Source organism: Aspergillus candidus (assembly GCF_002847045.1).
Source record: "Aspergillus candidus strain CBS 102.13 unplaced genomic scaffold BDW47scaffold_61, whole genome shotgun sequence".
In the NCBI taxonomy this organism is placed as follows: domain Eukaryota; kingdom Fungi; phylum Ascomycota; class Eurotiomycetes; order Eurotiales; family Aspergillaceae; genus Aspergillus; species Aspergillus candidus.
Genome location: NW_020194066.1, coordinates 4,177 through 66,452, shown reverse-complemented (window position 1 = coordinate 66,452; position 62,276 = coordinate 4,177). Strand labels below are relative to the sequence as shown.

The window sequence follows — 62,276 nt, the reverse complement described above, 5'->3', positions numbered from 1 at the left end:
TGTTTTTACCAGATACCTTCTACCTTGTTATTTACCCACCTACCTACCAACCTAGCTAGCTAGCTAGCTAAATAGGTAGCCATTGGGCGCTACAAAACAAACCGGGGATATAATACTAACGAGTGAACAACTAGGCCCTGCCTGCTCCAGCTCCCACGTCCCTGGCTACATCAACCACCCCAAGCTGAAGGAAGCCGGTCAGGTTTTCGTCGTCGCTGTGAACGATCCTTTTGTGTATGTCTCCACCTATCCGCCGCTCGTTCCGTGAAAACGAAGAAAGAAGAAATGAAGAAGAAAAAAAGCTAACACAACCAACCCAACAGCACCAAAGCCTGGGCCACCGCCCTCGACCCCACCGGCAAGAGCGGCGTACGCATCCCCCTCACTTCCCCGTCTCCCAGCCAGGTTCAAACTCCGCATGCGCATAAAACTAACTCCATGATCAAATGATGTAGATCCGCTTCCTCGGCGACCCCACCGCCAAATTCTCCGAAGCCCTCGACGTCCTCTTCGACAGCGCCTCCATCTTCGGTAACTCCCGCAGCAAGCGCTATGCGCTGCTCGTTGAAGACGGCAAGGTTAAGGAGGCGTTTGTGGAGCCTGATAATGCTGGGTTGAATGGTTTGTTTTTCTTTTCTTTTTCTCTTCCCTTTTCCTTATTAATGTTTGCGAATGCTGATTGTGTTGTGTAGTCTCTGCTGCGGAGAAGGTGTTGGAGTCGATCTAATCCCGGATAGATGGATTTGACGCAGTGATATAGACGGTGCTACTGCTGTGTAGTAGGTAGTATCGATATAAAATAGGTAGCTATAATGTAAATGTAGTCTGTATGACCGTTCCTGTATAAGAAGGAGAATAGTCATATTTATGTCCGGATAGATCCCCGTTTGTGCATTGTTGAGGGTTTCATAGTTACAAACCCAGAGACTAATTAGTAGATGTTGATATATGCAAAGAATAAAACAAAAATAATAAAGAAACAACAACAAAGAAAGAAAAAAAAAACCTAACTCAACAACACCCTTATCTCCCCCGTCGTCCTCGGGAAAAGTCGTCTCAACCCACCACTCTTACCCCCTTCCTCTGCCTCATCCTCCTCCCCCCCTTCCACCTTCTCCTTCTCCTCACCCGCTCCCTTCTCCCCACCCTCACCATCATTCTCATCAACAACAACCTTGGAAATATCCACCTTCGCGTGCGCCTCATCCGCCCCGATAATCATACCCTCCACGAACTCGAAATCGCGACAGAACGCCTCGACAGCCTCCTCCGTGACGCTCTTGACGAACGCCGCGCTGCGCACCCTTTTCAGGTAATCCGTGGCGTCCATCAGCGCCGACGAGAGGAAGTCGTCGAGTTGTTGGCTGGTTGCGAGGAGGGATTCTGGTTGGAAGGCGGGGAGGGAGGCGATGTCTGCTATTTCGGGGGGGTGTTGCTGTTGATTTTGGGTTTGGGGGTCGGGTGCGTCCTGGGGCGAGGGTTTTGAGGATGTTGAGGGAGAGAATGGTTCGAGGGCTGTGAGGAGGGCTCTGAGGCCTGAGGCGTCGAGGAGGTGGTTGTGTTGGATGGAGAGGAGGTCGACGCGGAGGGAGGAGAGCGCTGTGGAGAGCGGGGCTAGGTGCGTTGAGCTCGCGAAGGGGTACTCTGAGACGGTGGAGCGCGCGGCGAGGTGGATGTTTGTGAGGTAGATTGCGCGGGCGGTTGCATCGGGGAGTTCGTCTGCGGAGGACTTGGCGAGGTCGAGGATGGGGTCGAGTGCGGCGCAGAGGATGGGCGTGAAGCGGTTGGCGCCGTCGGGGGAGGTGGACTCGAGCTCGTCGGCGCCGAAGGAGGCCTCGTGGGTTTTGGCGAGGGAGGTGAGGACTTCGAGGGCGTCGAGCAGGAACTGTGGGGCTGAGAGGTCTGCTGCGGGGACTAGGGCTGCGTGGTCGGTGGAGAGGGCGCGCACTGCGTCTTGCATGATCGTTTTGAAGTGGTTGAGGGTGAACTCCTCGAGGGTCTGGAGCAGCTCTGCGAGGTTGGACTTGGGGCCCAGCAGCTTGGTGAAGGTCGTCTGGTAGAAGGACAGGATGTTGGCGACCTTGTAGCAGGTGACTGGGTCATCGTGGCCTTTGATGACTAGTTCAACTCGCTGCCGCAGGGAGCGGGACACGCCGGTGAGGTCGCGGTTGACGAGGTCGCTGAGAGCCTTGGTCCCGTTGAACGTAATCTCCTCGTCTTCATCGATCCGCGCCCAGGGCTCACTGCTCAGTCCGAGCTGGATGCCCTTGGCCAGTTCCTCACCGTCCTCGACAAAGAGGGACTCCAGCGCTTCGCGCTCCGACACCGTGGTCGAGTGGACCCACGCCAGCATGTCGCCGATATACCGCAAGGGGTCGTGGGCGGAGAACTCGATCGGTTTGACGTTGCGATCGCCCCCGGCACCAGAGACCGCATCCGTAAGTGCGCTGTGGAAAGCATCCGAGAGTACGTAATCGCGAGCTTCGGCGAAGAAGTCCAGGCAGCTGTGGAAGAGACTGGGCCGCTCGGCCAGCACGCGCAGGGCCCGTCGAATCGAGCGGCTGATTCGGGGATCCTCGAGGTTCAGATCCTTGAATTCCTTCTGAATCCAGCGGTACAGCTTTTGGTAGGCCGAATTGAGATTCCGGGTGCTCCTCTCCATCAGCTCCAGTCCGAGTCGCTGGTTTTCCCCGCCCAGCAGCACTTCGCAGTCCTTGTGTACCTGCTTGACGTGGGCAAGCACGGTAAAAAAGTCCTCGGTGACCGGTTCTTCGGCGGCGGTCAGGATCAACAGCTCCTCGTCGGAGATAATAAAGTGTTTCGCGAACGCCTCCAGGAGTTGCTGCTTGGTTTCGGCCTCCTTCCGGTGGTTCATCAGCGCGGACGCTTCCTCGAGGACGGGCATCGTGTCCTGTCTCGCCAGAACGATATGCTTCCGCATTTCATCGCACGTCTGGTTCAGACTCGAGATAACCGTTCCGATCCGTTTAAGTTGCTGTATATACCACGTGGGCCCGACGGTCAGCTTACACGCTACCCCGAGTCCAGCAACTGCTTTCGACACCGGCGCATCTCACCTCTGCAACCTTCCCGAAATCCCGCACGATCTCCGCATTACTGTCGACCACTTCCTTCTGCACGTCCAGTCGCAATTGTCTGCGCACTTCCGCCGTATTGTGAATCCCTCGCAGGCTGAGTGTCTCCAGCGCATCGCGGATGTCCGAGTCGGCGTACGACGCCGACAGCACGCTGGTCAGTCGGTTTGACAGGGCATTGGAGCGTTGTTGGACGGGGGGCGAAAGCGGGGAGGGTGCGGGAGAAGGTGTTCTGGTAGATACATGGCTAGAATTGGCCCCTAGCTGGGAAGAGAAATAACTAGCCATGGTGGTGGCGCGGTGATGGTGGTTGCGATGAGGCAGATCGACGCGTGGCCGGAAGAAAGATGGACGAAGGCGGAGCCGGGAGAAAACCGCCCAGGGGCTTTTCCCCGATCCGGCATCTTATTTATCTATCCTAACACATCGTCTTGCTACGTCGTGTACGCTAAGGATTAAAGTCCTGATTATGATCGCTGCTTTGTCGGGTTTTTAGAAATAAAATTATCTCATTCCATTCGCCCAGTTACTGCTACAGTCACCATGGACAGCCCCCTCCTCTCCCCCGCAAAAGCCCGCCAAGCGGCCATCCAGGCCAAAGACTGGGCGTACGTGAACGCATGGTTGAATCGCCAGTATTCCCCGAATCCTGTCCCACCCTTCGAGCGAAACGAAAACACTCTACGAACCTTGCTAGCGCTGGCAGCTGCCAACGACGCCGCGGACGACGAAGCCACCCTCCTCCACCAGGCACGCGAGCAAACGGTCGAGTCCTTCAAGGCGCGCGAACACCAGCTGGTCAAGCAGAAAGAAGAAATACTAGACACGGTAGAGCTGTGTCTCGACGACAATGCGCAGCGAAGCCTTGACGACATCGCCGAAACGGCCGTGAATTTGAATGCCCTCGGCACGGAGACGACCGACCTCAGTCAATCCGTCATCGAACTCACTAAGGAGGAGTTCGCGACCCGAGAACAACTGTCTCGAGTGGAAACCTTGCGCAATCATCTGGAGAGGGAGCTGGAAATGCTCCGGGAACAACTCGATGATCTACACTCCAACCCGGCCTACGAAGCGGCCGCCGATCTGCCGGCGCTGACGGCGGAGTGGACGAGAAGCACGAAGTTGTTGGTTGCCAAGGTCAACGAGTATCAAGACAAGTATACGTCTTTGGAAAGGAATAGGCAGAAAGGACCGACTCTTCAGGAGATAGTCGCGGAAGAAGAACACTGTACGAGGCTTATCGACGCTACGCGGAGACTGGAATCCCAAGTCCGGATGTTCCATGACCTCCCCAAAGACATCCGGGGTGCTCGTGCCAAATACAAGGAGCTGGAACTGGAACTGGGCAACCTCACGCAGGAACGAGATTCCATGTTCGAGAATCTTGTGGATGGATAATTTGAAATATTACGTAGAAGTACACATAGGTATTGAACAGGTAAAAGGGTTTAAAAGGTTTAAAACAGTATATCATTCACATTCCACAAGAACTAGCTCAACTAAATTACAGTGGGCAGTGCGATCATATCATAACTCGTAAGGGTATTGTGATAAGTCCGCCATTGAGCATGCAACTAGACCTGAGCACAGGACTTAGTTGCCCATGCCGAGGGCATTCTTGACCTTGTCACCACTGCAATAGGTTAGCAACTCGCTCAGGCATCTTGCGCGGGAAGGGTCGGCTCTTACATGGAGTTCGTGGCTCCGCCGTGAGACTCGTTGTCATGAGCACGCTGGGCCTTGTCGAAGGCCTGCTGCCCGGTGGACTTGCTGTCATCAGACTGGCCACCGCGGGCGACGCGATCGGTGGTATCGGTGAAGGTTTCCTTGACCTTGTCCTGGGTGGACTTGGTGCTGTCGGGAGTGATCTCCTCCTTGGCCTCTGCGTACGTCGTTAGATTCATGTTGAGGGATTGACTGAGTCGGAGGGTAACGTACTCTGAGTGAAATCCTTGCGGCCGGTGTCAGACATGTTGATTGTGTAGGTTGTTTGAGAGTCTTGAAATGACTTGTTGAATGGTTTTGTGGAGGAGTGTCTTGAGAGTTTGCGATTGAGAATGCAGTTGGATGTGTTGGAATGGAGAGCAATCGAGGTCGAAGAAACAGCGACCTTATATAGCCTTCGAGTTCCCTCCATCCACGTTATCATCATCTTGTTCCCATGGTTATGACGTCGGTCATTTCCTTTCCACGGTGATAACCTTGAATGTGTATACACCCCATAAGGGTAAAACCAGGCCAACGGAAGGCAACCCAGCGAATCAAAGCCAGTTACTACAAGTCCATCGTCAGGGTGACCTCAGAGGAGCTACTGAAAGCAGGGGATCTGGAATTTGGACCATGACGTCGGCGTGACAGATGACGGCTTGGACTGGAATAATCTGGAATATGGTCGACTGGGATCCAAGGATGGCGCAGGGCAATGATGTCATTCGAATTACCCTGGCATTGCTCCGATATGGCAGGCGGTAGCTTCTGGCAGATCATGTGCATATCACGTGCAGGTCATGATGAACTAGTCCGTTTCGAGTAAGATTGGTTGGCTGTATAAAGCAGGCGGTGTCTGTGGGCAGTATACCGCCAGTTGTCCCGCCACGAAGTCAGGCAGTCATGCTCCATTGCAACTCACCATCTCTTCGTGTGGCATCAAAAAACCTGGTCGTTGACCATCATGTTGATCAGCGTCTGCGATTTTTTTATATTATCTCTTTGTTCTTTTGCTACCGTTATTTCATAATCGTTCTTTGTGTCTTGATCCGTTACCATCCGTGGTCGGCTTAGGCGCCGATCTACTATCTAGCAACCACTGCGTTATCACCGAAGCAACACGGCCCCATTTGATCGAGATCGCTATCAATGCCCTCGTCGAATCCCCCACCTTCGAACTGGGATTTCACCCCGGTGATTAACCTCCTCCGTTCGCCTACGTACAGCGGTGGTGACCAGGCGGGATCTTCCCGCCACTCTGATCCTCTCGCCACCCCGGCTGGCGAAGAGACTGCCGAACATGCTACCAGCCCTAGTGTCTCGGTGCCCAGCATAGACAGGGCCGCGGGGGACAGCTCTGCACCCCAACTGGGTGACTTTGGGTCTCTCTGGGGTCTTCTCGGAAATGCTTCACCGCCGACTGGTCGCAGCGATGCTCGAGTCGAATCTCACCCAGAAGCCCGAGTGCAGGTCACTCAACAACCTGCGGAGCAGGTCAAACGAGTCGAGATACTCCAGCGGCCTTACAACAAGAGCAAGGGCGGTAGCCCACCGACTCCCCTGAAAATCCTCAAACGTCCCTCGAACAACAGCAACAACAATAACAATAATGGCACCGCCAATAATGACGAAAAGGCCCGTGCGACCCCCGCCAAGCCCATTCCTATTCCCAAGAGCATTCCGAAAACACCGCAAGTGGTATCCCAACGCAAGCCGTTTGGAACCGCTCAACATCCGGGCCGAGCCTGCTACGACCCAAGCTCGTCCGAGAGCAATGCAGAAGGGGAGTCAGATGGCGTCTTTGACACGCCATTGAACAAAAGCCGTGCTTTTTCTATGGTTCCTCCCCAGGTGGGTGCAACCGCAGCCACTTCTGAGCCAACCGAGACTCCGCCGTCTTCCTTCGACGAGCTGGACGGGGCCCTTACCCCCAAAGCCCTCAATCAACCACCCAGAAATGGGTCCACACCGGCACTGCCTACCTCCCGCAAATCGGCCAAAGAGCGACAAGTCAGCCTCCTGACCAAGCTCATGACGAATTTTCCTGACTATGCCGAAACCGTAGCCCAAATGGGGCAGCCGACGCAGTCCCAAGCGGAGGCCGTCCGCTCGCGCCCGATCCACGTTTTTGTTGACATGTCTAATGTAAGTTCTTCTACGACCCCGATCGGTCTTGCACTCACTAACGCCCGGAACAGATTATGGTTGGGTTCCACGACGCCGTAAAGGTGTCGCGAAACATCGCCATCACAACGAGAATCCGTCGACTCCCTCTCTCGTTTAAAAATTTCTCTCTCATTCTTGAGCGGGGCCGGCCCATCGCCAAACGGGTCCTTGTTGGCTCGGATCGCTTCGCGGCGATCAACGAAGGCGAACGCCTCGGCTACGAGGCCAACATTCTGGACCGCGTCCACAAGGTCAAACACCTGACGGCCCGGCAGCAGCGGTTCCGCAAGAACCCGCCTGCGCGGGCCGGCTTGCACGATGCCGCCGGTGGCAGCGGATCTGAAACGAACGATGCCCCGGACGGTAGCGGCGGCGAGCGGTGGGTCGAGCAGGGCGTGGACGAAATTCTGCACCTGAAGATCCTAGAGAGCCTGCTGGACACGGACGACCCGGCGACGATCGTGCTGGCCACGGGCGATGCAGCCGAGGCGGAGTTTTCCGGCGGGTTCATGAAAATGGTGGAGCGCGCGTTACGGCGCGGGTGGAACGTCGAGCTGGTCAGCTTCTCCAAGGTGACAAGCAATGCATATCGCCGGAAGGAATTCCGGGCGAAATGGCGGGATCAGTTCCAGGTTATGGCGTTGGATGGGTATATTGAGGAATTGTTGATGTGATGTTGATCATCATGCATGATTATGCACAAGCTTTAGAGCGGGGACAACACATTATAAGACTGGATCTACATCTGACGGTGTACATAGCCGGATGATGCACGAATACTCTAGGATATATTTTCATAGAACCACGATAAACTCAACATCCCGTTCAATCATCAGTAGTGAGTGCATCGTAAATTGGAGAATACAAATTCTTAGACCCGCCATGTTGACGGCTCCCCTAATACGGTTAGCGTATCGCAAGATCACGTTCCGATAGGCGATAACGACCCCGCCATAAGATTTACGCTCATCGCAAAGCTGCATCATCTTCTGTCTCTCTCTCTACTTCTCATTTTCCTCACTCGGACCTGTCAATCAGCTTTCTTCGCAGTTCCGAACATCCTCTCTGCTTCACCACTCAAAAACACCCCTCCAACCAATCCCTCACCATGGCCACCTTCACCGAACAAGCTTACTACGGAGGAGCCATCAAGGGCATCATCCCGCAAGGCTGGATGGACTCCAGGTGAGTCACGCCCCAGACGCGTCGCTACACGCTCATACACTGTCAGAGAGAAAAATAAAATAAAATAAACTAACATACAAACAATAAAAAAAGCACATTCCGCGAAGTCCCCGACCACCAAGAAATCTTCCTCTCCCCCACAACCCTCTCCTCCCAAATCGTCGAGCTCAACAGCCGCGTCTCCCCCGACGAAACCCTCGCCCACTCCACCAACACTACCCCCGACCTCGCCGCCGCCCTCTACCACATCCACGACGTCTGCGACAACGAAGACACCCTCGAGATCACCCAATCCCCTCACCCGGTGACCATGGCGCGCATGCGCTCCGTCCCAGGCGTGACGGCCTATCGCGGCGAGGCGACCATTACCTCCCGCAATAGCGGCAGTGACCGCAACCGCGGCCGAGACGGGTCGGTTGGGGGCGCGGCGGCGGGGTCGAGTGCGGAGGGCGCGCTGACGACGCTGACGAGTTGCTTCTTTTTGTTGGTGAGGCTGGCGGCGCAGGAGACGGATCTGTTGGTGTTTGTCAATGTGCCGAGGAAGGAGTTTGAGGCTGCGAGGGATGAGGTGGGCTTGGGGCGGGAGGAGGAGCTGGCGAGGGGCATTGTGGGGGAGTTGGTGGAGAGGTTGGAGGTTGTTGATTGGGGGTTGTTTGTTTGATTTTCTACTCCCTTTTTGGGGGTTGCATATTTGGTTTTGCTTTTGGGATGGCTGGTTTACTTGTGGATGACAGCTTATGGATGGATTGTCAGCTGATGGGCGTTGTATAGCTATGGAAAGGGAATGAGCGAGATGGTGGAATATGCACGATCTGCTGGACTGGGAATTCGTCTTCAGGAAGACATTATATATAGCATAGCACTTAGATAGATAGGTACATAGATTAATCAACACATATCCACAGACTATCTCTCATTCAAACCTAGTCCCTAATTTGTCAGACTATATATTTCCGGCACTTAGGCATAGATGTATATTCAATTAGATAGATGGATATATACTCCCCTAGGCTATGGGGGTAGGTCCGTGAGTCACGCGGGTCTCCCTTATGCTACTTGTAAGTCACAAACAAGCAAAAGAGAGAGAAAAGATAGACAAGGTTGAATACTATGGAGCAAATGGATATTAAACTCCACTTGAATCACATATAGGGGATTTGTTAATGTGAGCATAGTGGTCTCTTATATAAAGAGACCGATAGGAACCCTATCAACGAAATATCAATTTGGCTTGATAGATATCCCAAACACGTCGACAATTTAAACCAGGCTAGATGCTAAACAACAACGCTACCTAACACCAAAAACATACAAATAGCCAAGCAACCAAACGGCAAAAGAACCAAGAAAGAAAAAAGATAAAATCAACTCCGTTCCTCCAACTCCATCCCAAACAGCTTCTGTGGAAGCGCCGGCATCTTCTTCCTCGGCGACACATTGCGCGGCTTAGGCTTAATCTGCTGCAGCGAGCCCTTGCAGAGACCGCAGCGGGAGCGCGCAGGGTTAATACTCTTGGAGTGGCGCCCGTAGTTCTGGCTGCAGTCGACGCAGCTCCACACGTACTTGTAGTCGATCTTGTAGCTGTGCTTGGTGGTGACTTCGACGCGGCCGCCGCCGTAGACGGGGTGGTCGTGGAGGGCGTTCTTGCAGCGTCGGCCCCACTGCTTGAAGCTCTCGCCGTGCGGGTTGTTGTGGATGTTGGAGATCATGAAGTTCGCGAGGTGGCAGTATTCGTGCGCGATGGTGTTGATCAGGCGGTGTTCGTTGTCGATGATGCGCTCGGCGAGCTCGATTCCTGCGGTGTGTTTTGCCGTTGCGTCTTGCGTTGCGTCTGTGCTTGAGGAGAGGGAGCTTTTCTTTCTCTCGCGCCGCCAGCTGGCTCGCCCCGCGGTTGTCTGGAGTGTCTTGCTCCAGGTGATGCGTATGCCGCCGGTTGCGCTGGCCATTCGCTGTAGGCGGCCGTCTGTGACGAGATCGTCGAGCGTCTGCAGGAAGTGCTCCGCGACACTGGCTTTCCTGTCGTCGAAATCCTTCTTGGCTGCTGCTACGGCCTTGCGCTGGGCGACTTCGGCTTTCTTTAGGGCGGTTTTGCTGGGCGTGCGTGACTCTTTGTTGGTGGTGGTGATGGGGCGACTGCTGTGCGGCATGATGTCCATATCGGCCTCGGGGTCAGACTCGTCGAACTCTTCGAGCAGCTTGTTTGCTTTGCGTGGAGAGTGCTGGTCGACCCAGTCGTTGGTGATCTGCTCGCTCCAGAAGGCGTCAACGCTCTCACGGAAGGGCGTCGGTGGGACGGCGACTCTTTCTTTGGTCGGGGACCGGAGACCCTTCTTGGATGGGCTGGATGGGGGGGTCTCCAGCACGGGCTGCATTGGTTCTTTTGGCTTCTGCAGTGGAGACTCAGGCTCTACCGCTGTGCTGGGAAATTGTCAGTATTGAGTGGGCTTCCAAATCTTGGGCTGGGGGGTACGAACAGGAACAAGTCCTTTTGTAGCTGGGATGAGGGGTCATCGTCCTCCAGCTCCCGCTGTAACTGGAGTGAGGTGTCGTCATTATCATCTAGGCTCAGACAATTCACTCTGTCCGAGAGACTGGTATTTTTTTGAAACAGGCGTCGAGGGGTGACACCCGTCTGTGGTGGGGGCAGAGTGAATGCAGATGGCAGGGAAGGCTCCAGCTGCAGATCTTGCTTTTGTGGTGAATTCACCAACGCCTTCATAATCTCCGCCTCCGGGTTCGGACGCCTCCCCCTCACCAGTTTGCGCCGGGGCTGCGGCGGCGTGGGCGCTTTAGGGCTGTCTTCTTCCGCTGTCTCGCCATCTGAGCTGCCGTGATAGCTAGGCTCGTCGTCATCACTGACGATGAAGTCATCGAGCGAATCCGAGCCGCTATCATCGTCCTCTGACTGCTGTCGGTATCCCAAGAACCGGGAGTTACCTCTGCCCGCAGCGGAGGCATTTCTTCTGACCGGTGAGCGCTGAGCAGAAGCACCCGATGAGCTCCGGCTCAAACTTGGCGCATCCACCTGTGCCTCCTCTGCCTCCTCAACGGGGTCATTCTCTTTATCGTGGTCGTACATCTCCGACTTAGGTGTGGGCCGGCTGCGCGGTGGCTGTTGGTGTCGGCGGAGGAGGGAGTTGACGCGGGACAGCTTCAGCGGGTCCGAGGTCTTATTATCAGAGGATGTTCGAGAGGAGCTGCTGGTCCCCTCCGTATCACTGGATGCGTCGTGTTCGGAGAAGATGTCAAACGAGGTGCTTGACACCGTGCCGCTGCGTTGATGGCGGCTGCGCCCGCTGGACGCTGGTTTGTCTGCGGTTCGAACAGACTTGCTGCGAGTCACTGACTCTTTAGGCACTGGGCGTGTGTCTTCGTTTTTGGTATGCAGGTGTGTCTTGGGCCGGCTCTCGCCGGAGCTTCGAGTACTGAGGCGGGCCATGGTGGTTCGCGGGGATATGCCCGGGCAGTGTGAAGGATACTAGATGTTAGTAAATGCTCAGGTCGGAAGGTATATGGGTGTAAAGATATTCCCAGAGTAGCGAGGTACGGGACAGTCTTGAGATATGGAATTAGGAGTAAATGGCTGCATGATGTTCGTGATGAAAGTGAAGATGAAAGAGAGATGGTTGGCAGGGCAACAGGGGTCTCCACTGATTGGCAGTGATATATCACAGATGCCTGTTTTATTTCCAAGACACGCTTAAATTTGAGCCATCTACATAGTTAGTAACTAATAAGACACAGGCAGTATTACTAGAAATATGAATACAAGTCAATCAATCACAAAAATAAACCAAAATTCATTTTGCAACCAAGAAAAACAAAGACAAAAAAAAATTTATGTCAGGCCCGAGCCGCGGATCGAACGCGGGACCTCTCGCAGATATGCTTGGGGTTTAAATCCCTAAGCGAGAATCATACCACTAGACCACCCGGGCTAACTGATGGAAGAGGCTTTCCTATCAAATTATAGGATCCTGTGTGCCTCTTGGAGTAAATTCTGCTGCCTGTTACTTCATCAATCACTGCGCTGTTATATTTGTTGGTGGATTGTTCTCAGTATATCATTTTATCTCATGTTATTCATATGCGTATCTAGTATGTGTTATTAGGACCCTGGTCAAAAAGTTATATATGAATTTTTGGTAATATATATCCATCCAATGTATGTCAATGGCATACAGCATTGGTATATATCTGAGACAGGACCGGCCATCCCCTACTACATGGGAAACACCAATCTCTAGATACATCATAGCCCACGACAACGAGAACACAGTCCCAAAGACAAGTCATACAAGATACCAATAAAACCATGTGCATATGGATACCACTCCCCCCACCACCTTCCACAAAAGTATACGCACATACACTCAGAGAGCACGGTAGGTAACGAGTCAGTCAGCTGAAAATATCCTTCTCTCCCACGAAGCCACCGTTGTACAAGTGTAGCCTAGAAACTGTAAATCACACATGCCACACGTATTTATTACGAATTGTCAGAGCGGGTTGTAAATCTGTGGCATGTGACGGTGCGAGTATCTGTGTCATGGAGGTCTTACCATCTACACTCGTGATAGAATGGCCGTCGTATTCGTATTGTAGGAAGACATTCGGGGGTTTCAGGGTGCCGTACCAGTGCCAGGAAGTCAATTACAATATAGTACCACCTACAGAGATAGCCAGGGCGATAGATATGCAGAAGTCAAACAAAGAAGAGCATTTCTATTTCTATCAAACGCCGCGCAGGCTAGGATCAAATACATACAAATCAACTAAGATTAAGAAATCAAGAGAATATAGATAGATAGTTAGATAGATAGATCGATTACCGTGTAGTCTCTACCACAACCGCGGGGGAGAGGTCTTGACATGCATTGTACGCGGAGTTGGAAACGGAATAATGAAAACCAGGTTGAGCTAAAGCGGAGCAATCACAGGAGAAACAAGTTTCCTGCTGGTGTAGACCACATCTCTAATTAAACGTGCGTGAAAAGTGGGGGAAGAAGAGAGAAAGGATGAAAAAGTCGGATAAAAAAAAAGCCGTTTACAGGAGGATCATGCCCGCACCGGCGACCATGGCGGTGACGACGTAGGCACCGATGTGGACGAAGCCGACGTTGACGCTGCTGGGGGCAACGACGAAGGCGGCGCCCTCGGAGCCAGAGGCGGAGGCCTCGGAGCCCTCGGCGTCGGAACCGCTGGCGCCGGACTTGATGGTGCCGGTGCCCTTGGGGCCGGCCTCTTTGAGGAGGGAGCCGCAGGTGCCGCTGGGGTCCTTGGCGGACTTGGTCTCGGCGGCGCCGTTGAAGTCACAGGCCTTTTCGCCGTTGCCCTGAGCCTTCTGCTGCTCGTAGTACCGGTTCATGGCGAAGGACAGCTGCTGCTTGGTCTCGCAGACCGAGTAGGCGCCGTACTCGCCCTTGGTGGCGTTGCCGTTGATGCCGTCACAGGCGCCGTCGTAGCCGCAGACGGTGCCGAAGATCTTGTCCAGCTTCTTGTCCTCGATGTCGTCCTTCAGGGCGCAGCTCAGGCTTTCCTCCATGCAGGAGCAGAGATCCTTGTTGGGGGAAGGAGGCAGAGGGCTGGAGGTCGCGAGCCACTTGTTGTTGACCTCGGGGCACTTCTGGAGGGCGGTGTTGGTGGGCTTGTACTCATCCATCTTGGTACCGGAGGGAGTGGCCTTGGCGAGCTGCTTGGAGAGGTAGCTGTAGTCCTCACGAGGCTTGGCCTTGCCGTCCTCGACCTTAACCAGACCTGCCGACAGAGTTAGAACGATTGTCTGCAACACCGCAAGGATAAAGGATAATGGTTAGAACATACCGTAGTCGTTGTCCTCCTGGAAGTACATGTAGACGATACCGCCGGACCAGACGTTGGACATCTGGGGACCGTACAGGGCCTCAACCTCGGAGAACTTGCGGGGCTTGACGGCGTTGCAGCCGTACTCGGCGAAGAAGACAGGAACGTTGTAGTCCTTGAACTCCTTGGTGCGCACGTCAAAGCCAGACTTCTTGAAGCTGGAGTCACCGCACCACGAGTAGATGTTGTAGCCCCAGAAATCGATGCTCTCGTCCTCGTCCTCGCAGTTGAAGTAGTCGGCCATGTCGTTACGGATGTCAGAGTCATCGCTGGTGGCGTAACCAACACCCATGGGGCGGTAGTCCTTAGACTTGATGTAGGCCTTCATGTCACGCACAGCGGCCTTGACGTAGGCGCTGGCGTCCGTGGTCTTCTTGTTGTTGGAGACCTCGTTACCGGCGAAGAAACCGATGACGTTACTGTACTGGGCCAGCTCGTCCACGACCGAGGTGTAACGCTGGTAGAGGTCGTTGTCCCACTTGGCGTCCTTGCGGTTGATAGACTCGCCGGGCGAGGACAGATCGGAAATGACGTAGATGCCGGCCTTGGTCAGAAGATCCATGCACTCCTTGTGGTCCTTCTTAGGGTCAATCGCGTACACGCGGATGGCGTTGGCACCGAGCTTCTCAAGCATGGGGACATCACGCTTGCAGGACTCGGCGTCGGCCAGAGGATCCTTGTAACTATTAGGCCCGCCGCTAGTCGACTCCTCTGCTAAAGGTCAGTGTCCAATTCCTGAAAAGACATGGCTCATCAATCTCACCCTGATAGGCAACACCACGGATGTAGCTGCGGTTGAGGTGGTTAGTATATAGCGATCGAAGTCGAGTCAGGTACGTGGATTCCATACAATTGCTCTCCCTTGTTCTTATAGAAGAATTTGGAGCCCTTGATGACGATGGGATCCAGGTCGGCAGCAGCGACGGTGCTGGCGAACAGCGCCGCACCGGCGATGACGTTGGAGATCTTCATGATGTAGTTTCTTGCTTCTTCTGTTCAACAGCAGATGGCGAATTGATCAGATACCAGACCAGGGTTTCTGACTGTACTGTAGAGGTTTATCCTGGATACCAGGTGTGTGATTGTATCTACCAACGAGAGGCTGAGACCCAAAAATGGACGTCTCGATAAAAAAGAGTGTATGAAAAAAAGATCGCACCAAAGGAATGACTTGCGACCAACAATAAGCAAAAAAAAAGTGAAAAGTAGGTGAAGAAAAACTTAAGAAAAAAGAAAGACAGCGGGTGATGTGTATATATCTGCAAGAAACGAGAAGGACGGTCGCCACGAGGGCCTTCAGTTCTTCTATGTAACCGAAGGATCCAACTCAGGGACAGACAGGGTCGGCAGGACCTCAGGGACACAATTTCCTTCCGTTGTGCTGGGGCCGCTGAGCGTCAGAGACGGCACAGTTCTCAGGGTTAATCCACCATGGTCTTCACCTAAGGACATAGATTGATGTTGATCAGTGGTGATGGGCGGTGATTGACCCTTCTGGAGGCTATCATTTGTTCGACGGGATCCCAGATTCACCCACATGAGAGGATGCTCTGATATCAGAGGCCGCAGGAACACGCAATCCAGACCCACTCTTCAAACCGATCAGGGGTGAAAGCGCCCAAGGACAAGAAGCTTAACTTATCGGCGTGCGTCCACCCCCTCTTCTTAGGTTGTGATATATATAGCGAAGCCCCGTACATTAGGTGTATTTCATAGACTCTCCGTCAAAAGCAACGCCGGTGTTTGTCCCACAGAGTCGCGCCGATGATCAAAGGATGTGATCGTTCGAAGGGCACCACTCTCCTGAGTCTGGCCCCATCTAAGGATTTGGGGCTCATTGGCTGGAGGACGGCCAGTCTCGCGTCCGCGATATGCATAAAGAGCGCACTCGGTCGCTGAACACGGGATGTTACTCACCACATCAGCTTCCCCCGAATCATGGGTATGAATATCATGATAATCATGACACCGTCCAGGAAAGATGATGTTGCACCGACAACTGTCTGGAATAGAGTGGCCCTGTGGCTACGACGTATGCAATTTGGGGTACACTTGCGCAAGCTTCGTTCTGCATGCGGTGTCTCCAGGGTGCTCTCGGCCTCCATGGCTCCCGTTATTACCATGAGGCATTCATCCAAGGTTGGTTGGCTTGTTCATAAATTCAACAGTGCCGATCTCGTAGGCTAGATGACCAGTCCACAGCACACGGTTCGACGCTTGTGTGGCGAAGCATCTCATCCAGACGATGTGAGTGGTAGACAGTGGAGGTCGATCCAGGTCCCAAAGTTCCTCAAATGATGATCATTCCTCCCTGGTCGGTGGACCATGGCTCGATATTCAGACCGCGGTACCTTTCAAAAACGAAGCACTCCCTCGACATGGGAGGAGGGTCTAGAAGAACATACGTTGTAGAAAAAGCTTGGTATGTTTGATTGGAGTTTCATATCAATGATGAGAGTCTGGATTCTGGAATCGGAAGAGGTGGTTGACCTGCTCCCGTCTCTGTCTCTTCTGTCTTCTTCGGTTCAAGAGGGGACAATCATGTGGAGGGGCGGGTGTAGCTACCAGTGGATGACTAATACCCATTGGGTAAGATCGTCAACTGGTGGATTGTGCCTGCATTAAGATAATGAATGCTATTGATTCCATCACCTGTCAGCACAATGTCATCATACCGATCACACTTTAGGATGGGAATATCCAATACTTGTAGAGACAGAAAGACAAGTCAATAGAACATGAATATAATTAGAATCAAGAAAGGGGGGGGGGGGGTCTCATTGAGCATGTTACTCCTCTCCCACAATATTGCTTCATCAATTAGGAGTGGCCCAAGTTATCAGACGGGAGAAGCCGATTCGAGGACCGCCATCCAACATGAAACACCTGCCCCTTTTTCTTCCCCCACCAGGGCCACCGACCCCTGGGGACTTCCTTAGTAATCTGGGATTTTCTCAGGCACCTCCCTACCTACCTGGGATGCTGTTACTGTCTTTAGAATATGGAGTAATCTGGACGGTGATTATTATTATTACTTCTCCTTATTGTTGTCCTCCATTTCGCCACCTCAGGCTGACTGCTGTTAAGGGGTGCAACTATCCGATTGGCCTGAGGCCCCAGGAACGGATTTATCACTTGATCCTCTTCATCTGCATGAAACGGACTAATCCACCCACCGAGTCCCACCATCCAGTCTGTCATATTCTGGACATGTATCGATTCATTTGTGATGCTGGTAAGGTAATTCTAATTCTCATGATGGAGCCAATGGAACTGTATTAGAGTATCAATCGGATGATAGTGCCCTTCTAGAACGCCAGTCCATCCCACTTTTTATTACCGCTATCGCCGAGATGTTACAGACCAGATCGACCTACATAAATAGTATGGCCTGCAAGGATACCAGTCTCAAATCCAGACATGTGCCAAACGATATTTTTATTTTGTGGGAGGTTCAACCCCTCTCCTGAGGGGTTGGATAAAAAAACAACAGATGGGAAATGAAAAGACAGGGTTATGGAGACGAGGGGTGGTACGACCCTGTCAAAGTTCCGTGGTTGCTGTATCAATATTAATAGGATTATTGAGATCTAGTGCGGATAATCGCTGGGTACGATATTTTTGGAAACAACCCAGATTACGTTCAGATGTATCCGTTACTCACTGCTCCTACACACCAGATTCTCGCGTTCAACGTTTATATCTCCAGGAACAAAGTGGTATGAAATGCATAAATCGACCTCGAGAGGCGGTCTGCCCTAGTGTCCACTCGGGAACCCGTACATAGCAACGATCCTAGGTGATTCCCCTGGATACCCGATCGGCCTGGTATGTTGGCTGGGAATGATGGTGGCGTAATTTTAGGTATGTGGGCCCAGAGTCAGCGAAATTTTGGACCACCAACCCGGAGGTAATTTACAGAATCCAAAGAATAATTCAGAAATAAAAAAAAGTACTTCTGTATCCGTCGAATTCAGTCTCCATCGGCGACGGTGGCCATTGTTCTATTGTTCTCGGTTTCTAATCAAGTCCATGCGACGGTGGAGCTGCCTAAGCGGACCAGACAGCAATCCGACAGAGTTGTCCCTCCGTTCAAGAGACCAAAAGTATTGCGGCCGTAGATCATCCTAGGCTAGACTCGCCGAGGTCGAGGCTCTTTCATTCATTTTCATTGGGTCCGGCGATGGATTTGATTGCCATTTGCCAACAGGAATGGCCGTAGGGGACAACAGAAGGCCACTTTATCCACGCTGAAACTCTTTCACTCATGAGTCGGTCGGGACCTTAGCCATGGAATGGGCATCACATTGACTGGGATCGTGGTTGGTATCTGAGACAGTTGGCAACTCTCCATACTAGTCGATACTAGTCGGTTGTATGTTTAGTATGTGACAGGTGCCCAGTGCCCGGTGGCCATGGAAGTCTCTCTTAAGAATAATCAAATCAAACACCGCACTGTCGATTAAGAATGACGATGTTTCAGAGGGGAACGCAGCGGATCGGTCCCTTAGTCAATGGACTCCATGGCTACGGACGGAGTAGTTAACTAAGTAACTTTCATCTCTCAACGGCTGGGTGGGTTCCGTCCGAAGCTTTCGAGCGCAAAAGGCTTGGAGTGCAAAAGCTTGGAGTGCAGCCAAGGGACCAGAAACTGGATTGCAGCAAAGGCAATCGAGATTCGATCCGGTGCGCATCCTTCCTCCATTGTCTTGAACATGCGTAATATGTTCGTCAAGACAAGACGACAGGTCGCATATCCGGTGGCAGGGCTTTTCCATTGGGGGGGGGGGGCTCCCGGGTGGCAAATCTGGTGGATTGTCTAGCTGCATGCGAAGATGGGATGGTCTTTTGGAACACCCCGTCTCCATCCTGTATCCTTGTGCGCTCCGTTGGTCATTGGAGGCAAAAAAGCCAAGTAAAAATAGACAAGTAGCGGGGAATCCAAAAACATGTTTATTTTTGATTTATCATCATTCGATAGAGACTCCGGCTTCTCCGCTCGTGGGATACTATCGTCAGGTAGAATCGGTATTGTTTTGTTGTTTTCTAATATGCTCTTACCTGTCCGATATACGGAATATGGCAGTGTATGTTTGGTACTGACCGTACCTTGGTACCGGCTGGAGGAATACACTACTAAGGTATCAACTTGTTCCAAGGAACTGACCAAAGAGTAACAGGGCTGGTTCAGGAACCAGGTCTTCCATGGATATGGAAACCAACCCCATTATGATTCGGCGTCTGCTCTGTAGACAAACACCACAATAAACAAAGAACCACGTAGCGACGCATTCATCAAGTATGGAACGATTGACTCGAGCGAGAGTTTGCTGGGGGAACAGGCAATGGAACCTCCCCATCCCTTCATACCAAATTCTCTCGAAAGGTAAACAAAACCACGTAAAACACGAACCGCCACCATTACCACCAATCCACCCCCATCGTGTATCACCTCGGTATTATTCCTTACTCTTCCATCAAATGGAACAAGTCTCTGGAGTCGGTGGGTCGGGTCTCAGGGGCCGCTCATGATTTCCCAGGAATCCCGGACCCATGTAGCCAGTAATGTGATGCTAATCCACCGCTTGGCCCCCCTCGGATTTTCGAGGCTCACTAAGTTGGAAAGTTGGAAGGTTCTCTAGTGCTCCCTCCCAGTTGCTTCAGCGGGGTGTTCGACCACGACGACCCAAGGCATCCTCTGTAAACATGTGGAGTACAGCAAGTTTTGCATAATCCAAAAGGGGAGGTAAACCGGCCACGAACACGAATCAATGAAGAGGATGTACGGAGTACTGTAGGATGATGCAGCATGTATGATGCAGCAGTACTGCAAACAGACGTTTTACGTACCCGCGCCCACGTAAACTATAGACCCTGTCAGCGTGGACAGCGTTCAGGTCGCCCCAGTCAAGGGAAGGGTACTCCTCCGTCCATCTTGGGAGTTGTACCTCCTAGGCTGGTCAGGGAATGTCTTTCTCTCTTACTGGCTTGAACCACCAATAGTGGAGGCAAACGGGGGAAGAACCCGCACCAGCCTTCCAATAAAGGGAGGTTGGTGGCTGTCGGAGTTGAGAGTACAAGCTACGTATTGTAGGGTACGTAGCTTGGCTTGGATATCTGGTATCTCAAGGTACCAAAATAACCGCGAGGTACACGTGGGCGTGTTATGTTCGATCCTGATGTAGGTACGGAGTACCTCGAGGCTGCCTACATGAAGTAATGCGTGTATCTTACTAGTCACCAGGTAATACCAATACAGAAGTTACGACGACACTCTCGAATCCGCGTGTGGTTCCAGTGATGTATTATTATTATGGTTTTCCCTCTCTGGTGGTCTGGAATACCATTTACCATACAATGTATACACTCTTTTTGTGAGGTAAATTAGCAGATCCAGATCCCAAAATAACCACAATCTCCTCTCTCGCCCCCCCTCCTCTTCAGTCTTTTCCCTGCTGGGTTGGTCAATCGATTCCCTTTTGACTATCGCCGTCCAACTCAGGCCCTGTCCTTTTCCCTCCCCTACGTTAGCACCCGTTCATCCTGACCCTCTCCAGCTTCTTTTGGGTCCTTTCTTTCCTTTTGGCTCTTCCCTTTTTATTTTTTTCTTGGGGGGTTCCTCAGTTCGCTCTTTTGATTGTTCTGTACCCGAAACTTACATTGACACCTACTACTGCCTAACAACAACATCCCTTCCTTCCTTCTTTCTCGCCTTCGTTTTAAGGAAAGAAGAGGAAGATCGTTGTGGGAATACTTGCAGCAGCTACAAGCACCCAGCCTTGTCGGTGTTCAAGGCTTGTTCTCGTCTTTTTTGTTCCTTTTTTTCCCTCTTCTCTCCCTCGCTACATCATCCGCCCCCCAACCCCCTTCCATTCGTTATACAACACCTCGACAACAGCACGCCCTCGCGACGTCGCGTTGATATTCCATCAAATCTTGGTGTGTTTCGATTTTGCCCTTTTCGCGTTCGAACAGTCTGGAACTGGTGCGTCCGAGGGAGATCGCCACGGATTCACAGCGCGCTGGGTTTATTGCGGCCTCTACAACCCTCCCGTGTACCGCATCCACCGTTCCATCGACTTGATGTTCTAATATCATTCAACGAACCGCTCAATTTAATTTTTAATGGGTCTCGACTGTTGTGAGTGCTCTTTCGTTGCCATTTTGAATCAGGAGACAGGGCGCTAACGGTCTTTGCCTGGGATAGGAACAATAAAGAAGAACCATAATACTATCGACGGTACGGTCATAGTGGCTATCTAGCATGTCAGGCTATCAAGGAGGCCACTACGACGATGGCTACGGCCATCAACAAGGCCAAGGCCAAGGCCATGGGGATTCCTATTATCAGGATGACCACGGTCAGGCTTATTACGACCCTCATGATTACGGCGATGGGTACTATGATCAAGGGTAAGTGATGTGATGAATGGGAGCATCGTCTTGTGATGATGTACATGGCAAGCTGACCCTCGCAGTGGTTATTACGGCGATGGAGCACAGGCCGGTTATCACCCGGATGCTGGATACTACGATGCCGGCCATCAGGACGAATACTATGGCGACCAGTACTACGACCAGGGTGGCCGAGGAAGACGCCGTGGTGACTCAGAGGAAGATTCCGAGACCTTTAGTGATTTCACCATGAGGTCCGAAACCGCTCGTGCGGCCGACATGGATTACTATGGCCGCAATGATGATCGGTACAACAGCTACGCCGACAGCCAGTATGGTCGGGGATACGGTGGCTACCGTCCTCCGTCCTCGCAGATCTCCTACGGTGCCAACCGGTCGTCAGGTGCATCCACTCCAGTCTACGGCATGGAGTACGGAAACGCCCTGCCGGCGGGTCAACGGTCCCGCGAGCCGTACCCCGCTTGGGCGTCCGATGGCCAGATTCCGGTCTCCAAGGAAGAGGTCGAAGACATCTTCCTCGACCTGGTCAACAAATTTGGCTTCCAACGGGACAGCATGCGAAACATGTACGACCACCTCATGACGCAGCTGGACTCGCGTGCGTCACGGATGACCCCCAATCAAGCCCTCCTGTCTCTCCATGCGGACTACATCGGTGGTGATAATGCCAACTACCGACGCTGGTACTTCGCCGCCCACCTGGATCTGGACGACGCGGTCGGCTTCGCAAACATGAAGTTGGGCAAGGCGGATCGGAAGACACGCAAGGCCCGCAAGGCGGCCAAGAAGAAGGCCGAGGAAAACCCGGAAAATGTCGATGAAACCCTCGAAGCTCTCGAGGGCGACAACAGCCTCGAAGCCGCCGAGTACCGCTGGAAGACCCGGATGAACCGCATGTCCCAACACGACCGGATGCGCCAGATCGCCCTGTTCCTTCTGTGCTGGGGTGAGGCCAACCAGGTCCGTTTCCTGCCCGAGTGTATCTGCTTCATCTTCAAGTGCGCCGATGACTACTACAACTCCCAAGAGTGTCAGAACCGTGTCGAACCGGTGGAGGAATTCACCTACCTGAACGAGGTGATCACGCCCCTCTATCAGTTCTGTCGCGACCAGGGCTATGAGATCCTGGAAGGAAAGTATGTCCGTCGTGAGCGCGACCACAATAAGATCATTGGTTACGATGACATGAACCAGCTCTTCTGGTACCCTGAGGGCATCGAGCGCATTGCCTTTGAAGATAAGACGCGTCTGGTCGACATCCCACCCGCCGAGCGGTGGACCAAGCTCAAGGATATCGTCTGGAAGAAGGCCTTCTTCAAGACATACAAGGAGACCCGTTCGTGGTTCCACATGGCCACCAACTTCAACCGTATCTGGGTCATCCACTTGGGCTCTTTCTGGTTCTTCACTGCATACAACGCTCCGACCCTGTACACCCACAACTATCAACAGCAGATGAACAACAAGCCGCCAGGCTCGTGGCAATGGTCTGCTGTCGGTTTCGGTGGTGCCCTCGTCGCTTTCATTCAAATCTTCGCCACTATCATGGAATGGATGTACGTCCCTCGACGCTGGGCCGGTGCCCAGCACTTGAGCAAGCGTCTCATGTTTCTCCTCGGTGTGTTCATCGTCAACCTCGCGCCGGGTGTCGTGGTATTTGCCTTCAAGAAAGAGGTCGGGGAGACTCCTGCCTTGATTATCGGTATTGTGCACTTTTTCCTCGCTCTGGCTACCTTCTTCTTCTTCGCGGTCATGCCCCTGGGTGGCTTGTTCGGCAGTTACATGAAGAAACATGGCCGCCAGTACGTCGCGAGCCAAACCTTCACCGCGAGCTTCCCCCGTCTGAAGGGCAATGACATGTGGATGTCCTACGGTCTCTGGGTCTGCGTTTTCGGTGCCAAGCTGGCGGAGTCGTACTTTTTCTTGACCCTGTCTTTCAAGGATCCCATTCGCATCTTGTCTCCCTTGAAGCTCCGCCAATGTGCTGGTGTCACGTACATTCCCAACAAGCTCTGCCACGCCCAGCCCCAGATTCTTCTCGGCCTCATGTTCTTCATGGACTTGACTCTCTTCTTCCTCGATAGTTACCTGTGGTACATTATTTGCAACACGGTGTTCTCGGTTGCGCGCTCCTTCTATCTGGGTGTGTCCATCTGGTCACCCTGGAGGAACATCTTCTCTCGCCTTCCGAAGCGTATCTATTCGAAAGTCTTGGCCACCACCGACATGGAGATCAAGTACAAGCCCAAAGTCCTGATCTCGCAGGTTTGGAACGCCATCATCATCTCGATGTACCGCGAGCATCTCTTGGCTATTGATCACGTCCAGAAACTGCTTTATCATCAGGTTCCTTCGGAGCAGGAGGGCAAGAGAACTCTTCGCGCACCAACCTTCTTTGTTTCCCAGGAGGACCAGTCTTTCAAGACTGAGTTCTTCCCGGCCGGTAGCGAAGCCGAACGTCGTATCTCCTTCTTCGCCCAGTCCCTCTCCACGCCCATGCCGGAGCCTCTCCCCGTTGACAACATGCCGACATTCACCGTGCTCATCCCGCATTACAGCGAAAAGATCCTGCTTTCGCTCCGTGAAATTATTCGCGAAGACGAGCCCTACTCGCGTGTGACCCTTCTGGAATACCTCAAGCAGCTCCACCCCCATGAGTGGGACTGCTTCGTGAAGGACACCAAGATCCTGGCCGATGAGACCTCCCAGTTCAACGGCGAGTCCGAGAAGAGCGAGAAGGATGTGGCGAAGAGTAAGATCGATGATCTTCCGTTCTACTGCATTGGTTTCAAGTCTGCTGCCCCTGAATACACGCTGCGAACCCGTATCTGGTCTTCCCTGCGCTCTCAGACCCTGTACCGTACTGTCTCTGGTTTCATGAACTACAGCCGCGCGATCAAATTGCTGTATCGTGTCGAGAATCCCGAGGTCGTGCAAATGTTTGGTGGCAATTCCGAGAAGCTCGAGCGCGAGCTCGAGCGGATGGCGCGCCGGAAGTTCAAGATCTGCGTTTCTATGCAGCGTTATGCCAAGTTCAACAAGGAAGAGCGTGAGAACACCGAGTTCTTGCTCCGTGCCTACCCCGATCTTCAGATTGCCTACCTCGATGAAGAAGCACCGCTTGAGGAGGGTGAGGAGCCACGCCTCTACTCCGCTCTGATCGATGGCCACTGTGAGCTGCTGGACAACGGCATGCGCAAGCCCAAGTTCAGGATTCAACTTTCCGGCAACCCCATCCTTGGTGACGGCAAATCCGACAACCAGAACCACTCCATTATCTTCTACCGCGGTGAATATATCCAGGTGATCGACGCTAACCAGGACAACTATCTCGAAGAGTGCCTGAAGATCCGTAGCGTGCTGGCTGAATTCGAAGAACTGACCACCGACAATGTCTCGCCGTACACCCCTGGTATCCCGAGCCAGAGCATCGAACCCGTCGCCATTCTCGGTGCCCGTGAATACATTTTCTCCGAGAACGTTGGTGTTCTTGGTGACGTTGCCGCTGGTAAGGAACAGACGTTCGGTACCTTGTTCGCGCGTACTCTGGCCCAGATTGGAGGCAAGCTTCACTATGGTCACCCGGATTTCCTCAATGGTGTCTTCATGACTACTCGCGGTGGTATCTCCAAGGCGCAAAAGGGTCTTCACCTGAACGAAGATATCTACGCTGGTATGACCGCTATCTGCCGTGGTGGTCGCATCAAGCATTGCGAGTACTTCCAGTGTGGTAAGGGTCGTGATCTGGGTTTTGGCTCCATTCTCAACTTCACCACCAAGATTGGTACTGGTATGGGTGAGCAGATGCTCTCTCGCGAGTATTACTACCTTGGTACCCAGTTGCCTCTGGATCGCTTCTTGTCTTTCTACTATGCCCATCCTGGTTTCCACATCAACAACATGTTCATTATGCTTTCGGTGCAGATGTTCATGATTGTCTTGGTCAATCTGGGAGCCCTCAAGCATGAGACGATTACTTGCACCTACAACCCCGATTTGCCTATTACCGACCCCCTGAGACCCACGTTCTGTGCCAACCTCGTACCTGTCGTGGACTGGGTCAATCGCTGTATTATCTCCATCTTCATCGTGTTCTTCATTTCGTTCGTGCCCCTAGCCGTCCAGGAATTGACGGAGCGAGGTGTCTGGCGCATGGCAACCCGTTTGGCCAAGCACTTCGGTTCCTTCTCTTTCATGTTCGAGGTGTTCGTGTGTCAGATCTACGCCAATGCGGTGCACCAGAACTTGTCGTTCGGTGGTGCCCGCTACATTGGTACTGGGCGTGGGTTTGCCACGGCGCGTATTCCGTTCGGCATCTTGTACTCGCGTTTTGCGGGCCCTTCGATCTACGCGGGCGCTCGCTCGCTCCTGATGCTGCTGTTCGCCACTTCCACCGTCTGGACTGCGTCTCTCATTTGGTTCTGGGTGTCGCTTCTTGCGTTGTGCATTTCGCCCTTCCTGTTCAACCCTCACCAGTTCGCCTGGAACGACTTCTTTATTGACTACCGTGACTACCTGCGTTGGCTCTCGCGTGGTAACTCTCGTTCCCACGCCTCGTCCTGGATCGGTTTCTGCCGCTTGTCCCGTACCCGTATCACAGGCTATAAGCGCAAGCTTCTGGGTGTCCCCTCCGAGAAGGGGTCTGGTGATGTCCCCAGGGCCCGTATCTCGAATATCTTCTTCGCGGAGATTCTCGTGCCTTTGGTCCAGGTTGCTGTCACACTCGTTCCGTTCCTGTACATCAACTCTCGAACTGGCGTCACAAACAACAAAGACAAGGCGTACAATGCCCTTATTCGTATCGCGATTTGCGCCTTTGGACCGATTGCGATCAACGCCGGTGTCGCCGGCGTTTTCTTCGCCATGGCGTGCTGTATGGGCCCGCTCCTGAGCATGTGCTGCAAGAAGTTTGGTTCTGTTTTGGCTGCCATTGCCCACGCCGTCTCTGTTATCATTCTCCTTGCTATCTTCGAAGTTATGTTCTTTCTCGAACAGTGGTCCTGGCCTCGTATGTTGATGGGAATGATCTCCATGGCTGCCATTCAGCGGTTCATCTACAAGCTGATCGTGGCTCTTGCCTTGACCCGTGAGTTCAAGCATGATCAGTCCAACATCGCGTGGTGGACCGGTAAGTGGTATAGCATGGGCTGGCACTCCATGTCTCAGCCGGGCCGCGAGTTCCTGTGCAAGATCACGGAACTGGGTTATTTCTCTGCGGACTTTGTGCTGGGACATCTGATCCTATTCATCATGCTGCCCGCTCTCTGCGTTCCTTACATCGACAAGTTCCATTCCGTCATTCTTTTCTGGCTGCGACCAAGGTACGTTTCTACTTTTTCCATGTTCCACGAGCACTAGTGCTAATGCCAGCCAGTCGTCAAATCCGACCCCCGATCTACTCCCTCAAACAGTCCAAGCTACGAAAGCGGAGAGTTATCCGTTTTGCTATCCTCTACTTTGTCATGCTTGTCCTCTTCCTTGTGCTCATCATCGCGCCGCTGGTCGCCCGTACTATCAAAGGTCTGAACCTGCCAGAGGTGCCGATGCAACTTTTGCAACCCTTGGATGCGAACAACAATGACACTGTTGCTAGCTACACGGGTAGCCATCTTCCGTTAGGATTCAAGGCCTGGAAGCCCAGCCCTCCGTCATAGAGGCTGGTCCGTTCCTTCCCTTCACGTTAGCACCGCATTTTGCTGCATTCCTTCTTTTTTTCTTCTTTTTCTTGTCCCGCCATCTTCAGAAATGGAATTATGGAAATGAGCTGTATAAAGTAACCAGCGCCCTGACGTTGTTGCTGCGTCCCATACATTTGTCGCGTGTTCTCTTTCTTGTCTTATCTGAGCGCACGGCTCTTTGCCGTCGCCAACATTAATGGGTGCGATCTTTGTTAGCTGTTGTATTCTCCAGGTGTCGTGTGTTACTGTCCCTCATGTATGTGATTATTAGACTTGCAAATTCTTCTTGTTCTCTTTTGTTTATGGCAGTCCTTTCAAAGATGATCTTCTTGTAAATCCTGAGCCGAGGCCCGTTTGGCCCGATCGGACACCCCTGTAGTCGCGCCTGAAGCAACTAAGGTCAAATCATGGCAGTAAAAAACACCATGCAGCAGAACAAACGTAGAGATCAAAAAATGAACGCCTGTCCAACACTTGACTGTAAGGGCGTAGGGGGGAAGGGTCACGTGCCACCACGCGAGGATCCGGAAAACGATCGCTGGTGCCTCGACCTTCTCCGTGTCCATTCCGTCCGGCACGTCTACTTCTCTTGCTGCAACTCTCATTTTTTGACCGTCTCTCCTTTCTTCACTTCTCATGGTATCCTGATAATCTCTCTGGTGATCCAATTTATCGCTCTCTGAATTTAACCCCCTCCCGGTCTGGGCGCCGCTGCGTGCACACTGCCCGCCATGGACATCCAGGAGACCCAGCGTCTTTTGTCGGAGTACCTGCACGAACTCTCCAATCTCTTCCACCGGCTCCCCGGTTCAGCCATTTTCCTGCGCTACGTCAAGTCGAGTTATCAGAATGATCCGATCCGATCCGCCGTCGAGTTGTTCCTGTTCCTCTTTGCCGTTCGCTATCTCCTGGCCCCCAAGTATTCGACCAAGCCTGGCGTAGTCCAGCTCTCCGAGGATGAGATCGACGATTTGGTGGACGAGTGGACGCCGGAACCCCTGGTCGGGAAGCCGAGTGCGCTGGAGGAGATGGAGGTGGATAAACGGACCGTGATTGTCGGGTAGGACTATCTATATCCATGTGTTGCTTCGTCGTTGTCACGAAACGCGGGCTGGCTGTATGCTGACGTTGTCGGAATCCCGGAATAGGCCCGTCGGTCCCAAGTCGAAATTGTCTAACGGCCGGACGGTTACGAATCTCGGCTCTTACAACTTCTACAACTTTAATACGAACGAATCGCTCAAGGAAAAGGCTATTCAGACGCTCCGCAACTATGGCGTTGGCCCTTGTGGTCCCCGCGGTTTCTACGGTACCCAGGACGTCCATATGAAGACGGAGGCAGATGTGGCGTCGTTCCTTGGGGTTCCTGATTGTATCATCTACGCCCAGGCTTTCTCGACTATCTCCAGTGTTATCCCGGCGTTCTCCAAGCGTGGGGATATCATCGTGGCGGATAAGGGTGTTAGCTTTGCGATCCGGAAGGGTATCCAGATTTCTCGCAGCATCGTTCGGTGGTATGAGCACAATGACATGGAGGATCTGGAGAGGGTCCTCGCCAAGGTCACCAAGGAGCAGGCCCGCAAGCCTCTCACCCGGCGGTTCATCATCACTGAAGGCCTGTTTGAGTCGTACGGCGACTTGGTCGACTTGCCTAAGATCGTGTGTTTCCCCTCAGCTTCATTCGCCGTGGGAATGGCCAGGACAGAGCTGACTGTGGAGTTTAGATCGAGCTGAAACTCAAGTACAAGTTTCGACTTATCCTGGACGAGTCGTGGTCGTTTGGCGTCCTTGGAAGAACCGGACGGGGCGTGACGGAGCATCAGAACGTGGACGCGGCGGAGGTTGACATGATCGTGGGCTCGCTGGCCGGCCCGTTGATCGCGGGAGGTGGCTTCTGCGCCGGTTCGGAGGAGATTGTCCACCATCAGCGCATTTCCGCGGCCGCGTACACTTTCTCCGCCGCTCTGCCGGCGCTCCTGTCGACTACCGCCAGCGCCACGATCAACATGCTCCAGAACAGTCCCGAGACCGTGTCCCAGCTGCGCGAGTATACTAAGACGCTTCGGGCTCAGCTGGACCCTCGGAGCGATTGGGTGTACTGCATGAGCGCGCCGGAGAACCCGATTTTGCTGCTCGTTATCAAGCCGGAGGTGGTTTCTGCTAAGAAGCTTTCCATTGATGATCAGCAGTTTCTGCTGCAAGATGTTGTCGACGAGGTACGTTCATCACTCTTTGTTTTTCGTTTTCCTTCTTTCCTGTCCTGTGTCTAACAACTCGATGCAGTGCCTTGCAAACGGCGTCCTCATCACCCGTTTGAAGACCCTCCAGGACAACTTTGAACCCAAGCAGTTCATCCCACCGGCATTGAAAGTGTGCGTGACGACCGGCTTAACAAAGAAGGAAATCGAGAAAGCCGGGACGACGATCCGCCATGCCGTCACCAAGGTTCTTAGCAAAAAGAAATAAACGCTGCATACGCCTTGGATCTACCGGAAGATTCGACCACGAAGACTCATGCTCCGATGACGCTTGTTGCCGCCCCTCATATCTCCCTATTTCCTAAACTAAACACCTCCCTTCGTCCCTTGTACAATTTCCCTCCGACCCTGCTGTAAGCACAGCTCCCCATGTGGTCGTCTTACCCACCAGGATGCCGTTTACTCCCCGAGGATGGGCAGCCATGTTCGGACTGCATTGACAGCAGAGAAAAACAAAGCGGTCACCTGCCGCAGGTTAACTTTCCGGTTGACGATTGATTAATTCGTCGAACTTATTCTGTACTGCACATTATTAGAGAATATTTTGTTTAATATGAATTTTTATCCTTTCTTGACAGTGATATTACCAGGGATGACGATAGAAATTGGGGGTGAATTGGAGGGGAGAAAGGGATGGACAGTGACTCCTTGGCGCCTGGGACAACAGGCCAACAACAATCACCAAGACAGAAAACTACCTAGTTAACTGTCCCTCCCACCCAACAGAATGCAAGAAAGCTGACGTCAATCCAGGAAATAAAAAAGGACCCCCTGATTCAGTCTGCACAATTTGAAGAAATTACACGGGTGGGGTGAGATGAGTGAAGAGGGCAGGGACATTCCTCTAATATGAACACAGGGGGTTTCACGGTTTCACCTAGGTATGGGCTATGGGCACTGTGAATGCTGCCCGCCGGGTAAATAGGGTAAGAGGGCACGCTCGTGGATTCTCGCTCCCTCCACATACTTCGCGGTGAATTACACAGGGGCCTGTGCTGGACACACCGGGTACCTGGGATGGAGCATTCACTGGGATCAGACAGGGCTGGAATGGATGGATGGGGTCCTGGGAGGATGGTGTTTCCTGGGTTCCCTTGCTGGGGAAATTCCCCACACTTTATTCTTTCTCTATAACTTCTTTATGATCGTGTCTTCTTCCTAAAGATTGTCAATCTCCATATCGACCTGTCCAGTCAACAGAACGCGTCTGTGCAAGCTTGGAGAGCTTACTATCAAGAACCCATTGTGCACGATCTCAACCTGGATTGACTCCAGCCCCGGACAGATCAACAATGAAGTGCATTATTCTCCTTCTGGCTGTGCTCCTGCTCAGCATCCAGGTGGCTGCGCTTCCTCGCGTTGTCGCCAGAGATGGGCCTTTCGATACTGTGATTGTGCTGGTCGATGAGGCTGGCAAGCCTATCAAATACGTGACGGATGCTGCCAATGGCGTAAGTTCCTTTTCGCCCTCGGCACAAGAACCGTATTTATCTAACAGGAATAAAACAGCTCTTGTCTCAATTCCAGCCGAAGCCCGAGCCCGACCCTAAACCGGAGCCCAAACCCGACCCCAAACCCGACCCCAAACCCGACCCCAAACCCGAACCTAAACCAGAGGAGACCGAACCCAACACCGACGCCCGCGTCCCCCACGGCATCTCCTACAGCCCCTACAACGCCGACGGGACCTGCAAGACGCAATCCCAAGTCAACGCCGACATCGCGCGCATCCAGCCCCAATACGCCTTCGTCCGCATCTACGGCGTCGACTGCGACCAAACACACACAGTAACCACCGCCGCACGGAAACACAACATGCAGGTCTTCGCAGGCATCTACGACCTCCAAGACTACGCCTCCAGCCTCCAAACCATCATCAAGGCCGCCTCATCCGACTGGTCCACAATCCACACCATCTCCATCGGCAACGAGCTCGTCAACCGCGGCCAAGCCACCCCCCAACAAATGGTCCAAGCCCTACAGCAAGCGCGCGACACGCTTCGCCCCGCCGGCTACCAAGGCCCCATCGTAACAGTCGACACCTTCACCATGCTCCTCGCGCATCCCGAGCTGTGCACCGCGTCCGACTACTGCGCGGCGAACTGCCACGCGTTCTTCGACGCAACGCAGTCGGCGGCTGGCGCGGGCGCCTACGTCGCTGGTAAGGCGGGGGAGATCTCGCGCAAGGCGGACGGGAAGCGCGTTGTGATTACCGAGTCTGGGTGGCCACATGCTGGGCAGGCGAATGGGAAGGCTGTGCCTTCTGTGGAGAATAATAGGGCCGCTGTGCAGAGCCTTAGGGAGAGCTTTCGGGGGAATCCGGCGGATTTGGTTCTGTTCTCGGCGTTTGATGATGCTTGGAAGAAGGATGGGGAGGGCACGTTTGGGGCGGAGAGGTTTTGGGGGATCCATGGGTTGTAGTCTCCTTTCTTCTTCTTGTTCCTCCTCTTCTTCTCTGTTTCCTTCTTTGATCCTTCTTGAGGGGAGAGAAAGAAAGAAGGATAAAAGCTGTGATTTTACTGTACCTTACTTTACCTTCTTCTGTGCCTAGTTTCGGCATTCTCGTTCATGTATTTAGTTTAGTTCTTTACTTGACTTGACTTGAGAGATGAATTATTAGCCTTGTACAGTGGCTGGCTGACTGATCATGGTTCTATCTATGACTTGATATCTGTAGTATAAGAGTAGATGAAGTACGTAGTCTGATTATCGACCTGGTCTAGACTAAAGATGAAGGAAAGAAAGTAGAAGATAGAAGCAAGTAAGAGTAATGCCTAGCTATGCCAAGTAAATGAATAATAATGATAATAATGATGATAACCCACCGATGCAAGAAAAAATGAATAATTACTATTGATCAGGAAGATAAGCAAAACCCAGCAAGAAAGCAAGCGCGCCGTTATGCGGTGTGTTATAAGATGGATGCGTTCTGCATGTCAACGTCCAGCTCCATCGTTGATAGACACACTCTGCACCGCTTCCTCCACACTGACTTTTGCTTCTTCGGGAGGATGGGTGTTGTTCGGCGTTGTTGGGCTGTCCGCCCCGTCCTGTCGGATGCTGCCTGCTCGCCATCTGCGCGTCTTGGGCGGCTCGGGCTTCTGCCCGTGTTTGCCGGGCGTGGACGGCGTCGGCGGGAGGCTATGTTGCTGCCGCGAGGGGCTCGTCACGGGCGTGCAGTGGCTGGAGAAGTGTTGCACGGCTGGATGCGCGGATCGGCGCGGGGGCGGCACCGCAGGCGGGGGATTAGAGGCCGAGCGGCGGGCGTGCGCTGGCACGGGCGGCGGCGCCAGGGTACTTGCCGCGGAGTACCGGCGATCTCCGTGGGCGTGTAGGTGCGCGCTGGGAAATGGGGACGGGGATGCCGGGGTAATGGGGCTGGGAGGGATGGGTGATTCCTCCGGGATGCGGTGGGCGTTGGCGCCGTCTTCGTCTTCGACGTGGGTTCGTCGTCCGCGCCAGCGTCGTGCTTTGGGCGGGAGGGGCTTGACCTTGGGCTTGACGACGGTGTGAGTGGGCCGCTTTTCGGGGCCGTAATTGTCGTTGCGGCTCGGGGTGATGATGCCCGGTTTCTCGTGCTGCGTGGCCACCTCTTGGACGCTAAGGGACGAGGACGAGCCTTGCTCCAACTGCATGCCAAGCCGCTGCGCCTGGCTAGGCTTGCGCTCCGCGTACGGCGTCGACAGTGCGTTGGGTCGCGTTGGAGATTGGGCGTCGGATGAACTGCCGCTTGACGAGTAAGTTTGCGAAGGTTCCAGCGGTGTGCCGATCTCGCTCGTGTCTGGGACGGAGTCTTTCCTCTGTGCCGCCTGCTTCTGAGCCTCGTCCGTCTCGCGAAGCCAGTCGACCGTGGCGCAACGCGCAACGAGCCGCCGTGTGGTCTCGTCCACCTCATCGAAGTGCATGATCTTCTCGTGGTCGACCTCGCCCGCGGTGGTGGGCAGCTGGCCCCTGACTAGGATGCTGAGCATCCTGTGAAGTTCGTCCCGCTTGTAGAACGGGGGGTTTCTCAGTTGGGTATGCGCCAGCAAAGGGTACAGCACGCGGAGGTAGGTGTGTCGCAGCGCCGCCGCCTCCTCGGGGAGGTCCAGCAGGTTGCGGATGAGAATGTCCACGAGGACGTGAAGATCATTTGTATAAAAGTATTCGTATGTGCTGGGGGTCGTGAATATTAGGTAGAGGAGTTTGAGGGTCAAAAGCTGAAGAGAGGTTTCGGCTGGGGCTGTTAGAACCTTGCTTGGAGGAAGTCAACCAGGAGACCGGGGACATACCTTCTCGATTAATGAGGAGGATGATGTTCTCGCCAAAGGTTTTGTAGAGGTTGCCGTTCATAGACAGGACTTTGATCACTCGGTTGGTCAAGGTGGTCGACGACCGTTCGCTGATAGGATCGTGGGCCGAGATCATGAATTGCTCGTTCAGCACCAACTGCACAATGAGCCTCTGCACCAAGCGCACCGGACTGCCTGTCAACACTTACCAGAACACGAATGACCGGATAGTGGTACGGATCGTTGACATCGTACGAGAGATTTTCGATGATGTTGAAGAGACTCTTGATGAAGTCGTCGTCCACGAGTACTACCACCTTGTTAATTATCATCTCCCACCGCCGTAATCAACCAAGGTACCTACCCAGGTCTTCCACCTTGATGCGCTGAATGCGGGACATTTCATACAGCAAGTCCATCAGGAGTCGATGGAGCCCAGCTCCATCGTCACCTATAGCCTTATTCTGCGCCTGAAGAAGTTCCACCAATCGCGGAAAAGCGCACTCCTCATTCATCATGCGGAAGACGATCTCATTCTGCTGGCCGTCGAAGAGAAGATACGATGCGATCAGGAGAAGGGTGTTCGGGTCGTCGTCCTGGTAAAGCATCAACTTGTCAGCACAAGGCGGTTCGGTTCGTGCAGGAGGAATTGGCTGTCGCTGGCCGTACCTGCAAGAGGCCATAGATCATCTGTCGGCGCACATAGTCGCCATGGTGAGCGAAGATGCTCGACGTGAGTAGCTTGTAGGAACAGCGCGAAACGGCCAGCGCGGAGTGGAGATATTCATCTGAAGGTGGTCAGGGGAGAATTCGACGAGAGGAACGAGAATATCATCGAGCCGCGAACGATATGAAAGAAGGACGGACCTCTGTAATGGGCAGCCAGACTCAGATAAGTCCGCAGGGCATCGTCGATGCTGTCTTCGGAGGAGCAAGGGGTGGAAACAATCTCTTGGATTTCTGCGCCAGTCAGCTTCTGCATGAAGATCTAAGCAAACAAGGTAGAATCCCAGTAGAAGAGACAGAAGAAGCAAGGAAGGGCATGTGGATCGTTTGTTAATTGGACTGACCATCCCAGAACTGGTGTTCGGAGTCGACCACCATCTCCATTGCCCACGGTCGATCGGCGTCTTCGTCGTCGGATGAGTTGGACCGTGACACTCATCCCGGGATGTGCCTGACCAGAGGTTGCAGGAGAGGAGGACTGGAGGGGGGTAGTTAGACCAGGAGGAGAAGGGAAAGAAGAGGGAGGAGGGGAGATGAAGGTGAAGCCGAAGAAGATGATGATGATGATGTAGTGACCAAAGCACCATAACAAATCAAGCGGGAGTCGCTCGACCCACACTAACCCGATCGGTGTAGCCTCATCCGTCTATACTCTCCATCTATTTACTTCTTCTTCTCGTCTTCCTCCACTTCTTTTGACAATGATACCTGTACACCTGTTGAGTTTGTTGTTCCTGTATTCTACACAGGTGACATGATGTGATCCTATTTGCGAGGGATTGAAAAGGACGGCAGACAAGACACCGCTACCTTTTACATACCCGCCGCTCTACCAAGAGGGACGACCAGTTAATCGCTCTATGATGGCGCAGGTTTTGAATCTGACTGTATTGGTTAATGGATAGGGGTAAAAATACAGCAGTCAATGGGATGTGGCCATGATCCACCCACTCAGGTCTCTACAAAGGAGCCCCCAAGTCAAGTCACCTCCAGTCCTTCTTCAAGGCTTCCATACTTGGCAAACAACCATTCAGACAGATAATTGTCATGTGGGCACCAGGGTCTCTGCTTTGCCGCGCGAGGCAAGATCTCTGCCCCCTTGACTATGTACGTCGATTTCAGGTCCAACAGCTGCTTCTCCTCTAGCTTAGAACCGCCCGGCACCCGAGGCACGGCCATGGAATGCTGGTGGTCTGCCATCGATCGCAGCAGACGACAGATCAGACGCATTTTGGCGTCAACCCCGAGCGTCCACGAAGCGTTGGTGTATCCGGTAAGCATGGCCATATTCGGGAGATCCTGCAACATCACCCCGTTCCACGTGTACTTCTCCGGCAAAGGGTATTTCTCGTCATCAACATAAAATGACGCACCCCCCGCCATCTGCAACCGCATGCCCGTGGCTGTCACAATCATATCCGCCTCCAGCTTCTTCTCGGAGTCTAGGATGATACCGTCGGCGACCACCTCCCGGATCGTGCCCGTCTCGACATCCGCACGGCCCGTATGCAAGCTGGCAAAGAAGTCTCCGTCCGGACAGATGCATAGCCGCTGCTCCCAGGGATTGTACTTGGGATCAAAGTGCGGACTGCAGGGGATCTGTGGCGGGATCCTGTTCGAAACGATCAACCGGAACAGCCAGCGCGTAAAGCGGGGAAACGTCTGGCAGAAGAGCACCGTCAGACGCGAGGTGATGATCCATCGAGCACGTTTGATTCTGTGAGCCACTCGGGGAGGGAACAAGGCGTCCACGGTAGTACGTGTATTCTTGTTTACCATGGGCAAGATATATGTCGGACTGCGCTGCAACATCGTGACCTTGGCTGCTTTCTCCACCAGACGAGGCAACAGCGTTACAGCCGTAGCGCCACTACCGATGATGACAATCCGTTTACCCTCGTAGTCCAGGTTCGCAGGCCAAAACTGCGGGTGGACGACCTGGCGCTCAAACCGATCCAGGCCGGGAATGGGAGAATCCAGCGGTTTGTCATAGTCGTAGTACCCGGTGCCCAGGATGATGAACCGCGTGATGTACAGAACTAGTTGGCCCTGGTGGTCCACCAAGAGCGTCCAGAGATTCTCGGTGGAAGACCAATGATAGGAAAGTACCCGATGCCGGAACACGACATGGCGGTCGATGTCATAGTGAGCGGCCGCACGACGGATATAGCCTGCAATGGACTCCCCGTCCGCAATGGGGTTAAATTCGTCCCAGGGGAACCACGAGAAGCCAAAAGTGAAGAGGTCCGAGTCCGAGCGCACACCCGGGTAGCGGAACAGATCCCAGGTGCCCCCGATGGCGCTGCGGGCCTCAAGGATGACGTACGGGTGATCTGGCAGCTCAGACTGGAGCCGGTAGGCTGCGTTGATACCAGCGATGCCAGCACCGACGATGATAACGGAATAATGATGCGTCTCCATAGTGGTGTGCTTAGGGCAAGACAAGGTGGATGATGAGGTTGGAGGACCCAGTCTACTTCACCTGTTCAATGAAGACTTACGGACGGCCTGCAGGTGCCTATCTATGTCGCAGCTATTCTATTGAAACCACCAAGTCTGATCGTCACTGCCTTGTCAATCAGATTTAATCATGCTAATGGCAAGTGCGGTCTTTTTTCCTTCCCCTCTATGGAAAGAGCAATCTGGAAAGCATTGCTTTGTGCTTGAGGAAGGAGTGATAAGAAGATAAGCCACATAGAGGGTGTCCCTCCCGAAAGGACCAACCCTGATGTGCCATCGCCCACCCATATATCCAAGAAATCAAGAAGCCCTACGACATGGGATTAGGATACATAAACATGACATCCCCAGAGGAAGCGTGTCCAGCACCGCGAACCAACCAGGGAGACATAATGTGAAGAAAGGACCAGTATCAAACAATCCATCAGGCAACTCAACTTCTCAGCGCCTTCTCACTCCGCTTCTTTATCGGAATGAACTGCACCTATAATCAAGATTGGTGAGAATTTATCTAACAAGATCTAGGGAAGGAGAGAGAAGATATAAGGGAGAGAGAAAGAAGAGAACAAACCTCGTATTGCTTAAATGGTCCCTCATAGACTTTTCCAGGCTGAACAGTCGCCCCCTCCCCCGAGCACCTCTTGTCCTCGCCCTCCGTGGGACCCCGGTAAACAGTGACAACAAAATCTCCCGGATTGCCCTTGATAAAACGAAGTTCGTCGCCGTTGGACAGGTCGCCGCATTCGATAACGTTGCGGCCGCTGGCAAGGTCTTCGTATTGATCGGGCTTAGGGGGTTTGGCATCGTCTTCCTTAGTCTTATATCCTCGGATGGACCATGATCCTTCGCCTGAGTCGGAGTCTGCGGTGACTAGGGGGAGGAGGGCGAGGGGGAGGAGAATGAGGTTCGAGAGGTGCATATTGTATAATAGTCTTCCTTGATCGGTTGATTGATCTCCGGAGATTGGATGGAATGATGAAGTTGAGTAAGTGCACAAGCCCAACCACGGGAGACAAAAAGATATTTATAACTATCTACCTATGCAAGGCCGCCCCTAAAGGTTGGCCTCAACGGCCGAAAAAAGTACAAAATAAATACCATGGGGCTAACACAGGACAAGGCTGGCTGCGCCTCGAGAATAAGCAAGACCACAAATGGCCCCCATACCCAACTCTCGCTTGCCCCGCGACCTGAACGGACCCAGTCAATCACAGACAAGAACAAGCACTCGGTTTGTCACATTTCGCATCAAAGCGTTTCACCAAAACAAGTAGTCCGGCTAGGGCCAACAGCTTGTCGAGATAGGCCTATAGAAAGGACCCAAGCCGTGAGCGGGATGGGCGAGGGAAGGCCTAGCTTCATAATTGTTTCCCTAAATATACACTCTCGGACAAAGAAGCAGGCATCATCAATCCATGCGGGTAGCCATGGGGTTACAGCCCAGCGTGGTTCAGAACAGAGCTGGAAAAACCCTTGGCATGATTCACAAAGTAACCTTTCTGATTAAGAAATTGACCTACTCTCTAAACCACGCTCAGCAGCTTTTGTCCCCTTTAAAAGTGCCTGCGTAGTCTCTAAAGCACCCCGTGTCGAGCGCCTAAAACACTCAAGAAACCCTATAGAGAACCTTTCATGGAGCCCTACTAGAACCCCAATGACTTTACTGGACATTACTGGACATTACTGGAACCTACTGGACCCTACTGGACATAGGGGCTATATAACTGTTTTGCAGGGCTATGAACGGATGCTTTGTAGTGTGAATATAGTTTCAAGAGGGTTGGATTCCTGAATCATGCTCAACATTGTATGTGGGCGGGGAGTTCAGCGTGGTTCAGGATTTGAGTGTGATTTTCTCAACCATGATCAGCACTAGTCTGAACCACGCTCAGCTGTAACTCCAGCCACAAGGGGTTCGCCACCAGGGATGTAATCCAAAGCAGTTAGTCAATCCAAATAAAGAAAATCAGTTTGTACACTTGACTCCTGAGGTGGAAGTAGGTCAAGAGTTCAGGTGAAAGTCTTCGGTAAGTCTGACCAAGAGGTCATGTGATGGTTCTTCTTTTCATGTCAAGTGGGTCTAAACACGTTATTATAGAATTTTCTTGATATTTATGACATGTTTTCTGAAAACTAGCTCAAAGCTATTTTTTTTAAAAAATATATATATAGAGAGAGAGAGAGAGAGAGAGAGAGAGAGAGAGAGAGAGAGAAAGTATAATGAGAACACAGGCAGGGAAATAGGTGAGAGAGCAGGAGGAGAGACCTGAGGAGAGGCCTGGGAGGGGGAAGATAGGGAGAGAGGGGGACAGGTGAGTAGTAGGAGAGATGTATAATAAGAAAACAGCGAGTTTACGCAGAATGGAGAAAGGAGATTTATTTGGACTCGATCATGGAACATTATCTGAACAGGTTTAGACGGTTCGACCCGAGCTGCAGGCCCACTTTCATCTCATTGACACTACAAAGACAGACGAACGTCCTCGGACAAGCCACACGGATCCAAGCGCTTGTTTAATCGTCCTTCAATTTAGCATAGCCATTATCTAGTAGCCAGTTGAAGGTCTCCTCTCCAAACTATTCATAGCATCGGACGTGGCTGATTGACGGTATACTGTACTGTACTGTCTCCTGTTAGTCGCAAGATCGGCGCGCCCCGCCTCTCAGCTCGCTTGATCAAACCGCTATAATCATTAATGCAGGCGGTCGTTAGTGTCGTTGGCCAGCTTGTCTATTTTCTTCGGAACCTGTGATCCTGATGTTGATATGTAGGTAGATCCTACTACAAGTCTCTATTATACTAGGTAGATGTAGGTATCGAGATGGGACTCGATTATATCCACCATTCTAACAATCCTATCATGACAATTACTCAACCCTCAATCACCACCGGAGTACTCTCCACCTATATAACGAACCATTCGATCATATTAGACAGCCCAAACCAAAAGACCCAGACAGAATTTCAAGATTCCAAAAAACCCCAACCAAGCAAGAAGGAACAATTAAACAAGAAAGTAGAAAAGAACCCAAAAAAGAAGGCGGCGCATTGCGAGGAAACCCCACAGCTGTCAGACAGTCAGCCCTGAGAAAACCGCTAACCCTACTTGACAATGACGTACATTGGTAGTCTGCGTCTTACTTCATTCATTCTAGCCTCACTCGCCTGCTCTTCCCTCTTCTTTTGAGTAGATCCATGCGTACACACCAGGTAATTGAATCAATAAGAAAAAAATAAGTCCTATACGATTGCAATAAACCATAGCAACCCTTATAGAACAGAATATACACCCCAACCCAGTCATTTACCATGCAAGGTACATACAATGCCCGAAAAAGAATTAAAATAAAGCCACCCGCTCATAAGCAATCCGTATCCTTTTCATCATCAGAAGTAAGTAAGCAATAAACATCATGTGCGTAAATTAGTTGGTGTTGATATGGTTGGTAGGGTCGGATATTTCGCGATTCAACACCGTCAGAAGAGATAGACCTAAGAAAGAAAGGTTCATGAGGACGTTGAGCTGGGTCGTTTGAGGGGGTGGGCTTCTGTGTTTCTGCGAGATATTAGTTTTGAACCTTCCCTTTTCTTTTCTTGTATTCCTTCTCTCTACAAGAAAAAGAAACACAGGGAAGGGGAATGGAACATACAAAACATAATCATCCAAGCTCACAACCCCGGGATCACAAAACAGCAGATAGAAATACTTCAGTGTCTCCGCCAACCAAAACGACTCCATCTCATCCAGTAGCACCGGATCCGTAACGGTGACATCGCTGATCGCCGAGTGCGCGATCCCCGTTCTTGTTATCTTAGAGACGGCTTCGAACATCTTCCACCCGCGCTCGCGCCAGTACTCGTCGCCCGTTAGTCGGAACATGATAAACACGGACTCGATCGCCTCGGGACGAAGCTTGTAGAGACGGGAGGTGATGCGCGTTACGCCGGGTGGGAGGTGTTCGCTTGTGATTCGTGAGGATACATATGCTTGGTGGGATGGTGGTTCCTCTGAGCTTTCTTTGGGTGATGAAGACTCGGATGAGGATGATGATGATGATGACTCGGGTGACTCGTGGGTTGGGATGTCGGTTGGTCGGCGTTTGGGCTGAGCGACGACGTGCCAGCGTTTGCTATTTCTCAAGCCGACGCTGCCTGGCTTCTTTGGCCCTTCCTTTTGTTGTTGCTGTTGCTGCTGCTTCTGCGAGGGTGGCGGGCGGGCGAGTCGCTGCTCCATGTAGGGGTCGAGCGCTTTGTGATAAGCGGTCTCGTCCCACGGGCAGGATTGCGGATCTTTGCAGGGGACAAGGTCGAATCGCTCCGGCATGATGCCAGTCTTAGTCGCCTGGTAAGCCCACACGCAGCCGTCCGTCAGCTTGCGGGCGAGATCCATGTCACTGTCAATGCCGAACAGCTTTGCGCCGATGGCGACCATGCCGCCTGCAAAGCACGACAGGTGCGTGCCCTCGTACTTGTGCTTCATCTGGTCTGGTGTAGCGTGGGCAACTGGCGTCGACAGGCTCACTGACGCTAGGAAGCGCACGTTGGTCGTGCCCTTGGCCATTGGCCGGAAGACGAGGTGCTTGCGCGCGGCTGTCATAGCCTTTTCGTACATCGTCTGATACTGCGGGTTCAGGCCGCCGAGCAGCATGTGCTCCTTGGGTAGGTACTCGTACGCCGAGTCGGCTAGCGCTCCCATCCCGAAGGTGTCGAACTCTGTCGCCGGACTGCGGAGCCCGTCCTTGCAGATTGTGTCTCCGTCTGCATCTGCGTTCGCTTCTGGCAGCGCCCTGCTTTCTAGTCGTACGGCATCGGGACCTGGTGTCTCCGTGCGGGAAGCGTCATGCGACTTGAAGTAGTCTGTGTAACTTTCGAGGTCCGAGGGTAGCGGCTTTGCGCCTGTACCTGAGGTAGAGCCTGTGTCTGAGGTAGAGCCTGTGTCGGAGGTAGAGCCTGTGTCGGGGGTAGAGAGCTCTGGATCCAGCGGGGCCTTGGCTGTGGCTGCCTTGCACCCCGAGGCATCTACCTTGATCGGCCACAGACCCGGTAGTTTCGTTGAGTCCTGCATTTTCTCCAGTTCGTTCGTGATGCGCGCAATGGCGTCGTAGTACTTGTCTTCCTTGGTCAGTTGTGCCAGACGCGTGAACTCCACCGACAGAGAGCCGAGCTCTGCCAGTACGGCCTTCGCATCTGCGCTGTGCGGCTTGGAGGTGTAATTCCTGCAAACAAACACATCTAATCAGCAACAGGGACTCATCTCATCGCTCCAGAAAATACCTACGGCGCCCAATTGTAAAAAAGAGCCGGCATCCGATTTGGCGTATCAAACGCGCCGATTAGAATCTCCGCCAGCTCTTTAGCCTTATCCAGAAGCACCGGATACCGATGCTCCGACACATCGTACGCCCCCAGCAGACCCCCCAAGTAGCGAATAACCGTCTCAAACATGGGGATATCCTTGCGCCTGCACGTCGTAAAATCAATCATCTTGACACGATCCACCGCAATGACGAACTCCTCGCGCAAGTCCATAATCCACAACGTGTCAAGCGTATCCACCAGCGTGGCGCCCCAGCCGTTGAACGGGTCGCGGGAACCCCCGCGGACGGGGGTGATTTCGTCATGCCCCATAGCGGCGACCTTGTACCCGTTCCATGCGTGCACGAAGGTCTCTTTGATTTGGGACAGACGCTGCAGGCGCTTCATCTTGTCGTGGGACGACTCGTCTTTGAATGTGGCTTGTAGTTTGGGGAGTTGGTGTGGTTGGTCGCTTGGGAGCTTGATGAGCTCCTCTGCGGGGAGTGGAAAGTGCTCGCGCGGCTTTGTCCAGTGTGCTGCTGGCCGGTTCGACTCGGGTCCCTCAACCTCTAGTCGGCCTTTGGCGAAGGAGCCATGGTCCGTGTCGGGGGCGTTCGGCCAGGAATCCCTGTCCTTGCCTGACTCTGCGAGAGAAGCATCGGGGTGCTGCTCTGTGGGCGATTTCGCGGAGGCGGTGTCGGTGTCTAGTTTGCTGGGGCGATCCTCTGGTTGTTGGGACAGGCCAGGACCGGACTGGAAGTCGTGCGACGGTGGAGGAGGAGGGGGAGGAGGGGCGAGAGGGGCCTGGGGCGACAAGGGGGCTTGCTGGAGCTTGTTTGCGTTGACGTGGGGACGTAGGGAGAAGGGAAAACGCTTGGTGTTTGCCGAGGGTGGAGCGCGAATAATATCATATGGAATCGGGTGTTCGCGAGAGCGCGTAAAGTGAATTAGGGTCAGGATTAGGACGGTAGCTAAGACCAGTGGGATACGGTAGCGACGGGCTCGAATCATGATGTTCGTCTAGACAGAGGGGTTAGTTGGATACGATTGGAGTAGAAGTCATAACCGAATGGCATCCTCACTATGTGGTTATTATTATTATCTCATTACCTAAGTATAGGAATGATCCTCAGTCAATCAATAGTCAGTAGGTTGAGGATAGATAGAGCATGGCGGGGAAAATCCAGCTCTGTCAACGAGAGAGAAAGAGAAAGACAAAGTCAGCCTGACTCAAGAGACCAAAACAAAGAGACGAAGAGAAGTGAAATGAAGAAGGAGAAGAAAACAAAGTGAGAAAGAAGAAGAGAAAAGAAAGACCCAACAACCAACTAGTCCCCCAGCCAAGCCCGTCTAGACCGCAAAACCGCTTCCTCCATTAGGCTTAGGTATATCTGGCATGGTATGTACCATACTATGTATGTACGATGTATATCAGATGGAGACTATTTATGACAACAAGGATGGATCCAATTGCAAACCGGGTTGCTGCCAGGAGTGGATCCTCCTGCAGGAATGATATTCCATTATTCGTCTAGTTCCTGGTGATGCATCATACCATTTGCTCACCTCTACTTTGCTTGATGGAGTTGGATTAGGGTGGTTTTTTATTTTGGCAGTTTTCTTCCTGAGTTTCTGTGCAAACCTTTGGATCTTGGTTTGGTCTGGTCAAGGCAGGGGTTGGTTGGATTTGGCTTTGTTTACGCGCCAAGGGCAAACATTCCCCTCTCCAGATGAACACTCGAAAAAAGAATGTAAGGTAGATTGAGGTATAATCGTTCGATTTCATAATAAACTATTAGAGACCCACGGTCGTCCGTCCCCGGTGGTCTTTGTTCACCTTCTGGAACTGCTGGATAAGTCCCAACACCCCTGCCCCCCCGGTGATCGCATCGACTTCCTCCCCTTCGTCCCCCTCGTGCGTTTCCTCTCCCATGAGGTTCACCCGCCATGACTCCCCCAGATTGCTACCGCTGGCGCCAACCCCATCCCCGCTGGATCCAGTCCCGTGGTGGGGAGACCCTCCACTGCCCCTCGCGGGTAGGGATTCGTCGTCATCCTCGATGGGACTGGTCACCGTCGGCGCCGCGCGCGAGGGACGATACCGCGAATAGACCCCAGGGCGGTGGGAGGACCGGAACCCGGACGCAGATGGCTGGTGGTGCGGGTCGAGGAGAACGGATGGCGCCGGGGACGCGTGGTCACCCACCCCCGAGGGCCCCGCGCGCGGCCCCAGGTACGACTGAGCACCGCCGGGGGGCGTGTGGCGCATCCGCGCGGGGTCCGGCCGCTCCCCCCAGTGACCCATGTCGGCCATCGACGGCGTGCCCAGCGTCGGGAACGCCGGGGGTGGGTGAAACTGGCGTCGCGTGGCTGGGTGACCGCCGCGATTATTGGCCCCGTAATTGTCTAAGAACCCGTAGTACGACGCCAGCATCTTGCCGTCCTTGGTCGAATAGTAGTCCCCGCGAAGGTCGGGCCCCCCTCGCACCCCTGGAGGTCCCTGGGGAATCGCGTTGGTGCCTTTCTTGAAGTCGAACACCGCGAAGGAGCATAGATACCCCATCCCGTCCACGTGCACCGTGAACTCCCGGAAAAAGTCGATGAGGCGGTCACTGGACTTGGGCAGGCTGAACCAGAGAATAAACGGCGTGAAGATCAGACTCAGGATCTCCTCCGCGAAGCTGACGATCTTCATCTGGAATAACGCGGCAAACTCTTTGCGCACGTCGTCGCTGTGCAGCCGGCCTTTCCAGTGGCTGGGGCAGTAGTGCGTAAATTCGATCACCTCCGACAGAGCAAACTCGGGATCGAACACGTTGGTCTCTTCAGGGACCAACCCGTTGGCGACGGCCCAGACGGACCCAAAGATACCCAGATAGAAGAGCACCGTTCGATCCGGCGTGATCTCAAAGCCCAGGAACAACTCCGGGTCGACCAGTGACGCCAGCGCCAGCACAGATGCAAGGGCACCCGCGACGAAGGCCACAAACCCAGCCGCCTGGATGGTCTTGTCTTTGGGGAACTGGTCCAGATAACGGTTGGCGAACGGATAGGACATGTTGATGCGGCGGTCAAACAGATGCCACAGCTCGTTGAACTCACGGAACTTCCATTCGGCCAGCGCGGTGTATTGGCGAGATCCGATCCGAGACGGGTTCTTCTTGTACTCGTTGAAGTAGCGGAAAAAGTAATGAATCATGAAATAGACGATGATGAACGGGGCGACGAAGACGTTCATGATCCCCGCAAAGATGAACCGTCGTCGCAGGCCCTCGCCCAAGGCCTTACGATGGGTGTCCTTCAGGAACAGAGTCCGCACCTGGCCCTGCTCATCGAACACGTAGTCCATCACACAGAGATTAAGGTTCCATTCCAGCGTCCTCGAGAACAGTGGGCGATTTCTGAAGAACGGAATCGGTAGAGTGAGGTCGAGTATATCTTTGTTGATCAGTGCAATCAGATAATTCTCCTTGCGCATCAGCCGATTGGCAATGTCGTGTGCGTCCATGCGCTGTTTCGACTGACTGCCGATGTACTTGCGGTGTTTGGCGGACACCGTACCAGCCGTCGCTGGGTTGGAGTCGCGCAGGGTCATCAGCCGGCTGACGACTTCCTGCCACGAGATCGTCTGGATTTCCGCATCCGTGATCCCGAGCAAGTAGTGGAAAAAGTCATGCATATGCTTTAATCGTCGGATGTCGAAGAGATACTGAAATGCCTTGCCGATCCAGAATAGTGTCAACAGCCAGAGTAGAAACGTCGACGACATGGACATCTTGTTGGTACATTTCTGGATCAGTATGTCGTCTAGTCGTCTACTGCCCCGAAACTCGCGATAATCGATGCAGTTGGTGAGGAACACCCCGAATCCCACGATGAACGCAAAGGTTCTGCCATCTGTTAGACCACCGGCCTCCTTGCAATTTTATTGATCGGGAAGTCAGGGAAGCACATACAAGAGGTTCAGAAAACGGTTCAGCAATATGGACCAGATCCCATTCCCGGTAAAATACGAGTAGACGTCTTTCAAGAAGTTGTCCAGGTTTTCTACGTTGGCCCACATCCATAGGGCCTTCTCTTTGGGGTCTACAGTCGCCATATTTGGAAGGCCCTGAGACCAGATCACTCCCGGACGACGTCTCCGCCGGTCGTCGTGGATCGGCAACCGTTCTCGGGCAGATTCCCAGTGAACTCGGTCATCCCGAGACGAGGGCCCACCGACCAGGGGCTCTGGTACGTGAAGGTGATGGGGGCTGGGTGGAGGCGGTAGTCGGGACTTCAGGTCATCGTCATCGTGCCCTTCCACCAGCAGGGATGCCGGGACATCGTCATCCCCATCATCCGGGTCATGCCGTGGCGAGGCCCCTCGCATCCACCGTGGTCGGCTGGGTTTGCGACGGCGAGAGCCCGCTTTCGGCGGCCCCCCCCTGGATGTTCTTTGCGGGCTCCTTTGTGTCAGGAACGCATCGCTTTCGCTGGGCATGTCATCTCTCTCCGCCTCGGCCATGGCCTCCTCCAACTCGTGATCGGTATATTGTTGCCTCGCTCCATCCTCGAATTCTAATCCACCTCGTTCCTCCACGTCTAGATCGGAATCCGCATCGTGTTGTCGGATGGTCTCGTATACCGAGGGTGAGCCGTTCGGAGGGAGGAACCGTGATAGGATGTTGGAGGCCATCATCTTGAAGGTTCTTCAAAGAATCCGATGCGACTACAGTCATACAGTAGGAATCAGTACGTAGCAATCTTCACCCATAGTCCGAGTCAAAACTCAGAGGAGGGTCCAAGAGCAGGCCATGTGATGGCAAGCGATGTGGAACAACAACTCGACTCTCCTCTGAACCAGGCGGCACAACTATGAATAGATCTAGATCCCCAGGTCAAAGAGGTATAGTATAGAAGACAAAAGAAGGGAACTGAAGAAGTAAATAAGACAAGTAAATAAGCAGATAGAAAACAAGATGAGGAGTCCAAGGCAGGTCGTTTGACCAGTCGAGGAGGTGAAGATGGCCGGTCGAATGACACTGATGAATGATAAGCTGCTTCTTGCCGCCCTATGATGCAAGGCGGTCAGCGCTGGCGCTGCTATCAGTGGTGCCTGAGGCTGTCACGCCGATCAGCTGATCTTGGTACCCGGAACAACGGTTGATCCTCTTTATAGATCACGTGATGCTCACAGACTCTACTGCTATGTATGTACAGCATCAACAGGGTAAGATACTGGAGATATTACTCGGTCGAGGTCACGGAATACTTTTCCAAGCTACTCCGAACTGTCTCTGACGACACGAGTCAGGTCCAGGCGGATTGGACTTGCTCGGGATGAGCCGCCAACAGCCATCTTTCCAGTTGATTGGTGCCGTTGGTTCAGAGATCCTTCCATCTCTGGTTCGTGCGGGGTTCGTCTTCTCCCCCAATGCCTCATCGTACCTTGGATACTACTGTTCTTCCGGACTTTTGTCGAGAGTATCAGACTCACCTGGTCTGCGGTTGAATGGCCTTCACGGACATGTAGGGATTGACTCCTAGTGTCCGTCGAATTGTCGCCACATAATAATCGAGGGGGTGTGATCCGCTTTTCCCTCTTTTCTTTCTGAGAGAGAGGGGCGAGAGGAGAGGGGAGGGGTGGGGGTTTTTTTTCCCAAAAGGTTCATATTTTCGGAACAGCCCCATAGCATCAAGTTTCTACCGACATGTCGGGTCACGAGCGCGGGATTTGAGCAGAACGGAGCTAAATATCTGCCGCTGTGTCGCCGGCCCTCGAGTGGCGTCAGCGATTTTGACAAAGATAGTGCGAGACCGCGAGGACGGCCGAAAGGGAAAAAAAAAACCCACACAGACCACTGACTAGTGTCCACTAAATCGGAGGTGACCCCCATTACCGTGATAGTCTGCAGCGTACAGGCCACCCAGACCACCCACTAGGTCGTGGTCATCACCCCGTTTCCACCGGCGCGGCTGTACGTGCGTTGCTTGGTGTCAATGACGAACAACCAGGCGCTAACCCATGTCCTTTGGAACACCTTCTTGCAGAATGACCACAACCCCTGTCGGGATATGGGGAGATGTTCTGGCTCCTCAGGGATCTGGAGGTTCTGGACGCCTGAAAAAAGCGGGCGAAACCAACTGGGTGGTTCTGGGGACAGGAAGCGCAAAGCCTCTTGCTGTTCCTTTGTCCGCCACAGGCTCGGTTTCACTTGGCTTGATTTGATGGAAGCCGAGAAACGAGCCCTCCGCGAACAAAGGGAAACATAAAAATAGGAACATGGGGGGTGACAGGGGAAAGAAGACAAAAAGCAGAAAAGAAAAAAAAAAGGCCAATTGGAATCAACTAATCATCAATCACATTCAATTTTGGATTAGGCCTGCTGTTAGCTTTTTGTTTTTTCGAAGCCCCCTCATCAACGACCGGATTTAATCCGCACAGCGAGCAATAGCCGGAGGTCAGGTGTGGTAGTGAGTGGTCCAGCGAGCGAGGGTTGTGAATCCTTGTGTGATGTTGGTCCTACTCCATCTGGTGATGACCATAGCCCGGGAGGGCATGGACCGACATTCTCCAACGGACCCTGGACTAATACTAGGAATGATGCAAGGATTTTGCCAGTCCAGGTGGCTTTTGAGCAATTGACTTTTGGCCATGATGGAAATTGGGAAAAGAAGGTTACCCAGAAAGTCAGTCAACATCCTGGACCAATGCACTACCGTGTCAAAGGCGGGATATATCCCTGGGCAGAGTATAGAGACTCGACGCCTCGGTAGATAGTTTGGGTCTGGAGTACCACTCACTGCAAGGTGCAAAGGTAAAATCAGATCTAGTTCTATATGTCTAGGACTAGTCGAACATCGCCACCTCCGCATTAAACTTTGGCTACGATTCTAGCCATCATGTCTCTCGTATCTGTGTGCTGCACTAATTCCTAAAATATATCTGGCAGGTGGCTATAGTGGGTAACGGTTGAGTGGACGAATCTATAGGATTAGGGGGATCGTGCATGCAAGGTAGGGCGTACATACTACATAATAGACAAGCCACAGCTGAGATGACCTCGTCATCATGATATGGATTTTCTAGAGACTGATTCTTTTCTTCTTTCTTCTTTGTTTGTTCCATTTCTTTTCTTCTGGCTTACTATGATTATCATTCATTTATAATATATCATTTTATTTGATTTTAGATTTGGTTTTGATCGGTACTCATTTAATCTGCATTGATTTGCCCCTCTATTTCCACCTATCCATTTCCACTTATTCCTTGATTATAATTGATATATTTTATATGATTTATATGTTTTTTATAATCTATATAATTATCATTAATCTTAAAATGTCCACTCGTATATCCAGACCCTTGGTATCATCCCAGCCAACCCGCCCGAGTAGATCTTAATCCAGATTTTCTCGGGGCTGTCCCAATGCGGTAATACCTTCATCCTCAGCTTCAATGGGGATCAACAATTCAACTCCTGCCAGATTCGACCAGATAGATGTGTATCTCTATAGAGTTGTCTAAGAGTAGTACGGGGTACATCTGATGTAGTTGTCCATGCATTCGGTATGAGCCTTGAGGTGGTGATATCCATGCCTGAAGGATCAGGGGCATCGATCCATGCGGTGCAAGATGGATGATGATAGGAAGAAAGATACTCTCATCTCACCTTACTGGACCATCATTAGGGATTTTCACCCACTAGGATGACCCTCATCATTCTTTCCAGGATTTTCTGGGTCAATTTACGCTGGATTGACTGCGTTACTTTGAATATATGCCCGATCATTCCTCCTCACGGGTAATTAATTCATATCCTGGTTCTTCCCTGGTTCTTGGACCTTCTTTGGAATGTTCACTTCCCCATCTCTTCATCCTCTTATTCTTATTCCTATTCTGATTTCTATTCCTATTCCTATTCTGATTCCTATTTCCTTCCTTCTTTCTTTCTCTTGATCCACTGCCCCCATCCGTCTCGTCAAACCCGTCCACTCCCCTCCCCACCCACACACCAACCAACTTCCGAACAACCACCTCCACTACTACTACTAATCCATCCATCCATCCATCCATCTTCCCCCCTAATACCAATACTTGCGAACATTACCGTTATCCGTGGTTTCTTCTACCACCACCTTCTTCCCCCCACCCACCCACCCACCCACGTACCACCATCATCACCACAACTACTACTACCACCACCACCACCACCCACCACCACCCACCATCATCTCGACAGTCGACTCTCCTCATCAACAACGCGCCCGAATTCGACCCGAATGTGCGACTCTACCTTGCTCCCTTTCCCCGGACTCCATGCGTTCAGCTAGCAACCATCTCATTATTGGACGACTCAAGGCCCTCAATTGCTCGAGGACCGTTGTGCAGCGCATGTTGCGTATTCAACGCGCTGCAAGGTAAACCTTTCATCAATCTGTTCGACTACCATCTCTTTCTCAACCAGTTCATGCTCGTCCCTCCGTTCGTCCTTCTACCTGTTGCGTCTCTCCGTCCCAGCCTGCGTTGAGTGCGGCTACCGCCCGACCCGCCCCATCCTCGCGTTCGCGGAAACCCAAAAGAAAAAAGGAAGCAAAAAGGATAAAAAAAAAATAATAAAAAAAAAGAAGGAGGAAGAGAAGAAGAATTTTCTTCATTTTCTTTTTCTCTTTTCTTTCTTTTTTTAATAAAAATTAAAATTACACTCAGAAGATGGAGTCGGAAGGTTCAAATGGGTTCAAACGGAACTCCGTACACCAGGGGTCCTACAGTCGTCCGGTGGAACGGCGACCGAGCAAAAAGTCCTCCTCCAAGGACCGTCATGGCATGGTATACCCGGATAGCTTTAGAGACAGGGGCATCCGGACGGTGACGCCGGACTCCACCTCCGATGCGGGCCACCATTCGCATTCGCCCGTGTCGGAGGCGGAGTATCTGTCCTCAGGCGCCGCTGCGACCTCGCCCCGTGTGACCCCCCGAACCAGGCCCCTCGACCTCGAGTCTCACCATCGCGACTTTCATTCCTATTATTCCGCGGGGGACGAGGACGAGGCCGTCATGGAACCGAGGAGCCTCCGGGCGCGGTCCCAGACCACCACCCTGGATGACCAACGCAGCGAGATCTCCTCCAGCTCCTTCTTGAACCGGACGCGGAATCCCCTCGCTCCTCTCAACGCCACCGCACCCCCGTCCAAGACGCCCGACGAGCAACAAACATCGTCCATTGGATATCCGTCCGTTCTTGCATCAACGCCATCGACCCGCCAACGACCCAGTAAGTCCGCCGGGACCTCGAGTTTGCTGGCCAGTGTCTCCGCCGCCGGCCTCTCCAACAGCGATGCCTCCAAGATCCTGAAACTCATGAAGGACACCTGCGGCCGGATGCATGGGATCCTGTCGTTCCGCACCGCCAACACCACCGCCTGGACCTCCGGCTACTGCGCCATCAACGTCGCGACGGGGAGCTTGATATATCAGGCCAAAGGCGAGCCGGCGCTGGCAAAGACCCTCATTCCGGACCTCCGCGGCTGCCAGGTTCGCTCCCGCGTGGATCCCGAGCAACGCACCAACTATCTCAGCGTCTCCACCTTCACCTCCGGCCTGGGCGTCGAACTCAAACCTCACGTCAGCGAAACCTACGACTCGTGGCTGGCCGCTCTCCTGTGCTGGCAGCCCATCCGCCCCAAGGGCGTCCAGAACAAGATGACCAAGCCGCAGTCGGTCGCCATCGGCGACCGTCGCGTGGCCGAACACCGGCGGAACTCGGAGAGTACCGTCCCCAAAGAGGCGGCCATCATCAAGGTGGGCAAAATGCTGCTCTGGGACCGTCCGAGTGCGTCGGGCGCCCGACCCACCTCCGCACGCCGCGTCTCGACCTACCGACAGCAGCGGGCGCTCTCGTCCTCGTGGCTGAAGGTCAGCTGCACGTTGCAGGAGAATGGGGTCTTGAAGCTGTTCACCGAGTCCGACATTACCTTGGTGGCCTGCATCCAGCTGTCCCAGCTCTCCCGGTGCGCCATCCAGCAGTTGAACCCGTCCGTCCTCGAAGACGAATTTTGCATTGCCATCTATCCCCAGTACGCCGCCCACTCCGTGTCCGGATTGACGCGGCCCGTCTACCTCGCCCTGGAGAGCCGCGTCCTGTTCGAAGTGTGGTTTGTCCTCCTGCGCGCCTTCTCCATCCCCGAGCTCTACGGCCCCGAAAACTCGATTGAAGACCGCCCTACCCGGGCCCCGACCTCCTCCGGCGACACCGCGGTAGCATCCACCACGGACATGTTCCGCATCGAGAGGGTGCTAACCGTGGGAGTGACCGAGGCGAAAATGTACAAGACCGCGACCGACGAGCTCCCGCGCAGCCGCAAGGCGTCCCGGTCCCAAAGCCAGTCCACCACGACCTCGGCCGTCGACGACTACTACACCGAAGTCCTCCTGGACGGCGAGATCCGCGCCAAGACGGCCGTGAAGTTCCGGACGGCGAACCCCTTCTGGCGCGAGGACTTCTCCTTCAGCGATCTCCCGCCGGTCCTGTCCCAGGTCTCGATCCTGGTCAAGGCGCTCAACCCGACCCAGAAGGATTGGTCCCTGACCGCTCTGGGATCCTACGCCCTATCCCAGGACGCGAACGCCACCGGGGTCGACGACGTCGATATCTCGTTGTCCTCGCAAGATGCCACGTACGGGAGAGTCGACCTGCGGCTCGATGATCTGGAGCCCGGGGTGAAAACCGAAAAGTGGTGGCCGCTCCTGGACGAGCGGGACCAGGCCGTGGGGGAGATGCTGATGATGGTCCGCATGGAGGAGGCGGTGGTCCTCATCTCACACGAATATACGCCCATGTCCGAACTCCTGCATTCCTTCACCAACGGGCTCACCATCCAGATGGCGCAGCTCCTGTCCTCCGAATTGAATCAGCTCGCCGAAGCCCTGCTGAGCATCTTCCAGGTCTCGGGCTCGACGGTGGAGTGGATCGCAGCATTGGTGGAAGACGAGATCGACGGGCTGCACAAGGAGTCGACGGCTAACCGTCTCCGGTATACCACGCGCATCCACTCCAACGATTCCCGGGAGACCGGCCAAGAGCGGGAGGTTCTCGTGCGAGATCTGGGCCGCACGGCGACGGTTGAAGCGAATCTCCTCTTCCGGGGGAACTCCATCCTCACCAAAGCGCTCGACCTCCACATGCGCCGACTAGGCAAAGAATATCTAGAGGAAACGATCGGCGAGCGGCTCCGCGAAGTGGACGAGAGTGACCCGGAGTGCGAAGTGGACCCGTCTCGCGTCCATAAAGCGGATGATCTCGAGCGCAATTGGAGGACCCTGATCGCTCGTACCACCAGCATCTGGAAAGCCATCGCGAACTCCGCCTCTCGATGCCCTCCCGAACTCCGACTCATCTTCCGACATATCCGAGCGTGTGCAGAGGATCGGTACGGCGACTTTCTGCGAACGGTCACTTACAGTAGCGTGTCTGGGTTCCTCTTTCTGCGGTTCTTCTGTCCGGCAATTTTAAACCCGAAGCTCTTTGGATTGCTCAAGGGTAGGTCACCATCTTTCCCGCCTTCCCTTCAGATTGTACTAACTGTTGTTCACGGTAGATCATCCTCGTCCTCGCGCCCAACGTACTTTGACCCTGATCGCCAAGGCTTTGCAGGGACTGGCCAACATGACCACGTTCGGTAGCAAGGAGCCGTGGATGGAGCCGATGAACCGGTTTCTGGTCGGTAACCGGGCCGATTTCAAAACTTTCGTGGATTCGATCTGTGCGATCCCGGCCGATCGACCGACGCCGATAGTCACACCCTCGTACGCCACGCCCATCCAGATCCTCGGTCGTCTGCCTCCCACGTCCCGCGAAGGGTTCCCGAGCCTTCCATTCTTGATCGATCACGCCCGGAGCTTCTCCACTCTGATCCGATTGTGGCTTGATGTAGCACCGCACCGGCTGACCGAGCTGGAAAGTATTGATGGGTGCCTCCAGAAGTTCAATGAGCTGGCCACGCGTCTCCATCAGCGGACCAAGGAGTGCCTCAGCCGCGCCGAACAAGCGGAACGGCCCAATGGCACCCTAGAGATCAAGTGGGAGGAGCTGGTCGACTCGATGGAACGGTCCGCCACCTTTTACGACGATAGCTCGAAGCCTACCACGCCCGCCACCGAGACCGCCGTCGCCGAAACCGCCGCGGCGGGTAGTCACCGCAACTCGATCGGGTTCTTCACCTCGCGGCCTTCGCTGCCCCGGCGGTCGACGGACTGCGCCCCCGAAGCCGATGAGGATACCCCGCCCAGCTCATCGTCGGCGACCTGGGACCAGGGGCGGGTGCCGTTCTCCCTTCCGCGGTGGTCGGACACGCGAGATAGTACCGGAAGCTCGAAGAACTCGTCTACCTACTCTCTCGACTACCACGAGACGACCAAGGCGCGCCGATCCAGCCTGTCCCGCGACACGTCCAGCAAGTACCGGATCTTCGACTTTGTCCCGGCGCCATCCCGGCGCAAAGCCAAGGAGCGGGAGGCGGCACAATCACGCGAAGACTTATGAAACCCGTTCCATGCGTACCGGTGCTCAATAGCCGCCATACAGGAGACGGGTCCTACATGATGATGACGATGCATCTTTGACCGTGGATAGCGCACAAAGTTTTGTATAACAGGAGGGCGAAGGGGCATGTCAGTCCTGGCATCGCATCTTTGGTGTACATTCTTCTCTTCTCTTCCTTTCTTCTTTTCTTTCTAATTGTCCTTTGGCCCATGTGCTCATGATTGAACGCGCTTTCCTATCTATGTCACGTTCTCCCATCTTTTCTCTCTCATCTATCGTTCTCCCCCATCTATTATATCCACATTTATCTCTCCTATTTTCTCTGATCTACCTGGAAAGCATTTCTCTTGGTGTTGATACCCTGCTCTGGTTTTTCTGTTTTGCATAGAAAGCGAGAGACTCGCGCGAGCAGATGGCTGGAAAGCGTGTGATGTGGCTTTGGAAGGTTTTTCTTTTTTTCTTGATTCATCTATGGATTTATCATCTTTCTTTATTGGGTGGTGATGTCTTTTTATTCATTTATCATTCATCTATCTACTTATTTATCATGTCGTCAAGCTGTTCTCTTTTGCGTGTCTGTAAATAGTTTGCTTGATCTTTGTTTGGTTGGTTGGGTATGTTATAGATGCTATGAATCTTACCGTCCTGTCTTGAAATGGGTGGATGGATGTGGTTATACTATCTATTATATTATATTTATTATTGTTTATACCTATTATTGTTTATACCTATGATTGTTATATATGCTATCTTATTGCTACTCTGTACACGGTACTTCCGAGAGGTATACACGACGTACAAGCAGGTCTCCCTACCTGTTCCATTCCATTCATAGAGAAAGAGAACAACAACAACTAGAAACTATATATAAAAAGAACACAAAACAGAAACCGTAAACGAACAAGCATATCAAATATAAGCCGAATAAAACAAGCAAACACAAATAGAATACAGATGGTCAAAAGAGGCGGTGGGATGATGGTAAGTTACATCCACAAACAAAGCTTCCCACTCGCCGTGCCCCCCGCCACCCAATTCTTACTCCGGTGGAAGACAGCCACGGCTGGCACGGCGGTGATGCCGTCCCCGCCGAGCTGGGCTAGCTGGTCGCCAGAGCTGCTGTAGATGTCGACGAAGCGGTTCATGTTGCCGATGCAGAAGCGCTGGATGGGGGATTGCGGGTTGAGTTGCCATTGGGGGCGGAGGCTACATTATTGATTATTAGTGTTATTATATATATGTTTGGAGATGAGGGGATTGTTGGGTATGTTATGAGGGAGGTTGGTTGGTTGGAGGAGGGAGGGAAAGGAGGGAGGGAAAGGAGGGAGGGGAAAGGGGAAACATACATTGTAACCCAACGGCCTGTTTGGCAGTTATGTCGCACGACGGTATCAGGCTTGGTCTCGTCTTCGGGGAGAGCATGTCCTGCGGACCAGGATGGGAGGCCGCGGGCGGCGAAGTCGTAGATCTTGAGGGTGTCGTCGTAGGAAGAGGTAGCGACGTGGCCTGCTGCGTTGAAAGCCGCGTGCGAGACGGACAGCCGGCTGTGGTGTTCTGCGACGGGGGTCGGGTCCGAGTGCGACAGCTTGCGCAGGTCCCAGAGACGCATCGTGCGGTCGAGACTGGCCGTTGCGACGAAGTGCGGCTGCGTGGGGTGTAGCGAGAAGCCGCCAATTTTCTTCTCCGATAGTTGCCAGGTGGAGGGGGCGGTGGAGGAGGAAGAGGGGGTGCGCGTGTCGTGGCGTCCGAAGGTGCCGTCTAGGGTCGTCCAGTAGAGGGTGCTGGGGTCGTCGGCGGCCATGTCGAGGCCGGAGAGGGGGACGTCGTCTGCTGTGGATGCGGGGGCGTATTTCTCGACGGAGGTGGTCTTTTCGAGGTCCATCTCGCGGATGGAGCTGTCGTAGCTGGCTGTGTAGAGGTGGGTGGGCTTGGAGGGGTGGATGTGCATGGAGCTGATGGTGCGGGTGTGCGGTTTGAGGGTTGTTAGGACGGGGTCGGGGTCGTCGTCTTCTTCGTCGTCGTCGTCGTCGCCTTCTTGTTTCACGGGTGTGGGCTTCTCTTGGGAGGCGTCTAGGAAGCCTAGGTGGCCCATTTTGTCGCCGGCGAAGATGAGCGGTTTGGTTTCGGAGGGATGGAAGGTCATGGTGTAGATGCGTTCGGGGGTGAGCTTGATGCCTGTTCATTATCAGTATGGTTCTCTTTCTTTCTTGCTTTCTGTTTCTTCTCTCTCTTTTGTAGAATTGGGATGACTGACGCTGCGGCTCCCACGGCTCCCACAACTCCAACCCACTCATCTCCTCCCTCAACTTCCGGAGATCCTTATCCGTTGTCTTTTCGATCTCCTCGTCCCCAAAGGTCCGCTGATACGGCATAGCGACGCCCTTGGAGATGACATCCACGCCGATGAGAGCATCCCCACTCAACTTCTGGCCCGCAACGACCATCTCGTTGAAGGAGAACGCATCCGACTTGCGCAATCGCTTCTCGCGCTCCTGCTGCTGATGCGCCTCAAATGCGTCGTCCGCGCGCCGCTTAGCGACCTCACTCTCGGCAGCGATGCCCCTCAGTCGCGACGAGGTGCGCCGGGGCAGGGCGGGCTCCTCCTTTTTCACTTTGGGGGGTGCGGCCTTCTTCCGGGCGCTGCTGCTGCTACTGCCACCGGTGGATGCACGGGGTATTTTTGGAGGGAGTAGGCTGGAGGATTTGGCCCCCAGGGAGAGTTTCTTGAGGAGGGCATCGCGTTCGGCGATGTTGGCGAGACGCTGCTTTTCGAAGTCGGAGATTTCGTCGGAGCCCATTTTGGGGGATTTCCTCTGTCTTATTTCTTCTTGATTCTTTCCAGTTCCTTTCGTCTTCTTTCTTAGTATGACAGGGTGGGTGTTGGAGTGTGGATCATGGTGAGGGCGAGTGAGAGGACGGAGAAGATGGATCTCGGACGCGTGCCTGGTGCCGCGTGGTCACGTGAAGATATATCACTTCCGCCTTTATTAGTTCACCTGCTCACTATGGTACTCCGTACGGGTAGTATACTTCATTACTTGATTTGATGATTTATGGAGACGATCTCTGACTGAGTATACTTTATATATGTCATGACTGAAGGAACTGTGGGGTGATTTGAATTGAGATTGATCTGTTAGTATATGGACACTCATACCTGGGTATAGCATTCCCTTGTCGGAACTATAGTATTAGATTCATTCTTCGTGTCAACTCTATCCTGGATGATGTTTTAAGTGGTTCCTCTGGCGTGGAAATTACATCCTGATAACCCCACGTCCATGCATCCATTGAATTGGATGATCTGATTGATCAATGCATGGAATTGATACAATTCTGTTGTTTTCTTGTTGTCCTTTCCTCTTCCCCTCTTCTCTCTTCCTTCTTGCTTCTCCCTTTCTCCCCTCTCCTTTCCCTGTTTCTATCCATCGGTGTCTCTCTCCCCCGTCTTGGCTCTTTTGAATCTGTTTTATCCTGTTTGATTGTTGGTCGTGACCTCGGGAGAATCCATCCTCATTCTCCTGTCCTAATTTATTGGGAATCTTCATCTATCCATCCACCATGGGTAAGTCTATCGATTCCCTTTCTTTTTTGTTTGTTGATCTTTCTTTGGGTGATTTCCCCAATGATGATGTCAATGATTGAACTACCCCGTCAAACCCCCATAATCACTTCTGGTTCAACTCAAGGAGATCTTCCCATCTTATTGGATCCATGACTTGAAGATTTATAATCCTCTTCCTCAACCATCCCTCTTTCCATTCCTATTCTTTTCTTTCCTTCTACACCATTGGTACTATTCCTCTACACTGTCTCCCTTTTGATACTTCCATCTACTGTAAGTATGTACCTAGTCCCTTAGACTAGGTACTGCATCTCGGATGTCCACGGCAAACACCAATCAACACACCCTAATCCTCTCTGCCCAGTTGTCTCGTCTGACATTCTTCTTTTGCTTTTCTCTCTCTTCCCCGCCGTTACCCTCCTTTACCTTTTACCTTTTACCTTCTTCCTTTCTCCCCTTTCCCCTTTCCCTTTTCCCTCTGATCTTCCCCCTCCGGTTCTCTTCCTTCTCTTTCATATTCTCCTCGCTTTCCCTTCATTTCTTCTCTTCCTTCCCATTGTTGGTCTCGTCTTGCATCCTTCTATCTCTTCTCTCTCAAGTCTGGTTCTGTGGCTGACCGTCTCCGTCATCCAGCCGACGTCTATCGTCCGTATCCAGTAAGTTATCATTTTCAATTGAATTCATTTACCTTTGTTTCTTTCTGTCTTTCTTTCTTCCCACTATGCCATTCATGTCAATGTGCATGATCTCCACCGATATCAGCCTAGTCATGATTCTGACGACCGTGATGGTGATCGCACGCGCTGGAATGCCGGTCCCACTTTCCCCTCTCCATCTGCCCCGGTCGCCTGGTCCGTCCTCTTGTCTATATATATCCTTTTCCCCATATCTATTCCTTTGTTTATAGATACAGATGAATTTCATTATATGTATCATCATATAATCATCTTCATTTGTATATTTTATCATTCGATTTATATCCTCAATCACCCACCCCCTGTCAGAGGACCTGTCGGGCTGTCCCCCAGGTCCTTGTGCTGGGTGCTGGGTGCCTGAATCCGCTGCCTGGACCGTGCTTTGTCATCTTCCCTTCCCCGGTCACATGACATCCCTCCATCCTCTTCGCTTCACCAACCTCACGCCCGCTCCTCATCCATCCTCAATTGACTCCATCCATCATCCCTCGCCCTTCAGACGCGTCCATCTCGATCTCTGTTTCAATTTCTTTCCTTTTTTATCTCTATCACCCGTGTCTTTACCCCCCCTGAAGGGTCCCGTGCCGATGCCGGCCGATTACTACGATACTGACCACGCTCAGCGTGAGAGGTCTCGTTCCCCCCGACGTCGTTCGCGCAGCCCTCGTCGCAGCCGTCGCTCCTACTCGCCCCGCAGTCGCTCCCGTAGTCGCCAGGACTACCGTCGATCCGATCGCCGCTCGCGCTCGCCCTTGAGTAACGCCCCCGGCATCGCTGGTGAATCCTCCGGTTCTGTTTACGGTGGCCGCAGCAGCTACCCGCCCCCCGCCAGATCGTTCGAGGATCGTGCCGTCGCCAAAGAACAGATGATGCAGACCGTCCGCGATACCTCCCAACAAGACCGTCGCGTCTATGTGGGCAACCTTTCCTACGATGTCAAATGGCATCATCTGAAAGATTTTATGAGACAGGGTGAGCAGGGTCATATCGTGCCGGGCGTGTGATGGACTTTTTTTCTTCTTTCTTTCTTTCTTTCTGTTTTCTGTTTTCTTCGCTCTGCTGGTCTTGGAATCTCGTGACTGACCATGGATGGGGGACTCTTTTCTCCGCGATTCGAACTTTAGCTGGAGAAGTCATCTTTGCCGATGTCTTACTGCTTCCAAATGGAATGTCGAAGGTGGGCGCCAATGCGTAGTGTGGCTGGTTTTCTTGCTTGCCATTTCCTTTTTTTCTTGACCGTTCCCTTTGGTTTCTGGAACTTTTCCCCCACCCCTTTCGTTGGTTTGCTTGGACTGTTTGGGTTGACGGGTTGGGCCTGGTTGTCCGGGATATTGTAGGGATGCGGGTAAGTGATCTTTGAATCTCGCGTGCCCTGGGACCATCGCGCTGACTTGGTTGTCTCTTAGGATTGTGGAATACGCGACCAGGGATCAAGCGCAGAATGCGGTCAACTCCCTGAGTAACCAAAACCTGATGGGCCGACTCGTCTACGTTCGCGAGGTAGGTCCACGCCGTCTGGCCCGCGCTCCAGTGCGCGCGATTGGAAGCTTACCGACCCGGTTCTCTTAGGATCGTGAGCCCGAGCCGCGTTTCAGCGGAGGTCCCGCCCGTGGAGGCGGCTTCGGCGGAGGCTTCGGTGGTGCGCCCCCCGGCGGCGCGCCCGGGGGCTTCGGTGGCGGTGGCCGACAACTTTACGTGGCCAACGTTGGTCCCCCACTCCCCTCCCCTTCCCGCGATTGCCCGGGATCCCACCGGATCTAGAGGTATTAACCGTTGGCATTATAGCTTCCCTTCAACGTTGGCTGGCAAGATTTGAAGGATCTGTTCCGCCAGGCCGGTAAGTGGTCCCGGATGATGCGATTGGCATCCTCGCGCCGAGCGATCTCCCCTTCCCCCCGGTCGTCTCCGTTCCCCTCTCCCAATGGTTCTGATATTGACCTCCGTTTCTGGACAACAGCTCAGCAAGGTGCCGTGATCCGCGCCGATGTGCACACCGACGCTACGGGCCGCCCCAAGGGCTCCGGAATCGTCGCGTTCGAGTCCCCCGACGACGCGCGTAATGCTATCCAGCAGTTCAACGGCTACGACTGGCAGGGCCGCACCCTGGAGGTCCGGGAGGATCGCTTTGCCGGTGCCGGACCCGGCTTCGGCGGTGGTGGTCGTGGGGCTTTTGGCGGCGGTGGTCGCGGGGCCTTCGGCGGCGGCTTCCCCGGTCGCGGCGGCTTTGGCGGTGGTCGTGGGGCCTTTGGTGGCTTCCCCGGTCGCGGCGGCTTCGGTGCTCCTCCCCCCGGTGGCGGCTTCGGTGCGCCCGGCTTCGAGGGCGGCGGTATGGCTCCGGCGCCCCCCAACCCGTTCACGGACTTTGCGACCTCGGGTGGGGAGAAGAGCCCCGTTATCTACGTGCGGAATGTGAGTGATGGCGCCGTTGGATAGAAGGGTGGGACCGTGTGCTGACCGGATGATAGTTGCCCTGGTCCACCTGCAACGAGGACCTGGTGGACCTGTTCTCGACCATCGGCAAGGTGGATCGGGCGGAGATCCAGTACGAGCCCAACGGCCGCTCGCGTGGCACGGGTGTGGTCCAGTTCGACAGCGCCGACACGGCGGAGACCGCGATCTGTAGGTTCAAGAATATATGCCGGGGATATGGAAAGATGGCTAACCCATTTCGCAGCCAAATTCACCGGCTATCAGTACGGCGGCCGCCCCCTGGGCATCACATTCGTCAAGTACATGAACATGGTCGCGGGACCCGGGGACCCGATGGACGGGGCCGAGCCCACCGGACTCACCCAGGATCAGATCATGTAATATACCCGACGTCGTTGTCTCTTTTCTCGTGTCCTCTGTCGAAACGGCGGGGATGTCACGAAAAGCGGTCCCTGTTTTTGCTGTTTCTTTATGTTTGTTTTCCCGTCCTGGGCCCCGGATGATCTGATATTGGTGTTTTCTGTTTCGTTTTTATCTTTTTCTCGATCTGGTTTCCTCTCCCCTTCGTTTCTGGCGGCCTGATTTTTTTCGGGTTCGTGTCTCGCCCCGACGGACAGTCCAGCCGTCTGATCGATCTGTACTTCACATGGTTGGACGGACTTAATTTGATCTTTGAGTTGGAGCATGAGTGGAACATCTCAGATTGATTTGCTTTAGGCAGCAGGTTGTAGTATATCCGTATGTTCAGTCGCATGTACTCATCACCATCTCACCATCTCACCAACATTTCCGGTCTTATCCCAATATACCATCAATATTGAATGATACATACACGGGAATTGAGTGGACGGTAGAAAGAACCTGATAACTTGATACTCTGTATGATTGTGTTTATATATTCCTGAGTACTACGAAAGTACGCATACACATTTGTCCCAG

The 62,276-nt window shown here is 53.3% G+C and overlaps 21 protein-coding genes and 1 non-coding gene across 22 annotated transcripts in view; 11 read left to right on the top strand and 11 right to left on the bottom strand.

The window, feature by feature from the left end:
• Window positions 1-876, top strand: part of BDW47DRAFT_112054 (peroxiredoxin family protein) — a 1,211-nt gene extending 335 nt beyond the window's left edge. Inside the window, exons 2-5 of the mRNA XM_024814078.1 lie at window positions 135-234; window positions 324-369; window positions 456-621; window positions 693-876. Coding sequence (XP_024668540.1) covers window positions 135-234; window positions 324-369; window positions 456-621; window positions 693-727 — 347 coding nt within the window. The 3' untranslated portion in view covers window positions 728-876. The remainder of the gene's footprint in view (window positions 1-134; window positions 235-323; window positions 370-455; window positions 622-692) is intronic.
• A 130-nt stretch (window positions 877-1,006) lies between these two features.
• On the bottom strand, window positions 1,007-3,383 carry cog6 (Golgi transport complex subunit COG6; the record flags this gene model as incomplete). Its single annotated transcript, XM_024815467.1, has 3 exons — window positions 1,007-2,915; window positions 2,952-2,995; window positions 3,078-3,383. 3 exons carry the CDS (start codon window positions 3,381-3,383, stop codon window positions 1,007-1,009), a joined length of 2,259 nt encoding a protein of 752 aa, XP_024668539.1.
• Window positions 3,384-3,603: 220 nt separating this feature from the next.
• Window positions 3,604-4,496, top strand: BDW47DRAFT_134283 (uncharacterized protein; the record flags this gene model as incomplete). The annotated part of the gene is made up of 1 exon (XM_024818048.1): window positions 3,604-4,496. The coding sequence occupies exon 1, from the start codon at window positions 3,639-3,641 to the stop codon at window positions 4,494-4,496; it is 858 nt and encodes a 285-aa protein (XP_024668538.1). The 5' UTR covers window positions 3,604-3,638.
• Window positions 4,497-4,691: 195 nt separating this feature from the next.
• On the bottom strand, window positions 4,692-5,070 carry BDW47DRAFT_120275 (heat shock 9/12 family protein; the record flags this gene model as incomplete). Its single annotated transcript, XM_024815466.1, has 3 exons — window positions 4,692-4,731; window positions 4,788-4,980; window positions 5,037-5,070. 3 exons carry the CDS (start codon window positions 5,068-5,070, stop codon window positions 4,692-4,694), a joined length of 267 nt encoding a protein of 88 aa, XP_024668537.1.
• A 668-nt stretch (window positions 5,071-5,738) lies between these two features.
• BDW47DRAFT_112047 (NYN domain-containing protein) lies at window positions 5,739-7,790 on the top strand (the record flags this gene model as incomplete). Its single annotated transcript, XM_024814077.1, has 2 exons — window positions 5,739-6,950; window positions 7,004-7,790. Coding segments are annotated over exons 1-2 (1,633 nt in total), but the record flags the coding sequence as incomplete, so codon positions are not given.
• Window positions 7,791-8,079: 289 nt separating this feature from the next.
• Window positions 8,080-8,817, top strand: mog1 (Ran GTPase-binding protein MOG1; the record flags this gene model as incomplete). The annotated part of the gene is made up of 2 exons (XM_024816925.1): window positions 8,080-8,156; window positions 8,250-8,817. 2 exons carry the CDS (start codon window positions 8,080-8,082, stop codon window positions 8,815-8,817), a joined length of 645 nt encoding a protein of 214 aa, XP_024668535.1.
• Window positions 8,818-9,385: 568 nt separating this feature from the next.
• Window positions 9,386-11,730, bottom strand: BDW47DRAFT_112046 (SprT-like family-domain-containing protein). Its single transcript, XM_024814076.1, has 2 exons — window positions 10,631-11,730; window positions 9,386-10,574 (listed from the first exon to the last, which is right to left on the bottom strand). Exons 1-2 carry the CDS (start codon window positions 11,593-11,595, stop codon window positions 9,521-9,523), a joined length of 2,019 nt encoding a protein of 672 aa, XP_024668534.1. The 5' UTR covers window positions 11,596-11,730; the 3' UTR covers window positions 9,386-9,520.
• A 272-nt stretch (window positions 11,731-12,002) lies between these two features.
• Window positions 12,003-12,094, bottom strand: BDW47DRAFT_t142. The gene has a single exon. It is a non-coding gene; the product is annotated as a tRNA-Pro (tRNA).
• Window positions 12,095-12,925: 831 nt separating this feature from the next.
• On the bottom strand, window positions 12,926-15,236 carry BDW47DRAFT_134275 (glycoside hydrolase family 72 protein). Its single transcript, XM_024818047.1, has 4 exons — window positions 14,869-15,236; window positions 14,782-14,807; window positions 13,980-14,729; window positions 12,926-13,913 (listed from the first exon to the last, which is right to left on the bottom strand). Exons 1-4 carry the CDS (start codon window positions 14,988-14,990, stop codon window positions 13,204-13,206), a joined length of 1,608 nt encoding a protein of 535 aa, XP_024668533.1. The 5' UTR covers window positions 14,991-15,236; the 3' UTR covers window positions 12,926-13,203.
• Window positions 15,237-21,282: 6,046 nt separating this feature from the next.
• Window positions 21,283-27,088, top strand: BDW47DRAFT_128949 (1,3-beta-glucan synthase; the record flags this gene model as incomplete). Its single annotated transcript, XM_024816924.1, has 3 exons — window positions 21,283-21,431; window positions 21,497-26,755; window positions 26,809-27,088. The coding sequence occupies 3 exons, from the start codon at window positions 21,283-21,285 to the stop codon at window positions 27,086-27,088; spliced, it is 5,688 nt and encodes a 1,895-aa protein (XP_024668532.1).
• A 534-nt stretch (window positions 27,089-27,622) lies between these two features.
• Window positions 27,623-30,016, top strand: lcbA (serine C-palmitoyltransferase subunit lcbA). Its single transcript, XM_024814075.1, has 4 exons — window positions 27,623-28,172; window positions 28,261-28,771; window positions 28,837-29,328; window positions 29,396-30,016. Exons 1-4 carry the CDS (start codon window positions 27,844-27,846, stop codon window positions 29,576-29,578), a joined length of 1,515 nt encoding a protein of 504 aa, XP_024668531.1. The 5' UTR covers window positions 27,623-27,843; the 3' UTR covers window positions 29,579-30,016.
• Window positions 30,017-30,457: 441 nt separating this feature from the next.
• On the top strand, window positions 30,458-31,984 carry scw4 (putative cell wall glucanase (Scw4)). The gene is made up of 2 exons (XM_024818046.1): window positions 30,458-30,821; window positions 30,880-31,984. Exons 1-2 carry the CDS (start codon window positions 30,663-30,665, stop codon window positions 31,789-31,791), a joined length of 1,071 nt encoding a protein of 356 aa, XP_024668530.1. The 5' UTR covers window positions 30,458-30,662; the 3' UTR covers window positions 31,792-31,984.
• Window positions 31,985-32,098: 114 nt separating this feature from the next.
• Window positions 32,099-34,913, bottom strand: BDW47DRAFT_76512 (DUF2013 domain-containing protein). The gene is made up of 7 exons (XM_024819799.1): window positions 34,712-34,913; window positions 34,509-34,601; window positions 34,311-34,429; window positions 34,006-34,237; window positions 33,851-33,951; window positions 33,642-33,798; window positions 32,099-33,586 (listed from the first exon to the last, which is right to left on the bottom strand). The coding sequence occupies exons 1-7, from the start codon at window positions 34,749-34,751 to the stop codon at window positions 32,307-32,309; spliced, it is 2,022 nt and encodes a 673-aa protein (XP_024668529.1). The 5' UTR covers window positions 34,752-34,913; the 3' UTR covers window positions 32,099-32,306.
• A 390-nt stretch (window positions 34,914-35,303) lies between these two features.
• Window positions 35,304-36,971, bottom strand: BDW47DRAFT_134259 (flavin-containing monooxygenase). Its single transcript, XM_024818045.1, has one exon. The coding sequence runs from the start codon at window positions 36,786-36,788 to the stop codon at window positions 35,346-35,348; it is 1,443 nt and encodes a 480-aa protein (XP_024668528.1). The 5' UTR covers window positions 36,789-36,971; the 3' UTR covers window positions 35,304-35,345.
• A 216-nt stretch (window positions 36,972-37,187) lies between these two features.
• BDW47DRAFT_112024 (uncharacterized protein) lies at window positions 37,188-37,753 on the bottom strand. Its single transcript, XM_024814074.1, has 2 exons — window positions 37,399-37,753; window positions 37,188-37,311 (listed from the first exon to the last, which is right to left on the bottom strand). Exons 1-2 carry the CDS (start codon window positions 37,744-37,746, stop codon window positions 37,261-37,263), a joined length of 399 nt encoding a protein of 132 aa, XP_024668527.1. The 5' UTR covers window positions 37,747-37,753; the 3' UTR covers window positions 37,188-37,260.
• Window positions 37,754-39,597: 1,844 nt separating this feature from the next.
• Window positions 39,598-43,390, bottom strand: BDW47DRAFT_112023 (class I alpha-mannosidase 1A). The gene is made up of 5 exons (XM_024814073.1): window positions 43,206-43,390; window positions 42,107-43,143; window positions 40,479-42,044; window positions 39,950-40,384; window positions 39,598-39,895 (listed from the first exon to the last, which is right to left on the bottom strand). The coding sequence occupies exons 2-4, from the start codon at window positions 43,132-43,134 to the stop codon at window positions 40,336-40,338; spliced, it is 2,643 nt and encodes an 880-aa protein (XP_024668526.1). The 5' UTR covers window positions 43,135-43,143; window positions 43,206-43,390; the 3' UTR covers window positions 39,598-39,895; window positions 39,950-40,335.
• Window positions 43,391-43,918: 528 nt separating this feature from the next.
• On the bottom strand, window positions 43,919-47,130 carry atgI (autophagy protein ATG9; the record flags this gene model as incomplete). The annotated part of the gene is made up of 2 exons (XM_024818044.1): window positions 46,080-47,130; window positions 43,919-46,013 (listed from the first exon to the last, which is right to left on the bottom strand). The coding sequence occupies exons 1-2, from the start codon at window positions 46,802-46,804 to the stop codon at window positions 43,919-43,921; spliced, it is 2,820 nt and encodes a 939-aa protein (XP_024668525.1). The 5' UTR covers window positions 46,805-47,130.
• BDW47DRAFT_120263 (uncharacterized protein) lies at window positions 46,829-47,449 on the top strand (the record flags this gene model as incomplete). Its single annotated transcript, XM_024815465.1, has 3 exons — window positions 46,829-46,857; window positions 47,163-47,229; window positions 47,303-47,449. 3 exons carry the CDS (start codon window positions 46,829-46,831, stop codon window positions 47,447-47,449), a joined length of 243 nt encoding a protein of 80 aa, XP_024668524.1.
• Window positions 47,450-50,500: 3,051 nt separating this feature from the next.
• Window positions 50,501-54,673, top strand: BDW47DRAFT_76466 (GTPase-activating protein BUD2). The gene is made up of 2 exons (XM_024819797.1): window positions 50,501-53,645; window positions 53,704-54,673. Exons 1-2 carry the CDS (start codon window positions 50,819-50,821, stop codon window positions 54,645-54,647), a joined length of 3,771 nt encoding a protein of 1,256 aa, XP_024668523.1. The 5' UTR covers window positions 50,501-50,818; the 3' UTR covers window positions 54,648-54,673.
• Window positions 54,674-55,633: 960 nt separating this feature from the next.
• BDW47DRAFT_134251 (WD domain protein) lies at window positions 55,634-57,447 on the bottom strand (the record flags this gene model as incomplete). Its single annotated transcript, XM_024818043.1, has 3 exons — window positions 55,634-55,853; window positions 55,994-56,822; window positions 56,902-57,447. Coding segments are annotated over 3 exons (1,595 nt in total), but the record flags the coding sequence as incomplete, so codon positions are not given.
• A 1,000-nt stretch (window positions 57,448-58,447) lies between these two features.
• BDW47DRAFT_76431 (uncharacterized protein) lies at window positions 58,448-59,200 on the top strand. The gene is made up of 2 exons (XM_024819796.1): window positions 58,448-58,868; window positions 59,126-59,200. The coding sequence occupies exon 1, from the start codon at window positions 58,529-58,531 to the stop codon at window positions 58,826-58,828; it is 300 nt and encodes a 99-aa protein (XP_024668521.1). The 5' UTR covers window positions 58,448-58,528; the 3' UTR covers window positions 58,829-58,868; window positions 59,126-59,200.
• A 294-nt stretch (window positions 59,201-59,494) lies between these two features.
• On the top strand, window positions 59,495-61,718 carry BDW47DRAFT_120260 (RNP domain protein; the record flags this gene model as incomplete). Its single annotated transcript, XM_024815464.1, has 8 exons — window positions 59,495-59,879; window positions 60,032-60,098; window positions 60,314-60,407; window positions 60,477-60,611; window positions 60,693-60,744; window positions 60,865-61,316; window positions 61,373-61,526; window positions 61,582-61,718. The coding sequence occupies 8 exons, from the start codon at window positions 59,495-59,497 to the stop codon at window positions 61,716-61,718; spliced, it is 1,476 nt and encodes a 491-aa protein (XP_024668520.1).
• Window positions 61,719-62,276: the final 558 nt, after the last annotated feature.

What these genes read in the sequence shown, in the direction of transcription:
- BDW47DRAFT_112046 (XM_024814076.1), bottom strand. Translation starts at nt 11,595, where the DNA reads ATGGCCCGCCTCAGTACTCGAAGCTCCGGCGAGAGCCGGCCCAAGACA. An exon ending in CTACAAAAGGACTTGTTCCT is followed by an intron (nt 10,575 to 10,630) that starts GTTCGTACCCCC and finishes ACAATTTCCCAG; the next exon opens with CACAGCGGTAGAGCCTGAGT.
- BDW47DRAFT_134275 (XM_024818047.1), bottom strand. Translation starts at nt 14,990, where the DNA reads ATGAAGATCTCCAACGTCATCGCCGGTGCGGCGCTGTTCGCCAGCACC. An exon ending in CCGTGGTGTTGCCTATCAGG is followed by an intron (nt 14,730 to 14,781) that starts GTGAGATTGATG and finishes GACCTTTAGCAG; the next exon opens with AGGAGTCGACTAGCGGCGGG. An exon ending in CCAGGAGGACAACGACTACG is followed by an intron (nt 13,914 to 13,979) that starts GTATGTTCTAAC and finishes CTCTGTCGGCAG; the next exon opens with GTCTGGTTAAGGTCGAGGAC.
- lcbA (XM_024814075.1), top strand. Translation starts at nt 27,844, where the DNA reads ATGGACATCCAGGAGACCCAGCGTCTTTTGTCGGAGTACCTGCACGAA. An exon ending in AAACGGACCGTGATTGTCGG is followed by an intron (nt 28,173 to 28,260) that starts GTAGGACTATCT and finishes ATCCCGGAATAG; the next exon opens with GCCCGTCGGTCCCAAGTCGA. An exon ending in TGCAAGATGTTGTCGACGAG is followed by an intron (nt 29,329 to 29,395) that starts GTACGTTCATCA and finishes AACTCGATGCAG; the next exon opens with TGCCTTGCAAACGGCGTCCT.
- scw4 (XM_024818046.1), top strand. Translation starts at nt 30,663, where the DNA reads ATGAAGTGCATTATTCTCCTTCTGGCTGTGCTCCTGCTCAGCATCCAG. An exon ending in TGACGGATGCTGCCAATGGC is followed by an intron (nt 30,822 to 30,879) that starts GTAAGTTCCTTT and finishes GGAATAAAACAG; the next exon opens with CTCTTGTCTCAATTCCAGCC.
- BDW47DRAFT_76512 (XM_024819799.1), bottom strand. Translation starts at nt 34,751, where the DNA reads ATGGAGATGGTGGTCGACTCCGAACACCAGTTCTGGGATG. An exon ending in TGATCTATGGCCTCTTGCAG is followed by an intron (nt 34,238 to 34,310) that starts GTACGGCCAGCG and finishes ATGCTTTACCAG; the next exon opens with GACGACGACCCGAACACCCT. An exon ending in CATCAAGGTGGAAGACCTGG is followed by an intron (nt 33,952 to 34,005) that starts GTAGGTACCTTG and finishes ACAAGGTGGTAG; the next exon opens with TACTCGTGGACGACGACTTC.
- BDW47DRAFT_134259 (XM_024818045.1), bottom strand. Translation starts at nt 36,788, where the DNA reads ATGGAGACGCATCATTATTCCGTTATCATCGTCGGTGCTGGCATCGCT.
- BDW47DRAFT_112024 (XM_024814074.1), bottom strand. Translation starts at nt 37,746, where the DNA reads ATGCACCTCTCGAACCTCATTCTCCTCCCCCTCGCCCTCCTCCCCCTA. An exon ending in GACCATTTAAGCAATACGAG is followed by an intron (nt 37,312 to 37,398) that starts GTTTGTTCTCTT and finishes TCTTGATTATAG; the next exon opens with GTGCAGTTCATTCCGATAAA.
- BDW47DRAFT_112023 (XM_024814073.1), bottom strand. Translation starts at nt 43,134, where the DNA reads ATGATTCGAGCCCGTCGCTACCGTATCCCACTGGTCTTAGCTACCGTC. An exon ending in CTTTTTTACAATTGGGCGCC is followed by an intron (nt 42,045 to 42,106) that starts GTAGGTATTTTC and finishes GTTTGTTTGCAG; the next exon opens with GAATTACACCTCCAAGCCGC. An exon ending in AGCTTGGATGATTATGTTTT is followed by an intron (nt 40,385 to 40,478) that starts GTATGTTCCATT and finishes AATATCTCGCAG; the next exon opens with AAACACAGAAGCCCACCCCC.
- BDW47DRAFT_76466 (XM_024819797.1), top strand. Translation starts at nt 50,819, where the DNA reads ATGGAGTCGGAAGGTTCAAATGGGTTCAAACGGAACTCCGTACACCAG. An exon ending in GCTCTTTGGATTGCTCAAGG is followed by an intron (nt 53,646 to 53,703) that starts GTAGGTCACCAT and finishes TGTTCACGGTAG; the next exon opens with ATCATCCTCGTCCTCGCGCC.
- BDW47DRAFT_76431 (XM_024819796.1), top strand. Translation starts at nt 58,529, where the DNA reads ATGTCCACGGCAAACACCAATCAACACACCCTAATCCTCTCTGCCCAG.